Source organism: Zea mays, chromosome 1, assembly GCF_902167145.1.
Source record: "Zea mays cultivar B73 chromosome 1, Zm-B73-REFERENCE-NAM-5.0, whole genome shotgun sequence".
Taxonomy (NCBI): domain Eukaryota; kingdom Viridiplantae; phylum Streptophyta; class Magnoliopsida; order Poales; family Poaceae; genus Zea; species Zea mays.
The window spans coordinates 261,226,192-261,298,280 of record NC_050096.1 but is presented as its reverse complement, the minus strand read 5'-3'; the positions used below and the strand labels follow the sequence as shown (position 1 = coordinate 261,298,280).

General features: G+C 46.0%; 2 protein-coding genes and 1 long non-coding RNA gene across 3 annotated transcripts; 2 read left to right on the top strand and 1 right to left on the bottom strand.

Annotated features, from left to right (window-relative positions):
* Nucleotides 1-1,090: 1,090 nt before the first annotated feature.
* On the top strand, nt 1,091-6,380 carry LOC100381420 (uncharacterized). The gene is made up of 7 exons (NM_001366751.1): nt 1,091-1,384; nt 1,782-1,836; nt 1,939-3,893; nt 3,984-4,142; nt 4,951-5,122; nt 5,436-5,734; nt 5,964-6,380. Exons 1-7 carry the CDS (start codon nt 1,190-1,192, stop codon nt 6,231-6,233), a joined length of 3,105 nt encoding a protein of 1,034 aa, NP_001353680.1. The 5' UTR covers nt 1,091-1,189; the 3' UTR covers nt 6,234-6,380.
* Nucleotides 6,371-11,903, bottom strand: LOC100279225 (uncharacterized). Its single transcript, NM_001152249.1, is given in 5 exon segments — nt 6,371-7,706; nt 7,910-8,054; nt 8,415-9,440; nt 9,572-10,036; nt 10,807-11,903. Coding segments are annotated over 5 exon segments (3,597 nt in total). The 5' UTR covers nt 11,839-11,903; the 3' UTR covers nt 6,371-6,777.
* Nucleotides 11,904-45,463: 33,560 nt separating this feature from the next.
* LOC103643736 (uncharacterized) lies at nt 45,464-53,619 on the top strand. The gene is made up of 3 exons (XR_002266465.3): nt 45,464-45,811; nt 48,140-53,291; nt 53,368-53,619. It is a non-coding gene; the product is annotated as an uncharacterized lncRNA (long non-coding RNA).
* The last annotated feature ends 18,470 nt before the right edge of the window (nt 53,620-72,089 follow it).

The window sequence follows — 72,089 nt, the reverse complement described above, 5'->3', positions numbered from 1 at the left end:
TAAGGTTTAGGATATAGGAAACAATGTACACATCAGTGAATTCTGTGTTCACGTTGATTGAATGATTTCCACTAAAGTGATTCTCACAACTAAGAAGCAAGGCGTTTGGATGTCATAAGGCAATTCTGACAGCCATAACCTGATTTTAAGCTAAAACAAATACGTCGTAACAAGAACTTGTAAGACAATACTTACTTCGTAATTATAGGCAGTAGCGGAAGAGCCAATATGGCTTAGTGTGGCATGACATACCTTAATCTTTAAAATGCTTATATAATCTATTATAACCATAAAAAATGTGGTGCGGTGGCTGGTTTTTCTTTTTCCAGACATACCTTTTTTTTCTTTGCCTTGTGCAACTGATTATAGGTATGTTAGACCATCTCCATCAAATTATACATACTCATATTTAAACTACATTCTACAAATATTATAATTTACAGTGTAAAATAGTGCAAAATGTATTTTTTGACCATATAAGTGAACTATTGTACATTGTATTTATATGGTCACTAAAAACACCGTTTTGCATTGTTTTATATTGTAGATTGCACTATTTATAGAGTATAGTTTGAATATGAGTATGAATATAGGTAAACTGTTGGAGAGGTCTTATGCTATAGGTAAACTTTTGGTGTGCAGACGGCCTACACTTAGACCAACTCCAGCAGTCTACCTCTCCGTATCCCTAAAACGCGCGGCCAACACATTCTCTCTCCTCTCCGTATCCGTCTCCGTTTCCAGCAACACTCCTCATCCCACTCCGCATGCAGTCTATGACACCTGGGGCCCGCCAGCAGGCGCGCGCGCACGCAGAGAGCTGCGGAGAGGAGAGAGAAAGTGTGGAAATGGGGAGCGCAGGGACACGGCGTCCATTTTGCGGAGAGGGATGCGGAGCCTGCTGGAGCGCGCAATAGTGCCTCAAACCGTGCAAAATGCGGATGCGGAGTGGGATACGGAGTCTTGCTGGAGTTGGTCTTATTCGTGACGATGAGTCGATGAGACTAATATGTAAATAGCACCTCAAACCTTAGATACTAGCTGTGAAGACAGTGCTACCTGTCACTCTGTCAGTCAGACACCTCGCCCGCTTCATTTCGTTCCTCCGCGTGGTCAGAAAAAACTCAGCAAGCATTGGAGAGCAAGAGTAGGAATTAACTCAAAGGGGAGGAAGGGGAAGACGGCAATTATGCACAACGGCGTCGACGCTCGGCCGGGGCCCCTCCTCCACCTCCCCGGCGCATCACCAGCTCCCTGCTCCGGCCGCCGGGTCCCATGGCCGCGGTCGGGGTTAGGGGCCGCGCTGCGGCAGCCAAATAGCCCCCACGGCCGCCTCCGCTTCGGGCCCCTCCCGGCCGGCGAACTCTGCAAGCGGACCCACCGTGTCCGTATCTCTCACCCTTCGTATAGCCTTTTTTTTATTATTATGATCATCTACAATCTTTTTGTTTCATCTTCATAGGTTTTTGTCGGGCCCAGAGCCTCAGAATGACATATTGACATGTAGCTTGTTCGGTTATTACTATGTCACATGTATTGGATGTGATTAGAAAAAAGAATTGTAGAAATTTTGACTTATTATGGATTATAAACCCAACTAATCCCCTTCAAACCACACGGATTGAGATGAAAACAAACAGACCCTTATATGTGCCAATAATTATTTGATGAAATTTCTTAGTGCCACGGATTCTCATTAGAGATTATTTCTTTGAATTTTCTTACCGCCCCAAAAAACAAATAACTTACTATAGCAGAACTTACGGGTTCTTGTGTGGCAGGAGAAGCTACGTGTCGCTGTGCTTGTATCGAAGTCCACACTGCAGAGCGACCATGGTAAATTGCGCAATGGTTTCGAAGATGCCACATTTTATGACCTCAATCTGATCCTCAATGCTGCTGTTATCTAAGCATGTTGCCTGAAACACATCTACTCAGGTGCCTCACTTCAGAGTGAGCGTGTTGTTCCTCAAGGTGTCAAAGCTGCTGCTGGGTTTCAGATCTCTGCCGACGACCTAGCATCACTTGTTGAAAATCGTGACACCGGGAAGTTGACTCTGCTCGGCCAGCTGGATGGAATCGCAGACAAGTTGGCGACGTCGTTGGCTGATGGGATCACCACGGATGAGCTCAGCCTGAATCAAAGGCAGGGCATGTATGGAGTGAACAAGTTCACGGAGAGTGAGGCCCGCAGCTTATGGGAGTTCGTGTGGGAGGCACTGCAAGACACTACTCTTGTAATTCTTATAGCATGTGCCCTTGTATCTTTCGTTGTTGGCATCGCCACGGAAGGGTGGCCGAGTGGTGCCCATGATGGCATTGGAATCTTTACAAGTATCCTCCTGGTTGTCTCTGTTACTGCGACGAGCAATTATCAGCAGTCTTTGCAATTCAGGGATCTGGACAGAGAGAAGAGGAAAATTTCTGTTCAGGTTACTAGAGATGGATTCAGACAAAGGATACTGATAGATGATCTTCTTCCTGGTGATGTTGTCCACCTAGGTGTTGGAGATCAGGTTCCTGCAGATGGCCTCTTTGTTTCTGGGTATTCTGTATTGGTCAACGAGTCCAGCCTAACTGGTGAGAGTGAACCTGTTGTCATAAGTGAAGATAACCCTTTCCTTTTGTCAGGGACTAAAGTCCTAGATGGGTCATGCATAATGCTGGTTACAGCAGTAGGGATGCGAACACAGTGGGGTAAACTAATGGCTGCCATCACTGAAAGTGGGGATGATGAAACTCCGCTGCAGGGTAAATTAAACGGTGTTGCAAATACTATTGGAAATATCGGTCTGTTTTTTGCCCTTTTAACTTTTGTTATCCTCTCGCAAGGGTTAGTGGGCCAGAAATACTCTGATGGGCTTCTTTTAAGCTGGACTGGAGAAGATGTACTGGAGATACTGGAACATTTTGCCATTGCAGTCACAATTGTTGTTGTTGCTGTTCCTGAGGGATTGCCTTTAGCAGTGACATTGAGCCTTGCATTTGCAATGAAGAAGATGATGAGTGAGAAGGCACTGGTGCGACAGTTATCTGCCTGTGAAACTATGGGCTCAGCCACTGTTATATGTAGTGATAAGACAGGAACACTTACAACTAATCGCATGTCTGTCACGAAGGCCTGCATATGTGGAAACACCATGGAAGTGAACAATTCATCAGTGCTTTCAAGTTTTTCTTCCAAAGTCCCAGAATTTGCTTTGCAAATTCTTATGGAATCCATTTTTAACAACACTGCTGGTGAAGTGGTGATTAACCAAGATGGGAAGTGTCAGATACTAGGGACCCCAACTGAGGCTGCTTTGTTGGACTTTGCATTGACAATAGGTGGAGACTTCAAAGAAAAACGGCAGGAAACTAAGATTGTTAAAGTCGAGCCTTTTAATTCAACAAAAAAAAGGATGGGCATCATTCTCGAGCTTCCTGGTGGAGGATACCGTGCACATTGTAAAGGTGCTTCAGAAGTAGTCTTAGCTGCCTGTGATAATTTCATAGATGCCAGAGGTACTATTGTTGCACTCGATAAAACAGCTACAAAGAAACTCAGTGATGTCATTGAAACCTTTTCTAAAGAAGCACTCAGGACACTCTGCCTTGCTTATCGGGAAATGGATGATAGTTTTTCTGTTGACGAGCAAATACCGCTACAAGGATACACATGCATTGGCATTGTTGGGATCAAAGATCCTGTTCGTCCAGGTGTCAGGCAGTCCGTGGCAACTTGTCGGTCTGCTGGCATTGCGGTTCGAATGGTTACAGGAGACAACATAAATACAGCTAAGGCAATTGCTCGTGAATGTGGTATACTTACTGAGGATGGTATTGCCATTGAAGGCGCTGAGTTCAGAGAGAAAAATCCTGAAGAACTCCTCGAGTTGATTCCAAAGATGCAGGTTTGCCATGTATCTAATAATTTACCTTTAGCTTGCAAATTTTTATCCATCTAGGAAATTCTCATGTGCCAGTTTACCTGTGTGTTGAAGGTCCTGGCCCGATCATCACCACTTGATAAGCATGCACTTGTGAAATACTTGCGTACCACGTTTAATGAGGTCGTTGCTGTGACTGGGGATGGTACAAATGATGCACCGGCACTACGTGAGGCAGATATTGGACTTGCCATGGGAATTGCAGGGACTGAGGTAATAATATTACTAAGTAAGGAGTATAGTATCCTTGAAATATCTGGAGTCTATAAATCCTTCATCTTTTAGATGTAAACTTGCAAGATTTTGCCAGCTAAGTGGACCTGAACCTTGACTTCATACTCTACTTTTCCTTCTTGAAATAGCATCTATGTACCCCACGACGGGTTTATCAGTAATATGTACTCTGCACATGTGCTCATTGGTGATGGCTGCATCTCAATAAGAATTTCCTATAGGAAAACTATTCATGGGTAGAAGTATATCTTCAAATTCTGTTATCAATGCCCTCTACTGAAATCCATAGATGCTACCACACATCTGATGTGTGTTTTATCAACATCTGATTTAGTGCAATGTTGATGCAAGTAAACAGTGGCATGTATGGCGTGTCATGTACCAGCGTTTAACTAGTTCTCCAGTCACAAAACACATTGTATAGGACAAAATTTTATGAAACCTTAAAAATTACAAACATCAGTAACTTTCAATTGTGACAGAAGGTATAATGCAATTCCTAACAAAGTAACAATTCAATATATATACACACACACCCCAACGAGAATCATGAAAGAATAACATGAAAAGTTGTTGGAGGGCAATTCACTGTTGGTTTAAGGCTGTATTGCTTCAACATGCTTGAAGGTGCTTTATCCTCTACTGGTTGTGGTTGCCATTTTTTGGGTGGGTAGCGGTAACCTCTTATGTATCCTCCATGACCTGTGTTGATCAACATTTTAGGTCTACAGTCTAGGTTCCAGAGCACAAACATTTACTCCGGGACTCTGTAAATTGCTATATGCAGGTTGCTAAGGAGAGCGCTGATGTTGTTATTCTTGATGACAATTTCTCCACCATTGTAACAGTTGCGAAATGGGGACGCTCTGTTTATGTCAACATCCAAAAGTTTGTGCAGTTCCAGCTGACTGTTAATGTTGTCGCACTTCTGGTTAACTTCTCTTCAGCGTGCTTTACAGGTATATTTTCCTCTAATCACAAATACAAGTCTATCTAGTCTTGTCCTAAGTCAAACTTTTTAAACTTTGATTATTGATTGATGTTAACGTTTTATACAGATTGATAGTATAAGATTGACATTGCTTAGATTCACTGAAAAAAATTACTTCTACAAAGATAACTTTTTCCATTTAAGATAATATTTTTATAGATATTGTCGGTCAAAGTGTCATATGGAAGGCCCTGTCAATCAATGTCTCAATGTGGTTGGAGGAAGTATTTATTCAAAAGTTACCATCTCTCCATCTCATGATGTATGTGTTCTCGTGCCAGGAGATGCTCCACTGACCGCTGTTCAACTTCTTTGGGTTAACATGATCATGGATACCCTAGGAGCGCTTGCTCTTGCAACTGAACCACCTGATGACAACTTAATGAAGAAATCACCAGTCGGAAGGACAGGGAGGTTCATCACGAACGTGATGTGGAGGAATATTGTGGGGCAGTCAATATTCCAGTTTGTGGTCATTTGGTATCTACAAACACAAGGGGAATACTTGTTTGGGCTTGAAAGCTCTGAAGCTAATACTGTTCTAAATACAATCATATTCAACACTTTCGTATTCTGCCAGGTAAATCAACCATCACTAAATCCTCACCTTTGTTAATTTTCTACCTAGTCTATTCAGAGTACCTGAGATAAGAGAAACTCGGCAGAAATGAGGAGGCCATTCGTTGGTTTAGCATTATAGAGTACAGAACAAGAAACAGAACAGATAGAGCTGGAAAGAGAGGATAATGGTGTGGTTTTTTTTATTTCTGAAATGGCTCTCCGGTGCTGAATCTTTGCATGCCATGTAGGTTTTCAATGAGATAAGCTCGAGAGACATGGAGGAGATCAATGTTTTGAAGGGTTTGCCACAGAACTCCATTTTCATGAGCATCCTCGGTGGCACCATCATTTTCCAGTTCATCCTGGTCCAGTTCCTAGGAGATTTTGCCAACACCACGCCTCTCACCCATCTCCAATGGCTCGTCAGCATTCTCTTTGGCCTCCTCGGGATGCCCATTGCTGCTGCCATCAAACTGATTCCTGTGGAACCTCGCGAAGATGATGGCCGGATACCATAATCATGTACATTAAGAGCAATAGATCAGCTTCACCAGCTGCTAACTACTGTAACCTTACCTAATCCACAAGAATAGGAGCAGAGCACCAATTTGTGAAGAAACGGTTTGTTTGACTGGGACATTAATATACCCGTATTACTAAACTGTATATTGAGTCGTCCATTTAGTTTTATTTTTTCCTTACAAATAGTACCTTGTGGCTTGTATACACCAGCGTCCATTTGCTATTATGAAATGGGATGTGGTGGATTACAATAACGTGGGATTGTTACACAGTTTGTACCTGTGTCAGTTGTAAGTAGACTGCAAATTTGAATGCAACACAGTTATAACTCTAGCTTGATTGTTGATTCAAACAGTTCATTTCTGGTCTCTACTTGTCAGTGGAAATGATCTTCTATCCAATCACACATGGTCACTGCAGTGCCTTTGTTGAACAATGACACAACGTGATACTAATCAGCCCTACTATCAGCGCTTTTGCTTTCTCCAGACACCGGTGGAAACTTATCGGTTTGTTGCTTACAACTGGTATGTACATCAATCAGACATCGGTGAGAACTGATCTTATCAGCGCTTTTGCTTTCTCCAGTTGCTGCCTCGAATCGTCATCATGGACAAGCTCATCGCGGACATACCTATCAATCTCGAGGAAATTCTCACGAAGAAAGTCACGGGTAAGCTGCAGCTTTTCCAATGCTAGGGAGTTGTTCCCAAGCAACTTGTCACAAATGAAACGAGTCATGCCCAGGACAATGTCATAGTCTGATCTTCGCAGCGTCAACTGGAAAGTGGACAGAAGGACTCCACTCGCGCAATCGAGGATTCTGGGGCTTCCTTTCTTCAAGAGGATCGCCATCATTTCTGCTAGCTTTCTGGATAACAGTGAGTCCTCGCCCTCCGCAGTCAGATTGCTTTGCTCGTCCTGGCCAGGCTCTTTGGAATCAACAAGCTCATTCTTTGCCACGGCAGTGACCCACAGTGGTAAGACAGAGTCAGCAAAGTGGAATACGTTGGGTGCCATTTCATTATGTGATCCAATTAGCCACCGGCATACAAGACCCAACAAGAGCACAGGCAGCCATTGCTTCAGAGCAGAAACTATGCTGGGTGCAAATCTTGAGCCAGCAAAGGACTCGACAGCGGGCACAATATCAAGAAGATCATTTGCAAGGAAGAAGGCCTCCTCTGGAGGGCATGACTCCTCAGGGGAGCTTGATAAAACCAATTGAAGTAGCTTCGAAGCGTATGTAAAGGAGCTCCGTACAAGCAACAAAGCGTCCTTCAGATCACCCCCCTTGAAACATGAACTCTGTTCCTGATGCTTTTTTATGGATGATACTGCATATTTTATGTAGGATGATGCAAATTTGAGGCACCTTATTTTGTCATCATTGAGTGGCTTCATATTTGTGTCAATGATAAACTTCAGAATTGAAGCACCCAGCATAATCACATTAAATGTGCCTTTCGCTGCATTTGCATTAAGTACATCACCCACTTAGTTGGCAGTATCAATAACATTATACACAGGTATTTGTAATAAAGGATAGGTTAATCACATTTTTGCATGTTTTCAGAAGATAAATAGATAATACAAACATTTTAGTTTTTATTATAAGAGTAAGTTTAATAGATTTTTCACAAAAAAAATGTAAAATGTGGTGTGGCTGTACCTTCAGATGCTCCTTTCTGCTGGTCTTTTGATCGTAAAGCTTTTCCATTCTTGTTCAATTTCGATGGTGGATTGCTAACAGTTCCATTTAGAAGTTTGTCGAAACAATTGAGCAGATGATCCAGTGACTGATTTGCCGTTGACGACTGAAACAATGAAATATAATATAGTAAAAATATCCAAATAATGCAACCTTTTTAACGGGACTTTTTTTTTTGCCATCCTTACAGATGGCACCAAATCACCTGTCACTGACCAGTGAGGCCAGCTGAGTCATTGACAGGGCATTTGGTCTGCCATTCTCTCTGTAAGGATGACAAAAAAATAGATTGTCCTTTTAACAATTTAATGGCAAAGGGAAATATGATTGATCAGAAAGCTATCAACCCAAGTGCAGTTAGCAAATTTTATACCAGTTCACAATGATATTCCAACTGATGATTACTGGTTATAAAAATTTACTAGAAACCGTAAGATCCAAGTGCGGTTGAAAATTTGGAACTCACCTCAAAGCAGCTTCCAGTTTGATTGACATCTGGAAGGTCATTACATGTAGCCAAACTCAAATAGGCCAATACAGGTGCAAGGTCTAAAGAGTCCAAATATAGGCACTGCTCGATGTACACTTGAGAAATGATCTTCAGGGAGGAAAACACAATCTCTGAATAAGAGGATTGAAGAAAAGCATCTCTCAAGTCTTTAGTTTTTACTATTTCATTGACCTGCCATGCTGCCCCCGCTGCAACAGCAAGCTCTTCATTACTGATTTTTGATTTGGATGACCCCTTTCCAACAACATTGTCACGTACAGGTATTTTCTTAAGTGACTTGCCTTTCTTCCTCCTTGAAGATGCAACGGGACATGGAGGAGGTTCAACTCCATAAATCTCAGCAAAATCAGAGGCTTTAGATTGCAGAGTATTGGTCAATGCTTCAAACAGTTCATCAGACCAGCCACCCAAAACTATCAACTTATGTGCTTCCAGCACCGTTTCCTGATATTCTTCTTGCTTTGAAATCCTAGCTGCATTCACAACTATATCCATGCATTCCTCATGAAGCACAGATAGTTCATCAGGTAAAACAACTGGAACTATGCCAAGAAGGGCAGCCCGGGCACGCTCAGAAACAGCAACTTGAAGGACCAACCTTAGCTTCCCATTTGCCAAAAATTCTCGCAAAGCAGCCAAACTAGAGCGCTCATTGGATAAGCTTTTAATAAGATTGACTGAAGCAATAATTAGGCCATCAATTTGATCTGAGTTAAGTCCTGTTTGTGATAATGCGAGAGTAATTGAATATTTGACTAGCTCAACAATGGACCTTGGGGATGACCCTTCAGACAGAGCAAATTCACAAAATCTTGCTCCAGCTGTTGGTGACCTCTTGATTAGAGCAATGCAGCGAGCACATGCTTCTTTTGGGCTCAACTTTGATGGAAAATAAGAAGGAATGAGGAGCTTTGTAATTTTTTGAGCAATGCGGGGATGATCATTAGCAAGTGAAGACAATAAAGTACCCAGACCAACAACCTGCAACAACGAAGGAATATAAACAGCCTACTTGAAGATATAAAAAGAGCACTTTAATATGTTTGAAGGGAACAAATTATAAATGTTAAGGTTATTTAAGTTCATAGCATAGTTTGTAAAAGGTACCATACCTTATTGTATTGGAATGATCGAAGATCTCGAATAGCTAAAAGAAGATCAACAGCAGCAGCCCTGATAGACAGAGCAGTATCTGAGATCATATCGCTTAATCTTGGAAGTAAAACTTTCAGTATTTCGTGACTTTGTGGATTGCCAAGCAAGTATATGAGACCATTAAGTGTTGATAGCCGAACCTCATTGCAAGAATCCTTGGACATGTCATCAACAATTTTACTCAGAAATTTTGAAATAGTGGGGGCAGGGACAATTTCCCAGTATTGGTTAAGAATACGAGAGATTCCTTCAACTGCAACTGTTCTTATTTCTGGGTATTCATCCATGAGGAGCCTGTCTATCAAGAAGAACTGCTTCTCTAGGAGAGGATCATTAACATCCTTAGTCACATCTGGATCTTCGAGGGGAAACAAATCTAACAGAAGATGCAAAGCATTATGGCGAACATTGGAGTTTGCAACCTGACGAACAGTAGCCAGTTCAGATAAGGCAAAGGAAATCTGGCTAAATGTAAATAGTCATATATTATCATTACTATAATATAAGATATGCTCAATGATACTCTGTAAAGCAGAAAACTAAACAAATTACTAGTCCAGTTTTTGACAATCAAGTTGAATTCAACTTAAGCTTATTGGGTTTTCCATGCCATTGACATTTCATGATTTATTGGGACGTGAGAGGAACATAATACACCCACATAGTACCAACGATTTCTTCATTTCTTGATAAACTTAATCTAGTAAAGAATGAGTTCTCCGATCCTTAATGCGTGAAGTCAAAAGAACCTGACGAGATGTGAAAAAAACGAACGGAGCATGTTATTGGGCATCTTAAAATGGCACCACCTAGCTTTCCTAGGAACACGATTAAGCACTAGATGCCACCCTGCTGTCAGCCTAGCACATAATGCCTTTAGGAACTCTGATGTGGTCAACCATATATGGAAGCTAAGCATTGACGATATTCAGTAAACTATGGGATGTATTATGTCAGAGATCACTTGAGTATTCTTCAAATCAAGCTAGTATGTGAAAGCATTATATCAAATCTCCACATCCTATTAATCTTCTGCCTAAATTCAATTGAAGGGGTAAATAACATATAACAGCAAGCAATTACATTCAGTGTTTCTATTATCTGCTAATTTCATCTCAATCCCGCTGGAATTATTAGTAGTCACACACACACTGCCAACCACCACGAGAAAGACAAGACAAGGCATATATACCTGCAACGAACGGAACAACACAGGTTCGGCAAGCTGGAACACCAACTTTTCAACCCCAGCAACCGCCCTCTGCTCCACGAAAGGCGACAGGATCTTCCTGGCCGCCTTGGCCACCTCCTTGCTCCCTGCGTGTACGGCGCCCTCCACCATCCCCTGCAGGAACGCCTCCCCGACCTCCCCCTTGACCCAACCCCCGTCCTTCCATGCCCTGAAGACGACCTCCCCGTAGGCTACAACCGCGGCGCGCTTGGCCCCGGTCATCCCCACCTGCGCCCTGATGAGCTCCAGCCCATCCCTGGCGATCCCCTCGCTGACCCCGAGCACGAGTGCGAGGAACTTCCTCCCTTCCTCGGCCTTGAGGAAGAGCGGCGAGACGAAGCAGCGAAGCAGGAGCATCTTGAAATCAGAAATGCTCTGGTCGTCGTCGTAGTCGAGCAGCGGCAGCGCGTCGCGGAGCGCGAAGAGGCGGCGGAGGATCGGCCTGGCGCTGGTGCCGGAGGTGAGCGCCAGGGCCACGAGGTAGGGCAGCGTCTGCGCAACTAGGGCTTCGCGTCCAGGCGCGTCGGCGCGCCAGGCGAGCTCGAAGCACGCGGCGGCAAGGGCTGCGAGCGGTGGGTCGGCGGTGGCGAGGAGCGCGAGGCGACCGTGGAGCAGCGCGAGCGGGCAGACGAGGTCTTCCCATCTAGGCGGGTGGGTGGGGTGTGTGACGAGCAGGTGGAGGAGGACGGCGGCGGGGCGTGGAGGAGGGGGTGGGGGCGGGGGTGCGTCGGAAGTGGAGCCGGCGTCGGGGTCGGAGGGGGTAGCGAGGGCTAGGGTGAGCGCTTGCGGGAGAGAGATGAGGAGCGGGTGGGAGACGGGGAGCGAGTGCACGAGTTGCTTGAGTTGGGGCGGGGCTTTGAGTGCGGCGGTGGCGGCGGCCGGGATGAGCGTGGCGGCAAGCGCGAGGAGGTCGGCGGAGGAGGAGGGGACGGAGTCGTCCCCGGCGCCAGCGGGAGTCCCGCCACGGCGGGGGCGGCGGCGCGCGGGCGGCATTGGGCGGGGACGTCGGGGATTTGGGGGCGGGGTTTCGAAATGGTGCGCGGGATCGACGGGGAATTTTTCAAGGGGCGATAGTGTGAGAGTGAGACATGATAGAGAAAGCCACAGAGAACTAGAGGAAGAGCACCGGTGGTGGTAGAGATGGCAATGGGTACCCGAAACCCGAATACCCGACGGGTTTTACCCGATATGAAGGCGGGTACGGGATGATTTCTCTACCCGCGGGTATGTTAATGGGTAAAAACCTCTACCCGTTGGGTAGATGGGTACGGGTATGGGTTGGTACTACCCATACCCGTCTACCCGTGGGTAAAATATACCCGCATCAATAGCACTATAAACATCTAATAGAGTCTAACTTAGCTAGAATAAAACTCTTCTCTAATTATCATTTGTCTAGATACTAAGTTATGTAATCATATAATTTGTTATATGTGAAATTGAAGTTGTTTTTATATGTTTCTTTAATATTTTGAGTGATTGGTATATTGGAATTTAATTCTTTCCTAGCGGGTACGGTTTACCCGACGGGTAAAAATACCCGCGCGGGTATGGGTATGGGTAAGATTTTATACCCGCGAGTATATATGGGTAACCCGACGGGTATAATTTTTTTTGATGGGTACGGGTATGGAATGGTACTACCCGACGGGTATGTACCCGTTGCCATCCCTAGGTGGTGGGTTGTAGTGCCCAGTGGGCTGTTGCAGCAGCAACTGTTTGAGCAACACGGATCCGGGCCTTTCTAGTAGAAGGGCAGCATATGCGGCCCGAGGGCCCGTGTCACTTCTCTATTTTTGTTCTTTCCAAAGCATACATTAATTTTACTTAAAGTAACTATATATCCGATTTTTTATTTTTTATGTCTAACCCTAAAGAGGATCTCTATTCTCTAGAAATTGTCATGTAGGTGATGGGCCATTGGACTACTCAAAGTGGCTTAGAGCCTTCACTATGGAGGTCGTCTTCTCGCTCGAGTTCTCACCACTTGTTAGTAAGTGTCTCCTTCCTTAAATACCTTCGAGGACATCTTTAGAGGTCTATGTGGACCTTTGGGTGTTGGGACCGCCAACCTGGTTTCATAACCTTCACCGAGGGTCCATCTTGCCTTCAACATCGACCACTTCACACACCCCTTGATGATCCTTTGCACGCACTAGAGCTAGTACTACAACTCCTTCATTTATGAAAACTTACAAGGTCATGTTAGGATTTGTTAGAGAACCCCCAGGCCTAAGGTTTCGCTCCCCAACATGTAATGATAAAAATGATACTATCATTATTGATAGAAGCCACATACAGCAATGCTAGCTTGTATTGAATAAAAAATCATAACTCTTTCATATAAGGTCACATTATGATAAAATTTATATTAAAATTGTAGAGTTCAAAGATATTGAAACTTTGTGGTTGATATTTGTTGGAGAGAAAACTCTAGTCGGGTGACGGAATTCACCCACCTAATCCTCCCAGGGGGCGGGGCATCAAATTTTAACTCTTGTTTTGGTGGTAGCTAGCCTCAACCAATTGAGACCTGGGGGGCAGGGTACCAAGAAGAGAAGTAAGTCCTCCCTCTGCGTCAAATGACAAAAATTGACAATGTCGCATGTGCCAAGGTCAAACGCAAGCATATAATATACAGATAAGTTCCAATGTCATCTTTCGCAAGTTCTTAAGATATATTACATCAGCGAAAGCCAAAAGTTGATGCTAGTTTCGTGGTCCAGGATCTCATTTGCCTCGCTGCAGTTCTGGCTCCTAAGCATCCGGTGAATCACGCGTGAAACGAGCAACAACAGCATAGCAGCATCCTGGATACTTGCCTGGGCTTCATCTGCTGCTTCAGCCACCGGATCTTCAATGACATGTACCAAGGAGATGGAGGGATCATGCCTCCAGAAGCACGTGAGGACATGTTATGCCACCATCCGAGGACCTGAACTGTCGGGTGCGTGATATGAGCGCACATGAGTACCTGCTTGGGAGCTGTGGAGGGGGTAAAACCCATTTTTACCACCTGGCGCCATGCCAAAGCGTCACGTGCGTGACCAGATGATCTACCCTGCATGGGGGGCACAGGTCAGTGAGCCGCGGCGATTGATATAACAACAGGAGATCTGACGACTAACATGATAATGGGCATGCCACAACTAAGCAGTCGGCACAATCAGGTTACCTTAAGCAAGATTGTTGATTATGGCCCCACCTGCGGGCTCAGAGCCTCTCCCGAGGTGGGCCAGGGGGCCACTGTTGGTACCCCATAATTGGGGTACCCTCTGCTAGTGTCTCAAGGCAGATACCCATGTGGTTAGCCCTATCCACGTGACAAGGAACTGAGCAAGCCAACCCCTTAGAACCGACTTTACCTAATAAGGCTGCTAGCCTTGGGATAGTCCCCTGCTCTAGGACAGGCCCGATGCTACCACGTAGCCCGAATACGGGCATGCTCAGATTCTGCACATGCGGGTCTGAACTCCCACAACTAAGGCTCGAACCCTCGCAGACACCTTCCAGGTCACCCAAGACGGGTCTTGGTGTCACACCATGTTTCAGAAGGCAAACTGAATGCGAACCATGTATGTGCTAGGATCAGAACTCACGTACGGAACAATTACATAAATGAACATCATCACAGAGTGCTCGAATAATATAACATAAAGGAGTATTAACTTATTACATCACGATGTCGATCATAAAATAATCCAATGAAGGCACGATGGCGAATCGACTACACCTATAGTTCCTCTAATTAATTAGCTAAGGGCGCCCCATTTCACCCTCATGGTTGCATCGTTATCCCAGGTGGTCTCTCAACGAACAGGTCCTTACAGAGAGGTACTCGAGAAATAGCCCTATCCCCCTTTAGTGTCACATGTTCATCGTCATATCCAGTATAAATTATCGTATAATAAAGTAATCCTCATCATGTTCATTGATTAAAGTAAAGCACTAGCATAGTGTTGATCATAATAGCTCGACCCAAAAAGGTAATTCAAGGACAGATAAATAGAAAACTAGTAAATCCTTAGGTTGATCGTGGTATGCGGGAGAGTGAATTATAAAGTAAATAGGACATAATAGGTCAGAGGACACTTGCCTTCACCAAGTTGCTGCTCAGGGACTTCTCCTGCAACTCCCTCGGAAAACACGAACTGCTAGTTGTCTACGCAAAGCAATCATTCATTCAACACACTTGGGGAATAACAAAAGAACAATACACCAAACATATGCACCAGAGTAATCACATGTTCAACATAAAGGTATAGACAATGTAGTGTTCCCTAAGTCTAGGGTATATCACTACACGTGGTGGTTTGCTGTTCACTGACCAAGTCTATGTTATTATAATATTTGTTCAAATAGAGTTAGTGTAGTGATGGGGTTAATCATTACATGATGCTAAGTTTCAAAAGTAGAACATTTGCTAGAATTATCTACCCTTATTTTATTAAGGCTCTAATAACTTTATTTTCAAACTAGAGGTTATCTATTTACTAAGACATTAAAACAATATATGAATATAATTCTAGCAGATAGATAAAATCATAAAGAACATTTTGCAATTTGAAGCACTCAATTTGGAGTTCATATGGCAAAGTTATGATTTTTTGGAAGTTTTTTGATTTAAAACTCTACTTTAAATACATTTTTCTGATTAAATAAAAGGTTGAGGGCCTAACAACAAGATTACAGGGACTCAAGTGAAAGAAACGGGGACGACATGTTTATTCTCGAGAACCCATCAGTCGCCAATTGAGAGAGGGGGGACCGGTGCATGGCACTACCAGGCAGGCCCTGGCTGTCAAGTTTGCCTTCTGAAAGGGAAATGTGCCTTTGGGCCATCTCTAAGTATTTTGGTGATTGAGTGCCAACGCAAGTGCTTCTGTGTTGATCTATGCAATGTGGCGAACAAAGTGCAAATCATGTCAAAAGGTATGTTTCTAGACTTAGTACACTGTTTTTATGGACTAATGTATTGTGTCTAAGTGCTGGAAACAGGAGAGATTGAATTGGAAATGAGATGGCTTTGTTCAGCCAAAGTCAGCTCGGTCTGGGTGCACCGGACTGTCCGGTGGTGCACCGGACAGTGTCCGGTGCGCCAGGCTGGCTCAGGCGAACTGGCTGCTTGATAGTCGCCTAGAGGGGGGGTGAATAGGGCGAGACTGAAATTTACAAATATAAACACAACTACAAGCCGGGTTAGCGTTAGAAATATAATTGAGTCCGCGAGAGAGGGTGGAAAACAAATCGCAAGCAAATGAAGAGTGTGACACGCGGATTTGTTTTACCGAGGTTCGGTTCTCTCAAACCTACTCCCCGTTGAGGAGGCCACAAAGGCCGGGTCTCTTTCAACCCTTTCCTCTCTCAAACGGTCCTTCGGACCGAGTGAGCTTCTCTTCTCAAATCAAAGCCGGGAACAAAACTTCCCCGCAAGGGCCACCACACAATTGGTGCCTCTTGCCTTGATTACAATGGAGTTTTGATCACAAGAATAAGTGAGAAAGAAAAGAAGCAATCCAAGCGCAAGAGCTCAAAAGAACACGGCAAATCTCTCTCGCTAATCACTAAAGTCTTGTGTGGAATTGGAGAGGATTTGATCTCTTTGTATGTGTCTAGAATTGAATGCCTAGCTCTTGTAAGTGGTTGAGAAGTGGGAAACTTGGATGCAATGAATGGTGGGGTGGTTGGGGTATTTATAGCCCCAACCACCAAACTTGACCGTTGGTGGAGGCTGTCTGTTCGATGGCGCACCGGACAGTCCGGTGCACACCGGACATGTCCGGTGCCCCAGCCACGTCACCAGTTCCGTTGGATTCCGACTGTTGGAGCTTCTGACTTGTGGGCCTGCCTGGATGTCCGGTGCACGCCGGACATGTACTGTTTACTGTCCGGTGTGCCAGTATGGGCACGCCTGACTTCTGGGCGCGCTGCGCGCGCAATTAATGCGCCGCAGGTAGCCGTTGGCGCGGAGATAGTCGTTGCTCCGGAGTTGCACCGGACAGTCCGGTGCACACCGGACATGTCCGGTGCATTATAGTGGACTAGCCGTTGGAGATTCCCGAAGCTGGCGAGTTCCTGAGGCCGCTCTTCCTTGGCGCACCGGACACTGTCCGGTGTACACCGGACAGTCCGGTGAATTATAGCGCGAGTGCCTCTGGAAATTCCCGAAGGTGGCGAGTTCGAGTTGGAGTCCTCTGGTGCACCGGACATGTCCGGTGGTGCACCGGACACTGTCCGGTGGTGCACCGGACTGAGCCCATAAAGCGCCTTAGAGAGCTTATAGACATGGTTAGGGTACTCACTATCTTCAAAGCCGGGAGGTTGCTCAACATAGACCTCTTCCTTGATTGGTCCATTGAGGAAGGCACTTTTCACGTCCATTTGATAAAGCTTAAAGCCATGGTAAGTAGCATAGGCCAATAATATGCGAATTGACTCAAGCCTAGCTACGGGTGCATAGGTTTCACCGAAATCCAAACCTTCGACTTGGGAGTATCCCTTGGCCACAAGTCTAGCTTTGTTCCTTGTCACCACACCATGCTCGTCTTGCTTGTTGCGAAAGACCCATTTGGTTCCTACAACATTTTGGTTAGGACGTGGAACTAAATGCCATACCTTATTCCTAGTGAAGTTGTTGAGCTCCTCTTGCATTGCCACCACCCAATCCGAATCTTGAAGTGCTTCCTCTATCCTGTTTGGCTCAATAGAGGAAACAAAAGAGTAATGTTCACAAAAATGTGCAACACGAGATCTAGTAGTTACCCCTTTATGAATGTCGCCGAGGATGGTGTCGACGGGGTGATCTCGTTGGATTGCTTGGTGGACTCTTGGGTGTGGCGGCCTTGGTTCTTGCTCATCCTCCTTTTCTTGATCATTTGCATCTCCCCCTTGATTATTGCCATCATCTTGAGGTGGCTCATCTTTTTGATCTTGCCCTTCATCAACTTGAGCCTCATCCTCATTTTGAGTTGGTGGAGATGCTTGCGTGGAGGAGGATGGTTGATCTTGTGCCTTTGGAGGCTCTTCGGATTCCTTAGGACACACATCCCCGATGGACATGTTCCTTAGCGCGATGCACGGAGCCTCTTCATCACCTATCTCATCAAGATCAACTTGCTCTACTTGAGAGCCGTTAGTCTCATCAAACACAACGTCACATGAGACTTCAACTAGTCCAGTGGACTTGTTAAAGACTCTATATGCCCTTGTGTTTGAGTCATAACCAAGTAAAAAGCCTTCTACAGTCTTAGGAGCAAATTTAGATTTTCTACCTCTTTTAACAAGAATAAAACATTTGCTACCAAAGACTCTAAAAAAAGAAATATTGGGCTTTTTACCGGTTAGGAGTTCATATGATGTCTTCTTGAGGATTCGGTGAAGATATAACCGGTTGGTGGCGTAGCAAGCGGTGTTGACCGCCTCGGCCCAAAACCGATCCGAAGTCTTGTACTCATCAAGCATGGTCCTTGCCATGTCCAATAGAGTTCGATTCTTCCTTTCCACTACACCATTTTGTTGAGGGGTGTAGGGAGAAGAGAACTCATGCTTGATGCCCTCCTCCTCAAGAAAGCCTTCAATTTGAGAGTTCTTGAACTCCGTCCCGTTGTCGCTTCTTATTTTCTTGATCCTTAAGCCGAACTCATTTTGAGCCCGTCTCAAGAATCCCTTTAAGGTCTCTTGGGTTTGAGATTTTTCCTGTAAAAAGAATACCCAAGTGAAGCAAGAATAATCATCCACAATAACTAGACAGTACTTACTTCCGCCGATGCTTATGTAAGCAATCGGGCCGAATAGATCCATGTGTAGGAGCTCCAGTGGCCTGTCGGTCGTCATGATGTTCTTGTGTGGATGATGGGCTCCAACTTGCTTCCCTGCCTGGCATGCGCTACAAATCCTGTCTTTCTCAAAATGAACATTTGTTAATCCTAAAATGTGTTCTCCCTTTAGAAGCTTATGAAGATTCTTCATTCCAACATGGGCTAGTCGGCGGTGCCAGAGCCAACCCATGTTAGTCTTAGCAATTAAGCAAGTGTCGAGTTCAGCTCTATCAAAATCTACCAAGTATAGCTGACCCTCTAACATTCCCTTAAATGCTATTGAATCATCACTTCTTCTAAAGATAGTGACACCTACATCAGTGAATAGACAGTTGTAGCCCATTTGACATAATTGTGAAACGGAAAGCAAATTGTAATCTAAAGAATCTACAAGAAAAACATTGGAAATAGAATGGTCAGGAGATATAGCAATTTTACCAAGACCTTTGACCAAACCTTGTTTTCCACCCTCTCTCGCGGACTCAATTATATTTCTAACGCTAACCCGGCTTGTAGTTGTGTTTATATTTGTAAATTTCAGTCTCGCCCTATTCACCCCCCCTCTAGGCGACTATCAATTGGTATCAGAGCTTCGGATGTGGAGGGATCATCAAGCTCGTTGATCTTCCTCGAGCCTTCGATCATGCACTCAAAACTTACAAAATTTCCGATAACTTCCTCGGGGGTCATTTTAGTATATCTAGGATTACCACGAATTAATTGAACTTGAGTGGGGTTAAGGAAAATGAGAGATCTTAGAATAACCTTAACCATTTCGTGGTCGTCCCACTTCTTGCTCCCGAGGTTGCATACTTGGTTCACCAAGGTCTTGAGCCGGTTGTACATGTGTTGTGGCTCTTCCCCTTTGCGAAGCCGGAACCGACCGAGCTCCCCCTCGATCGTTTCCCGCTTGGTGATCTTTGTGAGCTCATCTCCCTCGTGCGCGGTTTTGAGCACATCCCAAACCTCCTTGGCGCTCTTCAACCCTTGAACTTTGTTATACTCCTCTCTACTTAAAGAGGCGAGGAGAATTGTTGTTGCTTGAGAGTTGAAGTGCTCGATTTGGGCCACCTCGTCCTCATCATAATCCTCATCCCCTACGGATGGTACCTGTGCTCCAAACTCAACAACATTCCATATACTTTTGTGGAGTGAGGTTAGATGAAATTTCATTAAATCACTCCACCTAGCATAATCTTCACCGTCAAAGGTTGGCGGTTTGCCTAATGGAACGGAAAGCAATGGAGTATGTCTAGATGTACGAGGATAGTGTAAGGGGATCTTACTAAACTTATTACGCTCTTGGCGTTTAGAAGTTACGGAGGGCGCATCGGAGCCGGAGGTCGATGTTGATGAAGTGTCGGTCTCGTAGTAGACCACTTTCCTCATCCTCTTGTGCTTGTCCCCATTCCGATGCGGTTTGTGAGAGGAAGATCTCTCCTTCTTCTCTTTGTGGTGAGAAGAAGATTTCTTCTCCTTCCCTTTGTTGGAGGAGCTCTTCTTCCTCTCCTTCCTCTTGGTGCGGGACTCTTCCGATGAAGTGCTCCTGTGGCTTGTAGTGGGCTTTTCGCCGGTCTCCATCTCCTTGGCGTGATCTCCCGACATCACTTCGAGCGGTTAGGCTCTAATGAAGCACCGGGCTCTGATACCAATTGATAGTCGCCTAGAGGGAGGGTGAATAGGGCGAGACTGAAATTTACAAATATAAATTTCAGTCTATGTTGAGCAACCTCCCGGCTTTGGAGATAGTGAGTACCCTAACCATGTCTATAAGCTCTCTAAGGCGCTTTATGGGCTCAAGCAAGCCCCAAGAGCATGGTATGAATGCCTTAGAGATTTCCTTATTGCTAATGGCTTCAAAGTCGGAAAGGCCGATCCTACTTTATTCACTAAAACTCTTGAAAATGACTTGTTTGTATGCCAAATTTATGTTGATGATATCATATTTGGGTCTACTAACGAGTCTACATGTGAAGAATTTAGTAGGATCATGACACAAAAGTTCGAGATGTCTATGATGGGGGAGTTGAAGTACTTCTTAGGATTTCAAGTGAAGCAACTCCAAGAGGGCACCTTCCTAAGCCAAACAAAGTACACTCAAGATATTCTAAGCAAGTTTGGGATGAAGGATGCCAAGCCCATCAAGACTCCCATGGGAACAAATGGGCATCTCGACCTCGACATGGGAGGTAAGTCCGTGGATCAAAAGGTATACCGGTCGATGATTGGTTCATTGCTTTATTTATGTGCATCTCGACCGGACATTATGCTTTCCGTTTGCATGTGTGCAAGATTCCAATCTGACCCTAAGGAATCCCACCTTACGGCCGTAAAACGAATCTTGAGATATTTGGCTTATACTCCTAAGTTTGGGCTTTGGTACCCTCGGGGATCCACATTTGATTTGATTGGTTATTCAGATGCCGATTGGGCGGGGTGTAAAATTAATAGGAAGAGCACATCGGGGACTTGCCAGTTCTTGTGGAGATCCTTGGTGTCTTGGGCTTCAAAGAAGCAAAATTCGGTCGCTCTTTCCACCGCCGAAGCCGAGTACATTGCCGCAGGTCATTGTTGCGCGCAACTACTTTGGATGAGGCAAACCCTGCGGGACTATGGTTACAAATTAACCAAAGTCTCTTTGCTATGTGATAATGAGAGTGCAATCAAAATGGCAGACAATCCTGTCGAGCATAGCCGCACTAAACACATAGCCATCCGGTATCATTTTCTTAGGGATCACCAACAAAAGGGGGATATCGAGATTTCTTACATTAACACTAAAGATCAATTAGCCGATATCTTTACCAAGCCTCTTGATGAACAAACTTTTACCAAACTTAGGCATGAGCTCAATATTCTTGATTCACGCAACTTCTTTTGCTAGGTTACACACATAGCTCATTTATATACTTTTGATCATATCTCTTTTATATGCTATGACTAATATGTTTTCAAGTCTATTTCAAACCAAGTCATAGGTATATTGAAAGGGAATTGGAGTCTTCGGCGAAGACAAAGGCTTCCACTCCGTAACTCATCCTTCGCCGTCGCTCTAAGCCACTCTCCATCTTTGGGGGAGAGAGCAAAAGGACTTCATCTTTGGTATAATCTTAACTCATATGTTTATGGCCAAAGGGGAAGAAATTACTTTGAGGGCTCTAATGATTCCGTTTTTGGCGATTCATGCCAAAGGGGGAGAGAGTAATGAGCCCAAAGCAAAAGGACCGCACCACCACCAATTTCAAAAAAAAACTTAGTGTTTTCCAAGAGTATTTATCAATTGGTATCCTATTGTGTTCAAAAGGGGGAGAAAGTAGTATTTCAAAAATGATATATCAAAACCCTCTTGAACACTAAGAGGAGGATCTCTTTTAGGGGGAGTTTTGTTTAGTCAAAGAAAAAGCATTTGAAACAGGGGGAGAAAATTTCAAATCTTGAAAATGCTTTGCAAAATCTTACTCATTTACCCTTGACTATTTGCAAAAGAACTTTGAAAAGGATTTACAAAAGAGTTTGCAAAAACAAAACATGTGGTGCAAGCGTGGTCCAAAATGTTAAAAATGAAAGAAACAATCCATGCATATCTTGTAAGTATTGGCTCAATTCCAAGCAACCTTTGCACTTACATTATGCAAACTAGTTCAATTATGCATCTCTATACTTGCTTTGGTTTGTGTTGGCATCAATCACCAAAAAGGGGGAGATTGAAAGGGAATTAGGCTTACACCTAGTTCCTAAATAATTTTGGTGGTTGAATTGCCCAACACAAATTATTGGACTAACTAGTTTGTTCTAGTGTATAAGTTATACAAGTGCTAAAAGGTTCACACTTAGCCAATAAAAAGACCAAGAGTTGGGTTCAACAAAAGAGCAAAGGGCCAACCGAAGGCACCTCTGGTCTGGCACACCGGACTGTCCGGTGTGCCACCGGACAGTGTCCGGTGCACCACCGGACATGTCCGGTGCACCAGAGGACTCCAACTCGAACTCGCCACCTTCGGGAATTTCCAGAGGCACTCGCGCTATAATTCACCGGACTGTCCGGTGTACACCGGACAGTGTCCGGTGCGCCAAGGAAGAGCGGCCTCAGGAACTCGCCAGCTTCGGGAATCTCCAACGGCTAGTCCGCTATAATTCACCAGACATGTCCGGTGTGCACCGGACTGTCCGGTGCAACTCCGGAGCAACGGCTATCTCCGTGCCAACGGCTACCTGCGGCGCATTAATTGCGCGCGCAGCGCGCGTAGAAATCAGGCGTGCCCATACTGGCACACCGGACAGTAAACAGTACATGTCCGGTGTGCACCGGATATCCAGGCAGGCCCACAAGTCAGAAGCTCCAACGGTCGGAATCCAACGGAACTGGTGACGTGGCTGGGGCACCGGACATGTCCGGTGTGCACCGGACTGTCCGGTGCGCCATCGAATAGATAGCCTCCACCAACGGTCAAGTTTGGTGGTTGGGGCTATAAATACCCCAACCACCCCACCATTCATTGCATCCAAGTTTCCCACTTCTCAACCACTTACAAGAGCTAGGCATTCAATTCTAGACACATACAAAGAGATCAAATCCTCTCCAATTCCACACAAGACTTTAGTGATTAGTGAGAGAGATTTGTCGTGTTCTTTTGAGCTCTTGCGCTTGGATTGCTTCTTTCTCGGGAAGAAATTAACAGCGTACGACTATAATTCACCGGACTGTCTGGTGTGCACCGGACAGTGTCCGGTGAGCAAACGGTCGACCGGGCCAACGGTCGGCCGCGCGATCTGCGCGGGACACGTGGCCGAGCCAACGGCTAGAAGGAGGCACCGGACTGTCCGGTGTGCACCGGACAGTGTCCGGTGCGCCAACGGCTCTCAAACCCCAACGGTCGGCTTTGCCAAATAAGGAAGGATATCTGCACCGGACAGTGTCCGGTGGTGCACCGGACTGTCCGGTGCGCCAGGCGACAGAAGGCAAGATCAGCCTTCCTGGAATGTTCTCAACGGCTCCTAGCTGCTTTGGGGCTATAAAAAGGACCCCTAGGCGCATGGAGGAGATCATCAAGCATACTCAAAGCATCCCTAAGCACCAAGACTTCGATTCCACGCATTTGTTTCTTCGTGATAGCATCTAGAGCTCTTGTTGAGTTGTGAACTCGTCGGGTTGTGTTGCGAGCTCTTGTTGCGACTTGTGTGCGTGTTGACATTCTGATTTTGTGTCTTGTGTGCGTTGCTCATCCCTCCCTTACTCCGTGCTTCTTTGTGAACTTCAAGTGTAAGGGCGAGAGGCTCCAAGTTGTGGAGATTCCTCGCGAACGGGATTAAGAAAAGCAAAGCAAACACCGTGGTATTCAAGTGGGTCTTTGGACCGCTTGAGAGGGGTTGATTGCAACCCTCGTCCGTTGGGACGCCACAACGTGGAGTAGGCAAGCGTTGGTCTTGGCCGAACCACGGGATAACCACCGTGCCATCTCTGTGATTGATATCTTTGTGGTTATTGTGTTTTGTTGAGACTCCTCTCTAGCCACTTGGCAATTATTGTGCTAACACTTAACCAAGTTTTTGTGGCTTAAGTTTCAAGTTTCATAGGATCACCTATTCACCCCCCCTCTAGGTGCTCTCACCTTCCTCCTCTGGTCACGCGTGCATGGGAATGTGGAGGATCCCCGATAGATCTCCGACGGAGCTCCGGTCGACTCCGATCGGTGCCAGGGGCACGGTGAGGGTGCACGTCCGCTTGGCCTAGCAACCATGGCGACTGATAGGAGTAGGGGTAGACGAAGAGGGAGGGGAGTGCAGATGCTCACCCGTGGCGTGAACACTTGACAGTGAGCTCTAGGCAAAGGCGGTACTAGGGCTTCGAGCACGGCACCGATGCGGTGGTCATGAGTCAATGACGAGGTGCTGTCGGTGGCGGTGCTCTGCGTGACGACGAAGACGTCGGGCAGCTCCAGGTGCGTCAATGATAGCGAGCTCGCCGAACGAGTGGCGAGGAGCGGCGATTTCCGAGTGGCGAGTTGAGGGGCAGGTGCGCAGAGGAGGGGGGAGTCAGGGTCTCCGGTTTTGAAGTCTGGGCGAGGCCAGGGGAGACGAAGTCATGGGGGTGGTTATCCACACGACGTGGGCGCTGCAGTCTTGGCGTGCGCACCGTCCGCGCGGGTGAGCGGTTAGAGGAAGGGAGGGGCTGTTTGGTAGGGTCCGCTGGTCAGCGAGCCGGCGTCAGGACACGCGTAAGGGATGAGCGGGGAGCGCAGACAGGTGGGGCCCATGGGCAGAGAGAGCGGGCACGCGACTGAGGGCGGCGCGCCGACAGGGCGTGGCCCACCTACCAGCGAGAGAGGGAGAGAACGTGCGGGGATGGGCCGAAAGGCCAACTAGGTAGGGTTTCTGGGCCTCTTTCCCTTTTTTATTTATAAATTATGTTTTTGTTTTTATTTCTCCTTTGGATTCAATTTCAACCATGCCATAAATTAAAAAGAAAGCATATCAAGCATATGCATCAAATAAAGGTAAAGTTTGGGGTTCAGCATGATGTAACACTTCATACCCTTTTTGGTATTTACACTACAACACATATGGCCTTTTATGACGAATATCCCATGACAATGAAGATTTTCGTCATTGGTTGTTTTGTTTTATGACATATTTTTTTGTGGCAAGACAACTTTATTACGAATTTAGGCAAGCGTCACTATTAATATTGAGAAAATGTCATAACACTAGTCAATGTATCGTGACGAACATCTTGTTGTCATAAGGTATTAGTAGTAAACGTCATAACTATATGACAGTTCTATATCATCATAAGCTATTATAAATAAGTAATGGTTTAAAATATCCATTGTATTTATTAATAAAAATCTATATATATGTTAAAAATGGCTATGCTTTTTAACTGACGACCATACTATGGTACAAAACTAATGGAAAGTCTCTAAGAAAATGAAAACTTTTAAATGAGAAAAAGGTAAAAAAAACTTCAATGCTTAGAGAATTGAAACTACTAAGCTCCTAGTACAGAGAAATTTTCCATTTATTAAATACCAGCCTAGAGTTTAATAAATGTTAAATAATCCTAAAATTTTATGCCCGGCAAATAATTATGCCGGAACATGTTTTCCCATCATGAAATTATAGATTTATCCTTATATATCCACGTCTTTAACCCTAAACTAAAAAAATTTCCCAAATTTCCCTTGTATAGCCCCACATTCGTTATCCTAGTCGTCGCCCCCATCGATCCGCCTCGTCGCCGCTGCCCCATCCAGCCTCCTCTTCGATTCGCTCCTCATTGCCTGGTCGTGATCAAGATGCCCCATGGAAGGATGGCTGGAGCAAGGACACGCACAGATCTTGGTGGTAAGTGGCAAGTTCTTCACGCTCAGACCTTGCTTGGGTCGCTCCGCCCGAGCCGCCGCTGTCGTCTCCCATGAAATTTAGATTTATTTGCTCCACTGGCGTGTGACCCCCACCCCCTACCGGCGGGTGACAGCTCACTCCCCTCCACCTATCCACTATGGTCCCTTCTCAGTTGAGCCGCAGATGATGGTGGAACAAAACTGCACTCTGCTTCTGTGAACAATTCATGTAGTGGTTAAGGACTTAGGCTAGCCGCAGTGGGAAACTGTAAAGAAAACCCTACCGATATAGGGTTAGATATACAGTAGAAAAATGGTGTAGCGGGGAACCTCACCGGCGACTGCAAAGTTAGGAAGAGCATGCGAAACGCTATTTACAGAGTCGCTCGGTCTCTACTCCAAATCTCTCTGAGCACAGGAGGTAGTTGGAAGGATGGTAAAAAAATGGAATGAAATGATAAAAATATGTGGTAGTTGATATAGAGTTGTAATATAGAGTAAATATGGCTGCGGAGGGTTATGATATAGAGTATATAATTTTGCTGACGAGGATAGAATATTCTTTTTAGAGTAGGAATTTAGAGTGACATGAGTGCGGATAGCCTTAAGGCAAGATTTCATACGCACATTACTACCGCATTTTAATTGGTCCGCACATTATGGAAGGTAGTCATCACGTTGTTTGATTGATTAGATGCCCCCATTAAATTATGGCCCAATGTATTTTCAGTTTAACAATTTGAGCCATGTTATTGGTTCGGCAGTGTGTAGATGTTTAGAACTACAGTGTCCATGCCATATATGAATTCTAAGATCCGTAGTTCAGAAACCTCATTCTTGTTCAGAGTTATTTAATAAGGCTCCAATCTTATATAGAAACTCCAGGAAATTAAGTTACTGACAATTGTGGTTTGAGCTATTTCCAATTGTGGCGAAAGGGCATCTAGCTGAGTTGGTTAGGTGGTCTGAGTAGCACTCCTCAGGTCCTGGGTTCGATTCCCCGTCGGAGCGAATTTCAGGCTATGGTTAAAAAAATCCTCTCGTCTGTCCCACGCCAAAGCACAGGTCTAAGGCTCAGCCCCGGTCGCGGTCGTTCTCACATGGGCTTCGATGCCGCTATGTATGGGTGGGGCAGGGGTTCGGGGGTTTTCTTGACCTGCGTGAGAAGGTCTTCTTCTTATTAAAATGCCCGGGGGCTGTCTTACGCCCGCAGGTCAAGTTTTTTTATTTCCAATTGTGGTTTGCACTTAACTCACTAGGATGCAATTATAGTTACAAAATAACTAACCTTCTTTTAAAAAAAACTAAAGAAAAAAAGAAGGGGATTAACTTATAGAGGAAGGTAGAGAGGAGTAACACCTAAATTTGTGAATACGAGCAAAGAAATTTTATACCCCCAAATTCAGTGTGTTATACTTGGACAGACATTTGTAATAGTCGGGCTCCCGCTTAGATAGTGGTCCAGCGCCACCACATGACCTCAGGGCACGTGGAGCAAAGCCTTCATCTAGAAGCAAGCCTCCTATCAGCAGGCCCACTACCTGCATTTACTGAAGGGCGGTCATGGCGTGCTCTGCCGCATGTAGAGCATGGCAGGCGTCTCAGACTGTCTTCAACGACGTCTGCTTGCCTCCCCCTCCCCTATCACTGTAGCCGATATAGGGGCTACAATGCGCCCCCTTCCCCTTCACCGGCATCCTCCTCCTCCTCCTCTCCCTTCCCGATTCTTTCTCTCTCCTGTTAAATGGATGGGCACGCTACTCAAAGGAAAATGTGCCCTTGGGCCATTTCTAAGTATTTTGGTGATTTAGTGTCCAACACAAGTGCCTAAGTGTTAAATGGTGGACAAAGTACAAATCAAGTATAAAGGTATGTTTCTCAGACTTAGTACATTGTTTTAGAGACTAATGTATTGTGTCTAAGTGCTGGAAACAGGAAAAATCAAGGTGAAATTAAAGATGGCTTCGTTCAGCCAAAGTCAGCTCTGTCTGGGTGCACCGGACTGTCCGGTGGTGCACCGGACAGTGTCCGGTGCGCCAGGCTGACTCAGGCGAACTTGCTGCTCTCGGGAAGTGATTAACGACGTACGGCTATAATTCACCGGACTGTCCGGTGTGCACCGGACTGTCCGGTGAGCCAACGGTCGGCCGGGCCAACGGTCGGCCGCGCGATCCGCGCGAGACACGTGGCCGAGCCAACAGTCGGAAGGGGGCACCGGACAGTGTCCGGTGCGCCAACGGCTCCAAAGCGCCAACGTTCGGCTTCGCCAAAAATGGAAAGAAATCCGCACCGGACAATGTCCGGTGGTGCACCGGACTGTCCGGTGCGCCAGGCGACAGAAGACAAGAATTGCCTTCCTGGAATGCACTCAACGGCTCCTAGCTGCCTTGGGCTATAAAAAGGACCCCTAGGCGCATGGAGAAGAACACCAAGCATTCTCTAAGCATTCCTAAGCACCAAGACTTCGATTCCGCGCATTTGATTCTTTGTGATAGCAATTAGAGCTCTAATTGAGTTGTGAACTCGTCGAGTTGTGTTGTGAGCTCTTGTTGCGACTTGTGTGCGTGTCATCACTCTGATTTTGTGTCTTGTGTGCGTTGCTCATCCTTCCTTACTCCGTGCTTCTTTGTGAAAATCAAAGTGTAAGGGCGAGAGGCTCCAAGTTGTGGAGATTCCTCGCAAACGGGATATAGTAAAGCAAAGCAAAACACCGTGGTATTCAAGTGGGTCTTAGGACCGTTTGAGAGGGGTTGATTGCAACCCTCGTCCGTTGGGACGCCACAACGTGGAGTAGGCAAGTGTTGAACTTGGCCGAACCACGGGATAAACCACTGTGTCTATCTGTGATTGATCTTCTTGTGGTTATCGTGTCTTGCAAAGATTCTTATCTAGCCACTTGGCTTTATTGTACCAACTCCTAACCAAGTTTTAGTGGCATTAAAGTTTAAGTTTTACAGGATCACCTATTCACCCCCCTCTAGGTGCTCTCAATTGGTATCGGAGCCGTTCTCTTCAAGAAAGGGACTAATCGCCCGAAGAGATGGATCCTAAGGGCAAGGGGATTGTGATCAATGATAAGGAGAAGGAGTCCTTCGTCAACGAGCCGAAAGATGACAAGCCTACCGACTCGGGCTCGGGCCACAAACGAAAAGATGGAAAGAAGAAGAAGACGAGGTGCATCAAGAAGATCGTCTACTACGACGACAGCGACGAGTCCTCTTCTTCCCAAAAGGATGACGACAACAACTACGAGAAAAAGAAGACGGTTAACTCAAACTTCTCTTTCGATTATTCTTGTATTCCGCATAGCTCAAATGCACATTTGCTTTCCATTCCACTTGGTAAACCTCCTCATTTTGATGGAGAGGACTACGGATTTTGGAGTCACAAAATGCGTAGTCACCTATTCTCTCTCCATCCTAATATATGGGAGATAGTAGAGAGTGGAATGAAATTTGATAGCTCGGATAGTCCTTTATTTATAAATGAACAGATTCATAAAAATGCACAAGCTACTACTGTGTTGTTAGCCTCATTGTGCAGGGATGAGTACCATAAGGTGAGCGGCTTGGACAATGCCAAGCAGATCTGGGACACCCTCAAGATCTCACATGAGGGGAATGACGTCACCATGCTCACCAAAATGGAGTTGGTGGAAGGCGAACTTGGGAGATTCGCGATGATTAGAGGGGAGGAGCCAACTCAGACGTACAACAGGCTCAAGACCCTCGTCAACAAGATAAGGAGCTACGGAAGCATGCGATGGACAGACCACGACGTTGTCCGCCTAATGCTAAGGTCCTTTACCGTCCTTGATCCACATCTTGTGAACAACATTCGTGAGAATCCTAGGTACACGAAGATGACGCCTGAGGAGATCCTTGGAAAGTTCGTAAGCGGGCGGATGATGATCAAGGAGGCTAGATACGTCGACGATGCATTAAATGGCCCAATCCAAGAGCCTCAAACTATTGCTCTCAAGGCAACAAGGAGCAAGGAGGCGCTACCTAGCAAGGTGGCGCAAGTTGAGGCGGCCGGGCTTAATGATGAAGAGATGGCCCTCATCATCAAGCGATTCAAGACGGCGCTAAAGGGTCGCATGGAGCACCCCAACAAGAACAAGACGAAGGGGAAGCGCTCCTGCTTCAAATGTGGTAAGATTGGTCATTTTATCGCTAACTGTCCCGATAATGATAGTGACCAGGAAAAGAAGAGTGGAAAGTGGGAAAAGAAGAAGAACTACAAGAAGGCGAAGGGCGAGGCACATCTTGGAAAGGAGTGGGATTCGGATTGCTCCTCGTCAGACTCCGACAATGAAGGACTCGCCGCCACCGCCTTCAACAAGTCATCCCTCTTCCCCAACGAGCATCACACTTGACTCATGGCAAGGGAAAAGAAGGTAAGCACTCATAATACTAGTACTTATGCTTCTTCAAGTGAGGATGAGTCTAGTGATGATGATGAAATAGATTATTCATGTTTATTCAAGGGCCTAGATAGAACCAAGGTTGATAAAATTAATGAATTAATTGATGCCTTGAATGATAAGAATAGGTTATTAGAAAAGCAAGAGGATCTTTTGTATGAAGAGCATGATAAATTTGTTAGTGCACAAAATTCTCTTGCTCTCGAAGTTAAAAGGAATGAAATGCTTTCTTGTGAACTATCTACTTGTCATGAAACCATTTCTACTTTAAAAGGTGTTAATGATGATTTAAATGCTAAACTAGAAGTAGCAAATAAATCTAACTCTTGTGTAGAACATGTTATGATTTGCAATAGGTGCAAAGATTTTAATGTTGATGCGTGTAGTGAACACCTTGCTTGCATTTCTAAATTAAATAATGAAGTGGCTAGTCTTAATGCCCAACTTAAGACTAGCAAGAGTGAATTTGACAAGCTAAAATTTGCAAGGGATGCCTACACGATTGGTAGACACCCCTCAATTAAGGATGGTCTTGCCTTCAAGAGGGAAGTCAAGAACTTAACAAGCCATAAGGCTTCCATCTCTGCTAAGGAGAAAGGGAAGGCCCCTATGGCTAGTAGTGCTCAAAAGAACCATGCCTTCATGTATCATGATAGGAGACATTCTAGAAATGTTTATAGAAGTTATGATGCTTTTGATTCTCATACTATGGTTGCTTCTAGTTCTTCTATTTTGCATGATAGAAATTTAGCTAGGGGAAATGCTATTAATCACATGCCTAGAAGAAATGTTGTTCATATGCCTAGGAAAACAAATAGTGAACCTTCTACAATTTATCATGCTTTAAATGCTTCCTTTGCTATTTGTAGGAAGGATAAGAAGGTAGTTGCTAAAAAATTAGGGGCAAAATGCAAGGGAGATAAAACTTGCATTTGGGTCCCTAAAGCTATTTGTACTAACCTTGTAGGACCCAACATGAGTTGGGTACCTAAGACCCAAGCCTAAATTGCCTTGCAGGTTTATGCATTCGGGGGCTCAAGCTGGATTATCGACAGCGGATGCATAAACCACATGACGGGGGAAAAGAGGATGTTCTCTTCCTACGTCAAGAACAAGGATCCCCAAGATTCAATTATATTCGGTGATGGGAACCAAGGCAAGGTGAAAGGGTTAGGAAAAATTGCTATCTCTTCCGAGCACTCTATTTCTAATGTGTTCTTAGTTGAATCACTTGGATATAACTTGTTGTCTGTGAGTCAACTTTGCGATATGGGATATAACTGTTTATTCACCAATGTAGATGTGTCTGTCTTTAGAAGAAGTGATGGTTCATTAGCTTTTAAGGCTGTACTAGACGACAAACTTTATTTAGTTGATTTTGCAAAAGAGGAGGCTGGTCTAGATGCATGCTTAATTGCTAAGACTAGCATGGGCTGCCTGTGGCATCGCCGTTTAGTACATGTGGGGATGAAGAACCTTCACAAGCTTCTAAAGGGAGAACACATGATAGGTCTAACAAATGTTACTTTCGAAAAAGATAGACCTTGTGCAACTTGTCAAGCAGGGAAACAGGTGGAAGCTCTCATCATGCCAAAAATGTGATGACAACATCAAGACCCCTGGAGCTACTTCGTATGGACCTTTTCGGACCCGTTGCCTATCTGAGCATAGGAGGAAGTAAGTATGGTCTTGTTATAGTTGATGATTTTTCCCGCTTCACTTGGGTATTCTTTTTGCAGGATAAATCTGAAACCCAAGGGACCCTCAAGCGCTTCCTAAGGAGAGCTCAAAACGAGTTTGAGCTCAAGGTGAAGAAGATAAGAAGCGACAATGGGTCTGAGTTCAAGAACCTTCAAGTGGAGGAGCATCTTGAGGAGGAAGGAATCAAGCACGAGTTCTCCGCTCCCTACACACCACAACAAAATGGTGTGGTAGAGAGGAAGAACAGAACGCTTATAGACATGGCGAGAATGATGCTTGGAGAGTTCAAGACCCCCGATCGCTTTTGGTCGGAAGCCGTGAACACGGCTTGCCACGCCATCAACCGGGTCTACCTTCATCGCCTCCTCAAGAAGACTTCGTATGAGCTACTAACCGGTAACAAACCCAATGTTTCATATTTCCGAGTTTTTGGGAGTAAATGCTACATTCTAGTGAAGAATGGTAGGAACTCCAAATTTGCTCCCAAAGCGGTAGAAGGGTTTTTGTTAGGTTATGACTCAAATACAAAGGCGTATAGGGTCTTCAACAAATCATCGGGTTTGGTTGAAGTCTCTAGCGACGTTGTATTTGATGAGACTAATAGCTCTCCAAGAGAGCAAGTTGTTGATCTTGATGATGTAGATGAAGAAGACGTTCCAACAGCCGCAATGCGCACCATGGCGATTGGAGATGTGAGGCCAATGGAACAAAAGGAGCAAGATCAACCTTCTTCCTCAATAATGGCGCATCCCCCAACTCAAGACGATGAACAGGTTCATCAAGAGGAAACGTGTGATCAAGGGGGAGCGCAAGATGATCATGTAATGGAGGAAGAAGCGCAACCGGCACCTCCAACCCAAGTTCGAGCGACGATTCAAAGGAATCATCCCGTCGACCAAATATTGGGTGACATTAGCAAGGGAGTAACTACTCGGTCTCGATTAGTTAATTTTTGTGAGCATTACTCTTTTGTCTCTTCTATTGAGCCTTTCAGGGTAGAAGAGGCCTTGCTAGATCCGGACTGGGTGTTGGCCATGCAGGAGGAGCTCAACAACTTCAAAAGAAATGAAGTTTGGACACTGGTGCCTCGTCCCAAGCAAAACGTTGTGGGAACCAAGTGGGTGTTCCGCAACAAACAAGACGAGCACGGGGTGGTGACAAGGAACAAGGCACGACTTGTGGCAAAAGGTTATGCCCAAGTCACAGGTTTGGACTTTGAGGAGACTTTTGCTCCTGTGGCTAGGCTAGAGTCCATTCGTATTTTGCTAGCATATGCCGCTCACCATTCTTTCAGGTTGTTCCAAATGGATGTGAAGAGCGCTTTCCTCAACGGGCCAATCAAGGAGGAGGTGTACGTAGAGCAACCCCCTGGCTTCGAGGATGAACGGTACCCCGACCACGTGTGTAAGCTCTCTAAGGCGCTCTATGGACTTAAGCAAGCCCCAAGAGCATGGTATGAATGCCTTAGAGACTTTTTAATTGCTAATGCTTTCAAGGTTGGGATAGCCGATCCAACTCTTTTTACTAAGACTTGTGATGGTGATCTGTTTGTGTGCCAAATTTATGTCGATGACATAATATTTGGTTCTACTAACCAAAAGTCTTGTGAAGAGTTTAGCAGGGTGATGACTCAAAAGTTCGAGATGTCGATGATGGGCGAGTTAAGCTACTTCCTTGGGTTCCAAGTGAAGCAACTCAAGGATGGGACCTTCATCTCCCAAACGAAGTACACGCAAGACTTGATCAAGAGGTTTGGGATGAAGGACACCAAGCCCGCAAAGACTCCAATGGGAACTGACGGACACACCGACCTCAACAAAGGGGGTAAGTCCATTGATCAAAAGGCATACCGGTCTATGATAGGGTCTTTACTTTATTTATGTGCTAGTAGACCGAATATTATGCTTAGTGTATGCATGTGTGCTAGATTTCAATCTGATCCAAGGGAGTGTCACTTAGTGGTTGTGAAGCGAATTCTTAGATATTTAGTCGCTACGCCTTGCTTCGGGATCTGGTATCCAAAGGGGTCTACCTTTGACTTGATTGGATATTCAGACTCTGACTATGCTGGATGTAAGGTTGATAGAAAGAGTACATCGGGGACGTGCCAATTCTTAGGAAGGTCCCTGGTGTCATGGAGTTCTAAGAAACAAACTTCTGTTGCCCTATCCACCGCTGAGGCCGAGTACGTTGCCGCAGGACAGTGTTGCGCGCAACTACTTTGGATGAGGCAAACCCTCAGGGACTTTGGCTACAATCTGAGCAAAGTCCACTCCTATGTGATAATGAGAGTGCTATCCGCATGGCGGATAATCCTGTTGAACACAGCCGCACAAAGCACATTGACATCCGGCATCACTTTTTGAGAGACCACCAGCAAAAGGGAGATATCGAAGTGTTTCATGTTAGCTCCGAGAACCAGCTAGCCGATATCTTTACCAAGCCTTTAGATGAGCAGACCTTTTGCAAGTTGCGTAGTGAGCTAAATGTCTTAGATTCGCGGAACTTGGATTGATTTATAGCATACATGCGTTTATGCCTTGATCATGTTCCTTTAAAGCATATTGTTCATTTATGGTGCTCAAGTTGTACAAACACTCCCCGGACCTTACAAGTCCATTTGCAAGTTATGCACAAATTTAGGGGGAGATGTGCTACAACTTGACCCTTTGAGACTAACTGTGTGCTTGAGTTTACTTGATTTAGTCTCAAAGGTGGATTGAAAGGGAAAGGTGAACTTGGACCATGCAAGACTTCCACTGCACTCCGATGAAAGAGTAACTTATTCCAAGTTCATCTTTGTACTCTTATAGCCTTTTTACTCTTAGTTGAAGATTTTGGTGAGGCAATGGGGTTAAAGGGCCAAAATTGATCTCGTTTTGGTGCTTGATGCCAAAGGGGGAGAAAATAAGGCCAAAGCAAGAAATGGATCAGCTACCACTTGAGAATTTTGAAAAAGTAGAGTTAGAGTTTTTGTTTGTCAAAATACTCTTGTTTGTCTCTTATTGTCAAAAGTTGGTCTCTTGTGGGGAGAAGGCTTAATTATGGGAAAAGGGGGGAGTTTTTGAACTCTTTCTCTTGAAATATCTCTTTATGTTTCAACAAGTATGTTTGACGTAGAGATAGGAATTTGAGGTTGATTTACAAAAACAAACCAAGTGGTGGCAAAGAATGATCCATATATGTCAAATTTGAATCAAAACAATTTTGAGTTCTTATTTGGATTGATTTTGCACTTGTTCTACTTGCTTTATGTTGTGTTGGCATAAATCACCAAAAAGGGGGAGATTGAAAGGGAAATGTGCCCTTGGGCCATTTCTAAGTATTTTGGTGATTTAGTGTCCAACACAAGTGCCTAAGTGTTAAATGGTGGACAAAGTACAAATCAAGTATAAAGGTATGTTTCTCAGACTTAGTACATTGTTTTAGAGACTAATGTATTGTATCTAAGTGCTGGAAACAGGAAAAATCAAGGTGAAATTAAAGATGGCTTTGTTCAGCCAAAGTCAGCTCTGTCTGGGTGCACCGGACTGTCTGGTGGTGCACCGAACAGTGTCCGGTGCGCCAGGCTGACTCAGGCGAACTTGCTGCTCTCGGGAAGTGATTAACGACGTACGACTATAATTCACCGGACTGTCCGGTGAGCCAACGGTCGGCCGGGCCAACGGTCGGCCACGCGATCCGCGCGAGACACGTGGCCGAGCCAACAGTCGGAAGGGGGCACCGGACTGTCCGGTGTGCACCGGACAGTGTCCGGTGCGCCAACGGCTCCAAAGCGCCAACGTTCGGCTTCGCCAAAGATGGAAAGAAATCTGCACCGGACAATGTCCGGTGGTGCACCGGACTGTCCGGTGCGCCAGGCGACAGAAGGCAAGAATTGCCTTCCTGGAATGCACTCAACGGCTCCTAGCTGCCTTGGGCTATAAAAAGGACCCCTAGGCGCATGGAGAAGAACACCAAGCATTCTCTAAGCATTCCTAAGCACCAAGACTTCGATTCCGCGCATTTGATTCTTTGTGATAGCAATTAGAGCTCTAATTGAGTTGTGAACTCGTCGAGTTGTGTTGTGAGCTCTTGTTGCGACTTGTGTGCGTGTCATCACTCTGATTTTGTGTCTTGTGTGCGTTGCTCATCCTTCCTTACTCCGTGCTTCTTTGTGAAAATCAAAGTGTAAGGGCGAGAGGCTCCAAGTTGTGGAGATTCCTCGCAAACGGGATATAGTAAAGCAAAGCAAAACACCGTGGTATTCAAGTGGGTCTTAGGACCGCTTGAGAGGGGTTGATTGCAACCCTCGTCCGTTGGGACGCCACAACGTGGAGTAGGCAAGTGTTGAACTTGGCCGAACCACGGGATAAACCACTGTGTCTATCTGTGATTGATCTTCTTGTGGTTATCGTGTCTTGCAAAGATTCTTATCTAGCCACTTGGCTTTATTGTACCAACTCCTAACCAAGTTTTAGTGGCATTAAAGTTTAAGTTTTACAGGATCACCTATTCACCCCCCCTCTAGGTGCTCTCAGCTACGCCGCAAACCTCCCCGCAGCCGCTTCCTTCGCCCACACGCCCGTGCACTTGGAATACTTCGAGGAGGGTGCTCCAGGCGTACCAAGGGCGACGGTACCGCCGCCGGAGAAGGTACCCGTCGATCCGCCCTCTCCCGTGATTCGTTTGTCTTGCTCCGGGCGGCGAGCAGCAGTGGGGGTCTGGCACGCGGATCCACCTTCCAGCTTCGCGGACCGCCGACCCAGCCGATCTGTGCGAAGACGCCGCCGCCGTTCGTCTCTGTCCGCCGACACGTCGCCTGCGGGGTGTAGGTCAAAGGGAGGTCATCGATTCGGCGATAGATCTACGCTGAGCCGATCTGCTTGATTCGAGCTTCAAGGTCCAAGGTACGATTCATGACTCCTCCAATTTCTACACCTAGGATTGAATCCGTGTCCCAAATAAACGTAGCTTGGATTACCACTAGGGTTTAGATGTACTAAACTTGTTTGACAGGTACAGTTTATGTGTTCTTCGATTTCTTTGAGAGTTAGGGTTTAGGTTATCTCGGATCTCCGATTCGCCTATTGTTAATGTAGAACAACCAAGGTGGATATTATGGTATAGTTACACATCAACCTATACTGAATCACGTTTTGCTAAGTGATCCGTGCTACTTTTAAGCTACTTTTACTATGCTACATAGGAAACAACATTCAGACTGTTGTGTCATTTGCATATCCCTGCTCTTCGTGAGCTCAATTTTGTGTAGCCACCATTTTCTGGCATGTCAATTAATTTGCCATAATGTTGTTTGTATGTTCTTTGGTCAAGGTTGGTGGTACAGAAATGCATGTTAATCTTCCTATTCGAACAACTAAGTAGCAATGCGGTTCCATTCCCCAACATAACCCCTTGATCCTTCCATATCCATATCTTTGAATTCGACTCAGTAACTCTGTCTATGAATTGGACTCAGTCAACCTACAATTTCGAGTAGTCTTTCCTTACATGACTAACCATTGCATGCAACTAACGAACACCTTTACTTATTATGCAGCTTCAAATAATTATTTCATTATTTGACGTCCACTTCAACTAATTGAGGTTCTAAATCCTTTTTCGCTATAGTTCATTGTTTTTTATCAATTGCATAAGTCTACTTTCCATGTATGCTGTCTGTGCTTTAATGTTATTTGTGTAAGATTAGTTTATTATATGCAACCAACAGATGTACCAAGCCACGGTCAAAGTGTTTATATAATGTGTATAAATAGTTTAGCATTTTAGGCCCAACAATTTGTGGTGTTTGGTAACTGCCATGAACACTTTAATTTCACTAATTAGTAACAACAGTGGGCCTAATTTTTTCATGTATGCACCTTGTCTAGCCAATGAGATACTGCTTGAGGATAGGAATCAAGATGACCAGCCATGATGCCAAAGTGCTGCAAAACTTGGTCCTCAATCTTGCATTCTCAATGGAAACTGGTGCATTCAATATTAGAAGCTTTCTAGAAGAGGATTTCCTGCATTTGGGTGATGAGCATTACCTTCTTAATGCACTACTTGCAATTCGAAAGGAGGTCGACCTGATGGAGCAGGATGCACTAGAGAGCAAAGCAAGGTCAGACCCAGAGAAGGAGAGGATGGAGGAAGAAATTAAACTTGTGGAGCCTGACAACCCAGTGCCTAGACAATTTCCTTTCACCCCCCTTCCTCACCAGAATTATATGAGGCCAGTGACAACGACTCGTACGACTCGGACAGGTCCACTAGGTATAGCATTTGGAACCTGTAATTGTGGTACCTAGACCAAGGACTTAGTGGTAGTAATGCATCGAAATAAATAGGAACTTCTGTGTTATGTCTGTGATGCATGGGTAACCGATGTAGGAATGCTTGAACCTTATGTTCCTTTTGTATGAACCTTATGTGGAATGCTTCAACCTTATGTTTGTTTTGTATGAACCTTATGTGGAATGCATCAAACTTTCTACTTTTTATTACAAGTTTGTTATCTGTTGTCCAAATTAATTTATTCGTGTATTTCATTCCCAGAATGGCTGACAACAATAGAAACACACCTTTTCGACCTACTGGTGCCAGCCCCAATACAGGTAACCAGATTCCCCCCCCACCCATGTGGGATCCTCAGTTGTGGCAGGGCCAAGGTTTAGACCCAACCCAACCTTCTACATTTACTAGTCCTGCATCCCAGATGAGCAATCCTACCTGGTCCCAGGGAGCTAATGACACATCTTCATATCCCTTTCGGAATCCATGGAACCCATTTTTTGGTATGATGAATCCTGGGGGTCCTCCACCACAAACATCATTCGGTCAAGCCCAGTTGGTAACACCCACTCCATGTCCCCAGGTTTATACCCATGTCACCAACCAGACTGACCCTATCAATTTGGAATCAGAAGCAGAGCACAGTGTCCAGGAAGTTAACAGCCCTACCAAACCTTCAGACACACCTGGAACAGTTAGGAGTGTAGGATTACGGGGAGGCTACGCTAGCGCAAAACAAAAATTTTCATCCCCATAATACCAAGAATTACTGCGGTTATAGGTCATGGAATTACCACTAGACGCGCAGAGCAGCGGAAGACGTCTCGATGTAGACGAACGCGTCGAGCAGTGCCGTGCAGTCGCCGGCGTCCTTCACGTCCTCGCACGGTTCGCCCAAGTGCTCCAGATGTAGCACCTCCGAGGTATCCACACGTACAGGGAGGAAGCGCCGCGTACCGAACTGCTAGGTTCGCGACGGCGGCTTGGCGAGGGCGAGAGGTGGGCGGCGGCTGTTAGTTCGCTGGTGGCGAATTAGGTTATACTTAACCGCGCCCCCGCCCCTCAATATATAGGCGTTATGGTGGGCTTCTGACGCCGAGGCCCATCATTAACCCTAAAGCCCAGTCTAATTTCGGATCTAATCCGAATTAGGCTTCCTTCCCCTTAAGTGTGTGACCCTATAGGTTCACGTACAAATAGACATAGCCCGAGTACTCTTACTTGGCCCAATAATTGACAGCGGCCTCTAGCAAGACATGTCAACTCCTATGTGTACGTAAAGATCATATCAGACGAACCATTGCGACATTAAGTACATGTTGTTCCCTTTGTCTCACGATATTTGGTCTGGCTCCAAGCTGACCTCTCTTTCTCGATACTGTGAATTGGAATCCTTTCAATGGTTAACTCTTAACCCTAGCACGGCCATGCATTTCTTGATCCAATCACTCGAGGGGCCCAGAGATATCTCTCTCACAAAGAGAGGGACAAATTCCATCTTGACTGACCATGCCTCATAGCATGCTTCCTGACAAATCCAAAACTACCTTTATAACTACCCAGTTACGGGATAGCGTTTGATAGTCCCTAAGTAAGTCAATTCACATCTTGAGAACATGCGACAATCTCAGGTCTAAGGATACCGTATTCATGTTGCAAGAAGAGAACTATATTACAATATCTCACGTTGGGTCGGTCCAGCCTCATGTCATACATGTGCCCACATTATTAATTTAACATCTCCATGTTCATGACTTGTGAAATGTAGTCATCAACTAATACATGTGCTAGTCATCGACTCTGACTAGGGACATCATTTAGAATAACCATATAAGTAAAGAATCTCACAAACAATTCACATAATTGCTAATCAATACAAGGTGCCTTCCATGGATATTCAATTAAGCAATATATATATCATGGATACAAAGAAATATGCTCATCTCTATGATTATCTCTAGGGCATATTTCTAACAAGGAGGACAAAGGAACAAAACTTCAAACCTGATGAAGACCTTTTGCTTTGCAAAACTTGGCTAAAGATTAGTAGTGACCCAGTCATTAGCACAGGGCAGAGGAAGGAGGGGTTATGGGCTAGAATTGAGAAAAGGTACAATGAACTTAGAGGTGAGTTTCCAATGAGACTTAATAGGGCTTTGAGCAGCAGATGGGACAAAATAAGAGCTGAAACAGGCAAATTTGCTGGATTCTACGCTAGAGTCCTAAGGGAAAACCAGAGTGGCCTAACAGACAACGACAAGGTACAATAACATTCCTTTGTACTACTTAATGTATGGTTACTGTTTATGTGTACTAACTGTTATTCGTGATCTGACAATTATTATAAATCTTGTGTAGACTTCGAAAGCTGCAACTCTATATGCTACCTCACAGAAAAAGCCTTTTCATTTCATGAATTGCTGGACGCACCTCAAAAATGAACCGAAATGGGATGCCATGGTTCATGGAAGCCCCTGGAGAGGAAATGCGGGGATGGAGCCTGTTGGTAGTCGTACACCTTCAGGTTCTGTTAATGATCTCGAATATGAGGAAGGTGGTTCAAAAGGTAAGAGGCCATTAGGACGTGACTCCATGAAAGCATCAAGGAAGAAGGCAATGTCCAGTTCATCCCAGTCTACTGACTACCTTTCAAGAATCCATGACATTCAAATAGCAAGATTGAAGCAAAGTGAAGAAAAATCAGAGCTAAAACAACAGAATATTGAGTTCTTGAAGGAAGTTGAACTCAAAAAGTTGGAGGTTCAATCCAAGGAAATAGAAATGCATCAAACAAAAATGATGATTGAAGAAAGGATCTGAAAGGACGCAGAGCTGCAGGAACTCCATGCTATGGATATGGATGATTTACCAGAAGATTTGAGAGTTGTATACATCACGAGGAGAAAAGGTTTAATCGACTATTTCATCAACAATCCAGTGTGATGAGTATTATTGTATTTCATAATATGTTGCGAACCAAGTTTCGGCGTATCGTGGTCCGGTATGTTCGGCCATCTGTCATTTGAGTTTGTTCAACATTTGCTTCATTGTTTGAGAACATTAGCTTCGTATTGTGAACATTGTTTATTTTCAGAATATTATTTTTGAGAATAAGGTTTATTCATACATGAGAACACGATTGGCAACATGTGCATTTTATTTGTACCACATTCATTACATGACAAACTAACCATTAGTACATAAGTGTCGACCTTCATAGAAGACAATACTTGCATTCGTGGTACTACACAAATAGTAAACTACAGAAATGGAACACACATCAAGTTACCACATAGTCTGGAGAAAGGGCTTCAACCCATTGACCCTCGACGTGCCCACAGGTGTTCTATCAGGTTGTGTTGCAACGACAAGTATGTGGCCTAACTAGTGATGTCCTGATCGGGATCGTTGGGTAATTCAGATCGGATATGATTGTTTAGCCACTCGTTGCGGACCTCTGGAATATTATTACAAACTTCTGGGGGGCAGTGGGCCCAATGAAATCCACGTTTGCTGCACCATCTCCTTCATCCTCGACAATCATGTTGTGCATAATAATGCAAGCAGTCATCATCTCAGCGAGGTGATTACGATCCCAACCATAAGCTGGGCCACGAAGAACTGCCCACCTCGCCTGCAATACTCCAAATGCTCGCTCTATATCCTTTCGACAACTCTCCTGCTTGGTTGTGAAGCGAACCTTTTTCTCCTCAAATGCGTGACGAATTGCTTTAACAAAGGTTGGCCAATTTGGATAAATGCCATCCGCTAAGTAGTATCCGAATTTGAACGTCGTACCATTAATAGTGAAGTTGACTGGTGGCATCGTCTCATTACGTAACGGATCAAATACTGGTGAACGATGCAGGACATTCAGATCATTGTTAGTACCAGGCATTCCAAAAAAGGCATGCCAAATCCAGAGGTCATACCCAGCGACTGCCTCTAGTATCATTGTTGGCCTCGAATTGCGCCCACAAAATTGTCTGTGCCATGCAGTAGGACAGTTGCTCCATTCCCAATGCATACAATTGATGGAGCCTAGCATACCCGAAAACCCCCTGTCGGCGTTTACACTTAGTATGCGAGCAATGTCGTCGTGGTTAGGGATACAGAGGTATCGTTCGCTAAAGGAAGAGATGATTGCGCGACAGAAACGGATAAGACAGTCCCTAGCCGTAGTCTGTCCAATCTGTATGTACTCATCGACCACATCGGTTGGTAACCTGTACGCAAGGATACGCAAAGCGGCACATACTTTTTGCAATGGGTCGAGGCCTGCTAAACCTGTTGCATCACATCGAATAGTGAAATAATCGTCTTCTCGCTGAACGGCACGAAGGATACGTAGGGACAAAGGACGATGCATCCGAAACCTAAAAACCAAAACAAAGCAAAAAAAATAAGAAAACGAACATCGAAATCAAAGTAAAAGCATTACTTAGGAAATGTACCTTCAACGAAAAACATGTGGTGGATACACTGGATTAGGTCCAAAGTAGTGGTGCTTGATGAGATTTTCTCCAGCAGCGTGGTCCCTATGGATAACTCGATGAGGCAATGAAGAACGCCTACGCCGCATGCTCGTGTCTCCTAGTCCAAGGTGGTCAACATGTTGACAAAGCAACAAGTTATCGATCTCATCGTCAGAATCATCGGATGACGAAGACAACACTAGGCTTTTCAATGAGTCCATGATGAGCTAAACTAAGAGTACGTACTACGTACTTTTGATGGAATGGTGGATGGTACAGAAGAGAGGAGTGTGTAGATGACTGTAGCATGCCCGCAGGGGGTACCTCATTTATAGATGGCTTCGGTGTGTCAAGGAAGCCAGGAGGTCGTGGCTTGTCGTGGAAGCCACTCGTGTCGTGTACTAGAAGAATGCGAATTTCTAATTTTTTAAAAAACATAAAATTCGAACGATTTATTACTAATGTATTTATACTAATTAAGAAGTTTGCTAATTAATTGTGGACTAAGTTACGACCGCGTTTTGTGCATACAACAAATAAAAATAAAACAAATATTTGTTGGTAGTTGAGTTAGTTGATGATGAAAGTATATAATATTGGTGTGGTTTGGTATAGAGGTTTGATATAGGGTGAACCGTTGTAGAGCGTGGAGATATAGGGGGAGAGAGAACGCTGACGTGGCACGTGAGTGAGATATAGGAGGAGAAATTTAGGGGGAATCGCTGAACACAGTCTCACAGGTTGTACAGACCAACAAAACCGCTCTTCGCGTTTCTGTGACACACAACAGGATGGCCTTTCCATGCACATTCAATGCCCGCTCAGGATAACACATGTTATCGAGGTGGTTATCTCGCATGTGTGGTGTGGGAAATGGCATCATGAAGCATCGCTCACACGGTGATGCACCTGCTACAGTGTAAGCTGGAGGTGACAACACGAAGATACCGCATTAACTCCTGTGTGTGTCAGCTTATATAGCCCCGACGACGTTAGCACACTAGGAACATCCCGCTACGGGCCCCGACGAGGAAATAGGATGAAGAACATACCTAGTTAGAGGATACACACGATAGATGAGGAGATCTTAGCCCGCCAATTTCACTTATAGCTCCATGTTGTATATATTTAACATTAGAACACTGGGCCCACCTGTCTTAGTCCAACTCCCTTGTAATGTGCCACCTTTGGACTCTAAAAGGGATGTCAGATGCGTAGCAAGGGGACAGACTCGCTTGAATCCCCACGGAGGCATCTCCAACGAGTCCTAGACTTTCTCAAGCTCTCAACAATACAACTCATAAGTGGAGTAGGGTATTACGCTACGGTGGCTCGAACCACTCTAAACTCTTGTGTGTTCTTGTGTTCATCTATCTCATTAGGCAAATCCTAGGTTGCCCATGTTCTTAGGATTAGGCGAGTGCATTCCGCCACCGGTTGGAGTTTTCTCTCCAATAATATTTTTTAAATTTGAAATGATTTACATGCTTAAATCTTTACTACTCTATAAGAGTCTAGTGTGGGAGTCCATACCTTCACCATACCCCTGCTCCCTCTCCCGACACCTCACATGCACACCCCGCTATCCAAAATCTGTACCCCGCTCCCCCCCGCGCAACAGCCATCGTCGCCTCCGCTATCCTGGGCCCACTCGTACGTCACCTCTGCCATCCTCACCCTAGTTTGCGTCGCGCCCCGGATGGTCTACGCCCCGCCCCCATCCTTTCACCTTCCGCGCGAGCATGCCACCACCAGCGACTCGCAGCACGGCCGGCCCTGAGGGGGTGCGGCGGGTGCGGCCGCACCGGGCCCCCAAAAACAAAGGACCCCTCTAGCCACTGTACGTTAGCACTTTTTTCCGCTAAGCATATCTACTCTAGACATAAATACACAAGAGTGATGCACTATCGATCAGTTTCGTTTAGATTGTTAAACTAATGTCTCAATTACTTATCTAATATTCACTTCGTTCAAAAATAGTATTTGTTTTAACTCTTAATTTTTATGTATATATTCAACTAGATGACGAGGAATCAACTAGAGAAGCAAAATAAATTCTATTTTGATACAGAGAGTATTATTTACTATACACATGATGGTTGCATCGACAGAGAGAAGATTTTTAAACTTGAAATATTTTTTGAACTATTTAAGGTCAACAATGACTTAAGAGAGGTTAAATGGTTTGGCGATTATATATATCTAAAAGAAGTTGTTGGATGAGATTAATCTTAATGGTATAAGCGATGATTTGTATCACAAAATGTTAGAAGATATTTTTAATAACATCGGATAACAAGTATGTGTTTTTACTATATTTTATATTTGTCATCTTATAAACTTAAAAATAGTGCATTATAATTTATATACGTGTATATATATATATATATATATATATATATATATATATATATATATATATATATATATATATAGTGTGGGGATGGGGCCTTCATTTCGAATTTTGCACCGGGCCCCTAAAAAGTCAGGAACGGTCCTGACTCGCAGCACTCGACCTCCACATCATGTCGGTCGTCGTAGATGCCATCAAGGCACGTGCTGATGTCCTCCCCCATCCCGCTTGCGCGAATGCACTAGCGAGGCCGTTCTTGACGCCCCCTCCTCCTGTCCTCATGAGGCAGGCCACGCACGCACATGTAGCACCACCGTCGGTCTGACCGCACAGGTGGTTGAGATCCGTGCTAGCCACTACAGACCTCGTCACAACAACCACCCGCTCTGCTGCTTCGCTAGAGAGTAGCCGACCTCTGGCGGCGGGCTCGTGGCCAACGACCGCTCCCCATCAGCTGAGGACATGAGGGAGGCGCCGACGGTGTCCGGTGGCGTTGTCCTCGACCGCCTGCCGCTCCCTAGCCACCAGCCTGTCGATGGGGCCCGCCGCATCGCCTCCACCTCTAGTCTCGTGTGAGTTCCTCCGCCCTGTTGCTGCTTTATGTTCCTTGCGAGTGCGGCACGACCTCCATCGCTCCTGCAGTTGGTCACCTTCCCCGCTGTCCTCACCTGTCTGGCTACACCTGCCCCTACCCCCTGCCCTCGATGGAGATCTACTCGAGTTCTACGTCCTCACCTGCAAGTGATGCCTACAGGCACTACTAAAAAATCACCCTAATGCCACGACGGATATTGCAACAACATTATTTTTGTTGCATTGGGTGTTAGTTATTGCCACAACCTTTAATAATGGTTGCAATATATGGTCTGTTTTGCCACTACTTTTGTGCATTGCAATAACCATGATTTCCGTTGCAAGAGAAATATGTTATTGCTACCACTAGAACAGTTATTGCAAAATTATTCTAGTGCCACACTGGATATTACAACAACACTAAAGTTGTAGTACTAGGTGTTAGTTATTGCCACAACCTTTAAAAGTGGTTGCAATATATGCACTTTTTTGCCACTTTTTTGTGCGTTGCGATTATCATGACTTTCATTGCAAGAAAAAGATGTTATTGCTGGCACTAGAACAGTTGTTGCAAAATTTTCCTAGCTAGGGTTCACCAGATATTGCAACAACACTAAAGTTGTAGCATTAGGTATTAGTTGTTACCACAACCTTTAAAAGTGGTTGCAATATATGTACCTTTTTGCCATTTATTTATGTGTTGCGATAATGATGAATTTGGTTGCAAGAGAAATATGTTATTGCTACCAACACTAAACTTGTTGCAATTAGTTGAAGGTTATGCCACTTCCAATATTGCTCCTCTCTGAACCGCCTCATCTCTAGCTGTCCAGCAGGGTACTGCACAACCGCCACTACAGCCGCCAGGGCCTCCAGCAGCAACCTATACAAAAAGATACGCAATACTATAGCTAGATGAGGCAGCAACCTATAAAAAAGATACTTTAGACTAGCTAGATGATGCATGCTGGACGCCAGGACCAACCACTAGAAAACGCTGCCAGGACCAGCCACTAGAAAGCCCCCAAGATCTAGAAGTTAGCCACCAAGAGTCCAAGACCATACATGGCGGCCAGGTCCAATCTCTGACAGTTCAGGCCAGCTTCCAACATAGAAATTAGAAGGCATCCACTGCAACAAAAACAGACCATCAAGTGACAGGTAATGATTTAGTCAATAAGTAACACAATAAGGATAACAACAAATAAAAATGCCAATGTATTTCTTGAAGAAACATACAAGTACCTACATTATTTAAGCTCTTAATTAAGGTCCTCAAATTCTCTGCCAAAACAAAACCATATAGAATTTGCAGAATAGATAGGTAACCGCCATTCCTATGTGAAGAAAACAATTCAGGTTGGGTTGTATGAACTTTGGTCGTGACATAAGGCATTCATAATTGTACTTTTGTAGTTGGAAAGTAGTTTTACATTTTTTTCAAAATGTAGTCTATCAATTCCCTTGGATTTTAACCACAGGGTCTCAACATATAAGAAATAGATCAAACATGTATTTCTGCTTTAACAGCAACAAAAAACCGACATAAGGCATTCATATTACTTAGTGGTTGGCTGCTACTGACTTACTGAGTGGAACAACCAAGCAACAACACTGCCTTGCTATCCTAAACTCATATTCATGAAGTCTTATATTAAGTTTTATTTATGCAGTTTTATGTTAGCATTTGATAGTAAGTTCTGCACTTCGATGTTTTATTAAATGTTCATGATTAGGAATTCACAATGCCACACATCAAAGGTACATTGCACTCATGAATCATGTACCTTGGTAAAGAAGCATGCTCTCTTTGCAGTGTAGAACCTCTTTCTCCTTCTCACTGTAATTCTCCTCAAGATGTGCAAACTGCCTTTTGAACTGTGAACTCCACTGCACAAAGATATTAGTATTAACAATCCTATATTTTTTTTTAAAAAAATGGATGTGAAACTGTGATTCTAAAATTGTGTTTTTGCAAAGGGAAAATTCTAAAATTGTTATTACATTGGCATCAAAATGATTCCAGGCCTGTCGGCACCAAAATGTTTTCAAGTGTGATTGACACTAACAATCGTTGAGATGTGCAAGTTGCTTCAAACAAATACCTATATGCACAACACACTTACTTCTTTTCTCTCAAATGAATCCAGCACATGTTACTTCAAACAAATGTCTCATCACATTCCAGTTTTATTAGTATGGCTAAGAAAGCCGCTCAAAAGAGCCAAGCATATTGCGTGAATTAGTAACTTATCGTTTAACTTTAAGGATCAATACTGATTATGACTAAAAATTGTTTAACTTTGATTTGATTTGTTTTGTTATAGGGCTCGACTGGTGATTTGAATCTTTGACTAGAAAGCCATGTCTCAGAATAGTAGGAGTTGGATGCGCATGCACTTCACGACAAATGAGTGGCAAACAAATTTCAAAAAGTTCATACAAACTACATTTGGTGGCACTACTAGAGGAGAAACTGCACCATGTCCATGTTCAAGATGTCGATGCATGTCCTACAAAACACAATCTCAGGTTCAGAGTCACTTGGTTATTAGAGGGTTTGATGAGAGCTTCATCGAAGAAGGAAACCAAGCAAACGATTCAGATGAGGGCAATGCTGCAACAGTTGTCAATGATGATGAAACAGGTGACAGTGGTTCTGTGACCGAACTAGTTTCAACGCTAATCAGTGGTGCTATACATGAAGACATCATAGGAAATATTAATGAAGAGCCAAATGCAAAAGCAAAGGCATTCTTTAATCTATTAACAGAGGCAAAGAAGGAATTGTATCCAGGTTGCAAGGAGGTCACTAAGGTATCTTTTATAGTAAGGCTCTTTCAGATTAAATGCATGTTTGGTCTTAGTAAAAGTGCATTAGCGGTTGTACTTCAGTTGTTCCGGCTTGTTCTCCCAGAAGGCCACTGTGTTACGGACACATTGGATACATCTTGTTGCCACGAGTCACTTGTGTGGCACTAGTGTTTTGTTGCCATGAAGCATCTTGTGGTAACAAAGCCATTTGCAACAGATTCAAACGTGGCATTAACACTTATTACCATGAAATATGTTGTGGCAATATAGTTTTTGGCAACTATTATAAATGTTGCAATATAACTTATTTGCAACATAATAGTCCATTGTAACAACAAACAGTTACAACACTTGAACACGTTGCAAAGGATATAGTAATTGCAACATAACGTAAAAATGTTGCTATAACCTATTGCCACTCTATTTTTTGCAACAGCAGGCAACAACAGTTGTTTTATCGCAATTGGTGCCTATTGCAATGATTTATAGTCTATCGCCACGATTTTTGCCCATTGCAAGAAGGTGATTTTTTAGTAGTGAGGGTCAGGATCTGCCTGTTTGATTACTATGAGTGGTCGATCAGTGCCCAATTGCCCCATGTGGATGGGAGGAGCAAACGTGGAGCAATGGTGGCAGTGGCTAAGTGATTGAGATCTACGGGGTGATTGCAAAGGCCCTTCCAAAGGAAGAAACACGTGAGGATGGGAGTGTTGGTGCACAGAAGTTTCGTGTTAAGTTGCTGCCAGAAGATTCAACGAACCTACTGATGTGCTTTGTCATGTACAATAGCGATAAGGCTGATGAAATTATGCATCATAGGCAAAATTTGTTTGAAGATTGGGAGGTCTTGATTATATTATCCTAGGGTTCACTACTTTTCAGTGGGAATTCCTATAATTCGTTGAATCCACATTAGTATTTGTTGTTTATAAATTATTATAACAAATAAAAGCAATTATCATTTTGGTACCTGAAGTGTCTTGATGTTTGTGTTGCAGATTGGTCTAGATGGAATTTGCATGCTTGATCTGAGTATAGACAGAACCCTAAGAATTTTTTTGCTCGATTCACTGACAAGATGGAGGAGGGTTGGGCAATTTGTTCTTATGAAGATGATATTTGTATCTTTGTAGAACATATTCACTATAGTTTTATATTAATGTTTATTTGCACTGCTTATTTAGGTTTTGGATGCAACTATATTTGCATTCTGGGTGACGATATTAGTGGATATTGAACCAAAGAGAATTAGGTTGAAGTCAAGCACTTATACTTCAAATACTATGCTTGACAATGTTATGTAGGTATTGCAGCAACACTGTTTTGTCCTTTCCCTTATAGTATTTAGCATAATATTTTTCTACTAAAAAGAAAAATGCTTCTCTGACGATGCCTTAGTTTCTTTGTGTGTGTGTTGCTTCTGGTCTTATTTGTCTTTGCCTTTGCTTCATATCTAAACTAATCTATGATGATGCCTTAGTTACTTCGTGTGTGTGTTTCTTCTGGTCTTATTTGTCTTTGTCTTTGCTTCACATCTAATAAACTAATCTGTAACGAGAAGCTAGCCAGCTGCAACCTGCTTCATGGGTGACCGGATGACGGGTCCTTAGCGGCTCGGTGTCACTGTGTCAACAAGTCAGCAATGAGCTGGCGAGCGACTGCCCAGCGAGCGCCCTCCCTAATCTGTAGCTCCCCCACCCGACACAGGCACACAGTCCCCACTCCTAAGCTTCAAGGTAATATTCTAATATTTAATTTTGTAACCTTCAATTCCTTGTACTATTGTTATTTGTAAATATGTTATCTGTAGATGTACTATGCAAGCTTCAATATTTGTATGTGTAGGTTAGGCTCACGTCTGTTGCTTGTTAGAGTGGTGTCCATTCATTCTTTGGACTTTGGAGTGGTGTTCATTCATTATTTGTTTGGAGTGGTGTTCATTCATTATTTGGCATGAGAGGGTGTCAAATTGTCAATGACTTCCAATCTGTCATTGTCGTGCGTGCGTTGTGGTTGCCACTTTTTTGCAAAAAATTCTCTTTCGTCATTGTCCGTGCATGTGTTGTGTTTCACTGCTTCCTTGGTTGTTATTAGGTTTCTTACAATTCTAGCTTATTTGTATACAAACATATGTGAGCCTAAACTACACATACAAGAAATAGATGTTACTGCTGGAATGCTTTAAAAGAATGTTGCCTATACAGCTGTCGGGCATGTTTATTATGAACTTTCGAGCCACCTCAGTTTTAATGAATGGTAAGTTACTAAGTTTGTAACTTCATGAGTTCTTAACAAAAACGATATCTGTCTTTGTAGAGTTGTCTGTAGATGCTCTTGCATGTTTGCAATTTGTGTGCTAGCATCATGTGTTGAGCATATCGATTAAGCATTATTGGAAAGTCGATGGTCGTAGTGGGCTCTAAATGATTGCATTCCTTTATGTTTTTCTTTATTTTCTACAAGTTCATGGATCTCTATCTATTGAAATTTCAAATCATCACCCCAATATGCGTATCATACGTAGAAAATTGCATTGCTACTTGGGCAATGGATTTCTGAGGTGTGATTTCTCTGATATGATATGATTTCAGAAAATCATATGTGATATAGTTTACTCTCGGCACAACATCTAGGCTTAGTGGTTTAATCTATATTTGGGATCCAACATGGATTGCTGCAGGATAATGACATAGCTGTTGGAGTATGTTCTACCTCTGCAATTTCTTGGCATTATGAGTGCATAACTGTACACACTTGTTTTAATTGTTTGTTCATTATGTTCAACTTTCAACTAGCAACATTCTCTTCTCGGTGTTATCTTTTCCAAGAATCTTGCTTTTCAGAACTAGATTTGTTTGAGTGTCTTCCTACATGTTGGACGATGAGTTCCAAGTTGATAGAAGGCATCCAAGAATTTGATCAGAAGGTTTGTATCTCAAAAGCAGAATTCCTATTCTTAGATTGCAGTAGCACCTGTTCAAACAATACTGATTTGGAGAAAATTCATCCCACTGTCGATCGACTTAGTAGACAAGAATGACAATTACAATAGTTTCTCAAATTATGTGTAACTGTAACTACTACGTAGATGTAGCCAAACATTATTTGATGATTACTCAGCTGATCACTTAATGATACCTATTTTGTAGATATGATTTGAGAGGAGTTTGGATAATCTAAAAGAACCTATACATCTAGCATTCAAAGTCATGTTTGGATTTTCAGAATGCCCTTATATCCATGTATACAATTGTTCATTGTTTGTCCTTTTTATCTGTAATTTCTCTTGTATCATTACAAACAGACAGTATCAATACTGATTCGTAAATAATGTGTTGCCATCCACAGACCACATGTTTGATCCTGACAGTGATTTTAGTTTTTACTGTTGACCTCCCATAGTTCCTGACTTCCTGACATCGACCACTGTATTTTTAGTTGATTGACTAGCCTGAGGGTGGATACTTGACTGTTGATTTACCAATGCCTCAGGGAGAAGTTGTAATTGGGGGTCCAAATGTAACTAAAGGCTATTTCAAGAATAAATCTAAAACAAATGATGATTGTGAGCCCATATATGGAGAACATTATGATCAATATTGATCCTTTCCACAATTACTGTGTTGTGCTTGTGGTAGTTGCACAAATTGAGCTGCAAAGCTGGGCTTTCCAGCAAGGAATTAAAACAACAATTTCTCATATTTGTGGTAGAAGCAAGAGGTTGTTAAAGAAGTGCTCTTTAGCAAAGGTTTGTGTTTTATGTTCACCCATCAACATCTGTTTTCTTTATTGTGTTGGATCACCACATGTTTATAGCTAACTCCATGCTTATTAGAAGCGGATTTGTACCAAAGAAAAGGGTTTAGCATCCATTGATCTTTTACTCATCCATGCTTTTGATTTTTCTAGAAATGTATAGTTTTGGCTTGATTCACTGTTACACCTGGTCTACTAGAAGTATTTTTTTCTAATTTTAGTAGCAATATAAATATGCCAATAGGAAAATATTTTTCTAGGTGTCATTTGCTCGTACTTTGCTATGGTTTGTAGTTAATGGTACTTTTGGCACTTTCCATAAACAAAGGGTAGCTTTTTATTCTAGACGAGATTATTGTTCTCTTAAATAATCCAGTCATTCTTGCCTACCAGAGTCCCTTTACTTCAAAATATAGGGAAACAGAAGTCCTTCATTGGCTCTTCTCATCTTAGCTCACATGCAGTACATGAATACCAATTTCTTCCTAAGCAGCCAAGTGATACATATGAGAGGGGAAGCCAGTTGCGCTTCTATGATGCTCTAGCAGAAGTGTCAAACTCGAAGGTTGATCCGCTAAATCCACGGTAAAAAATTGGCACCCCTCAAGTTGTCGGATTTGAAAGCTCCCTCGCATCCCCTAAAAGATTAGGTTATCATGATGAAGATACATGTCACATGGACAGAAAACACAAGAACTATATTTATGAATATAATATTTTTCTTCTTCTTTTGTATTATTATATTCATAATTTTTTACTTTTGTATTATTATTTGTTGATATATGTCGTATTTGTCTAATGTTACTTCAGCATAATGAGGAAGTAAGATTGCAGAGGAGGTTGAGTCTCATGAAAAGATAATTAAAAAGGAGCTTGAGAGTTGAGAAGCAAGATCTACAAAACAGAAAGGTTTTCCTTAGTTACACTAAGAAAGTTCATGCATACCTTAAATAATGCGTTGCTAATCTTTTTCGTATTTTTGCAGAAAGAGGAACAAATGTAGAGGGAAATGGTGATACATGATCACGAGAGATGTAAGGAAGAGGATAGGTTGATGCGTGAAAGGCAAAGGAAAGAAGAAAAATTCCAGTAGGAACAAAGACATATACTTATATAACTATTACAATAGATAAAAAATGTTACAATGTCTCTCTTCCTTAGAACTAAATTGGGATATCATTCATTGACATAGGTTTGGTTTTATTTAACAATTATTATATAATTGTGCATCGTCGCAACGCACGAGTATCGTACTAGTATTCAATATAAGTTATTAGATCATATTTGACATGGTTATAATAGCGTCGAATAAATACATAGTCAACATTAAAGTTTTAGTACTAGATCAGCTTGACAACTTTCTAGTTAAGAATCTAGTCATTTGACATCATTTAGAGTGTCAAATTTACAATATAAGATTTGAATTAACATCAATTTTGTAGTCATGTGTGTCATGTAGCCAAACTAGCATGCACATTTGAGGGACATAAATGTTGAGGTTTTATGTTTGAATCTTAAAAAAATAGATAGTTCTTAAATTTTTGCCACCAATCATTACCGGTTGTAGACCCAACGGTGATAAGGACACCCCATGAAGGTTTGACCAGACAATGATTATTAAATCTGATGTAGTGAAACATAGGGCTTTCCTCCTTTCCTATGGAATATGAGCGATAAGGAGCGACAAGTGTGTTGATTGATGGAGAAGGTGGACACTCAAGTTGACTGTCAAGAAGGGTGATGAACACATGTCCACCATCAACCTTTTAGATGAAGGCAAGTTTCCATGGAGCAACCAATGGAAGGAAGAAGAGGGTTCTCTACATACAAAAGATTTTGACAACTAATTAAGGGCTAGTACAGTGCTTTGTCAACGGTTTCATACTCTATCTCATTTAATGTCATGTAGATTTTTTTGTTGATGTGGAGGAAAGAAAGAGGGCAGAGAGAAAGAGATTCAAGAGCTAAAATTTAGGACTCCGAGCTAACCATTGCATCATTATATGAGTTATTGTTTTTGTCATGTAACTCACAACTTTACTTTTATTTTGTACATATATTACAGAATTATGATTTACTCTATTAAATCATCTTTAAAAATATGTGACACTACATGAGACCGTCTATAGACAACACTAATGTAAGACTATTTCTTGCAGCTTACTCATACATATACCTATATTCGAACTACACTCTACAAAACAGTACAATTTATAGTACAAAACTGTATTTATGATATAAAATAAATATTGTTAAATTATTATAAAATACATTTTCCATAACAAAGTACTATCGCCGTTTGAAAATATAATTCGTTTTAGATTAAACATATATTTATTAATTAACTAGTTTGTATACAGATCTATATTCATTATCATTAATTTGAACGTGGTGGACGAAAAAAAAGAGGGCCAAAAAGAATTTGGAGGGGAGTACGTACCTGACCAATTAACTCCAGCAGAATCTCTCTCCGCATCCTTATTTTACGTGACAACATGCTCAATATATTGCACGGTCGTCCAACAGACTCCATATCCGCATCCCCATCATCTCAATGACAGTTGGGTCCCGCTTTTTAAATGCTCCGGTTTTAACTTGTGCAGAGAGGAGAGAGACACCGTAGAAATACGGAATGAAAAAATGCACACCCATTTTGCACTGTGGTTTACAGAGTCTGTTGGAGGGTGGAATAGTGGCTTCGGGCGTGCAGAATACGAACGTGTAGCCGAGTATAGGGCGTTGCTGGAGTTGGTCTAGAGACGGAAATGTGAATACTGTTACGAGTTAGAACGTTTCTTTGGATCCATTGATGAACAGCACTCTGTTATCCTAGTATATAGCAGTTGTCCAGTGGAGGTGTGGGCCATTAATTCTTCAATCTATCCCTCGCTGACTCGTTCTACTATTGCCAGTGCGTGCCGGTGACAACAAAGCTGCCATCGCAAGTACATCTGGGCTGGGTACCGGCCGGCCGGGTGGATGCATGGATTGTGCGGTTGTGTAGCTAGCTAGCCTAGCAGGAGTACGAGTTGTATAGTATACTAGGCAGAGCGGCCGTCACTCACAGTTCCGCTGCAGATTGCAGATGAAAAACTAGGACACCGATGATTCCTGCTTGACCATGCATGTCGGCCGTCACACGTCCGTCCGAGAGGTTGTTGCGTTGCATCTGCATGCTTGAGACGACGCAACGGCAACGCAACGTAACGTACGACGTATCCTTGGTTCAGGCTTTCGGTTGAGACTCCACGCCTTTGACCTACAGCTGCATATATATGTTTGTAGGTATTTGGTTTGAAGATACTTGAGCTCAAATAATTAATGAAAAAACTATGGGCATGGCGCTCGCTCTACTATTATGTTCATTTGGGATGCGTTTGTTTACTGGACAGCTTAGGACAGGCAGGATGGGGACGTCCTCTAATCCTCATTTTTCACTCCAATTTTGAGAGACAACTGAAAACAACATTGAGATAGTCCTGTTCCAACCACTGACCCTGAATCAAATAACCTTATTTAGGGTATGTTTAGTTTAGGAGTGGAGAAGAATAGAGCAGATCCATTTCTATTTTTTGGATGTTGGGTTTCCATTAAGTACATGTCCGGTTTCAAGGGGATCGGAGAGGATTGAATGAGATTAAATCCTCTGCTATTCAATTTTGACTAGGAACTCTCTTGGACACGAGCGCTCTCCTCCCTCTCCTACCTCCTTGACACTCATATGGTTCTCCAACCGAACAGAGAACGGAGCGACTCCGCTCTTTTTTACTCTTTATCCAAACAAAAAATGGAGCGACTTTGTTCTGTTTGCCAAACACGGTATATAACAGCTATATTCTCAAAAAGTAGAATATAGCCGCTCAATTCTAGTTGACTCTCTAACCAAACACACCATTAAGAGATCGTAATATCCCATCTCATTTTATCATTCCACCCCTTGCATCAGGACCATCGCATTCATGTAAACAGTCGTGCGATCACTGGTGAGTGGTGAGCCAAACATGGCAGACCCAGCTGGTCGCAGAAAAGCCGCCTTGGATACTAGCTGCCCTGCCATCTGCCTCTGCTTCGCGGAAGGAGGAGGAGGCGAGAAAGGTCGGTCCTCCTGACTTCTGAACTGGACACGCCACTGCCAACTGAGATAGTAGTACTCTGTCTGTGTATCTCTGCATGCAGCACTATCGAGCATGCGTGGACCCTACTAGCTAGCTCAGCTCATCAGAGCCGCAGACCCCAGAAGAAATGCAGTCCAAGTACCCAATGCATCTCTCCTCAATCCAGGGTCACGTAGGTTACAGTTACAACTTGCTGTACAGATCAAGACAGGGCAGCAGGCAGCAGCAGCAAGAGATAATCACGTGGTAAAAACGCGGTACAGCTCTGCGAGGAAACCAAAAACCACCTCTTGGTCACCATCTTCACGCACGCAAAGGGCATGTACATGTACACATCCGCTTTCGGCAGGCATGCGGGCCATGGCGCTCGCTTGCGACGCTGCAGCTACCAGCACCCAACAGCTGCAGAGAATGGCCGGCGCCGCCGCGCCGGCGGGCCTGCTGCGGCCGCGCGCGGTTTCGGGCTTCCCGTCCTGGGCGGACGGGTGGTGGAGCTCATGAGGTTTTTTTTTTAAAAATATTTCTAGCAATAATGCAAGAGCCCCTCCCCCACCCAAAAAAACTAACTCATTTAGCCTCATCGATCATTCCATAGCATCCAAATCGTGTTGGCGCATCAATTGTGTAACTAACCCACCAACTTATATGTGAGCCACACATTAAACAATGATATGACTCCTTTTATGGTACCATCGACTTAGCCGTGCTACCCCATCTACCATGGCGGGAGATAGGGAGCCATGTGGGGACCTCCTTCTCTCTTCCCCTGTTCTTCTACCCTTACCATATGTCCACCCACCATGTCACCTCGTCGTCATCTCCGGCCCTGCGCTACCTCCCTTCGTTTCCTCCCGCAACCACGGGTTACCTAAAGGTTGGACGCCTCCCCTCACTTTGTAACTATCGTCCGCCTCCTCTGTCAGCGCCTTTGTCGGTGCCGTCGGCCTAATCTAGTCGTCAGTGGCCCTCTCCGTCACATTTGCTGGATGGGGTGATCCTTGAAGATTCACCCCTTCATAGGCAAGTTTTTTGCCATCATGATTTGTTGTATGCATGATGATTTAAAAAAGATAGCTTACTAGTTTAGTGTTAGTACGTATACAAAGTAGATTTAATTAGTTAGTTATATTAACACTATCAGTTATATCACTTAGCTTTATTGGTTAGTTAGTTAGTTTAGGTTTAATTTGTTTATTAGTTAGTTCATTACAAACTAGAGCTAGTTAGGTTAGCATTATGTTAGTTTAGGTTAGCATTATGTTAGTTAGTTCATAGAGTACTCATGCAATTTAGCTTTTGAGCTAGCTTATTGTAGCTCTTCTTCACTTTCTGCACACATAAAGAATACAAAGTTAGATGTTACTTTAACAGAGAAAATATAATGAAAGATGTTGCATTGGTTTTATATATAGCTTTGACCTCAGAAAAATGTGAGTATTCAATGGGAATGCATGGACTGCTTCACGCTTTTCTAAGGTCAAAGCTATATATAAAACCAATGCAACATCTTTCATCATATTTTCTATTTTGAAGTAACATCTAACTTTGTATTTTTTATGTTTGCAAAAGGTGAAGAAGAGCTACAATAAGCTGGCTCAAAAGCAAAACTCCATGAGTACATTATGGGAAGAACCTCGTAGTCCGTCACAGTCTAGTCCCTTCCTCCCCAACTTATTGCTGACCACAATTGGTTCTTCGGACATGGTGACTTATGTGAGTTCTATTGCACACAGCACACACATTGACCCCGTCATAGTAAGGGTCCAATTAGCCCAAGAGAGGTTGCACTTGGATGGAGGCATGATAATGCTGATGAAGTTAATGATGATGACTTCTGCATATAGGAGCACATCATTGGGACAATTTGCCAGTATAGAAGATTAGCACGCCATAGTTAGGTGACACAAACAATTACTTACATTAAAACGATCATATGTGTATAAGTAACAGACAATTATGTCTAGATGTATGGATCGAGACACTTGGGCTAGCTCACCATAGTCATAGTTAGACACTAGTACCTCAGGATGAATAGGTGCATTCTTGCAAGACGCCTTTGAGTATAAATATCAAGAACGACCCCCCGTTTTGTCACTTCTCCATCCACATGTCATGCATCTATCAAAACATATGATTCTAAGAGAATAAATCTATTGGCCTTATTCAACATTATAGGCATTTGAAATTAATGTAGACATACAGCCTATACTAGCAAACAAAATGAACCTTGTCGGGGACCATAATTAGGGGTACCCCCAAGACTCCTAAACTCGACTGGTAAACACCATCAGCACAAAGCTGCAAAGGCCTGATGGGCGCAATACAGGACAAAGCTCTGTCCGCTCAAGGGACACGATCTTGCCTCGCCCGAGCCCAGCCTCGGGCAGGAACAGTAGACCCAGGAAGATTCACGCCTCGCCCGAGGGCCTCCTCAAGCAACGGGCGCACCTTCGACTCGCCCGAGGCCCAGCTCGGGCAGGCTTCACGGAGAAGCAACCTTGGCCAAGATCGCCTCGCCAGCCGACCGGATCGCAGGAGCATTCAATGCAAGGATCGCCTGACACCTTATCCTAACGCGCGCTCTTTAGTCGACAGAGCCGAAGTGACCGCAGTCACTTCGCCCCTCCACTGGCTGACCTGACAGGAAAACAGCGCCGCCTGCGCTGCTCCGACTGCTGTGCCACCCGCCAGGGTGAGGCTGACAGCCGCCAAGTCCGACCTCAGGCGCCATAGGAAGCTCCGCCTCGCCCGACCCCAGGGCTTGGACTCAACCTCGACCTCGGACGACGGTCTCCGCCTCGCCCGACCCCAGGGCTCGGACTCAACCTCGACCTCGGACAACGGTCTCCGCCTCGCCCGACCCTAGGGCTCGGACTCAACCTCGACCTCGGACGACGGACTCCGCCTCGCCCGACCCCAGGGCTCGGACTCAACCTCGACCTCGGACGACGGTCTCCGCCTCGCCCGACCCCAGGGCTCGGACTCAGCCCCGACCTCGGAGGAGTCTCCGCCTCGCCCGACCTTGGGCTCAGACCGACCACGTCGCAGGGGGGTACATCATTACCCTACCCCTAGCTAGCTCAGGCTACGGGGAACAAGACCGGCGTCCCATCTAGCTCGCCCCGGTAAAACAAGTAATGATGGCACCCCGCATGCTCCATGACGACGGCGGTTCTCAGCCCCCTACGGAAGCAAGGAGACGTCAGCAAGGTCCCGACAGCCCCGACAGCTGTGCTTCTACAGGGTTTAAGCGCTCCTCCGACGACCACGACATCACATGAACAGGGCACCAACACCTCTCCAACAGCCACGTCGGCATGTACATAGGACTCTGGCTCCTCTCTGCTAGACACGTTAGCACTTTGCTACACCCCCTATTGTACACCTGGACCTTCTCCTTACATCTATAAAAGGAAGGTCCAGGGCCCTCGTACGAGAAGGTGGCCGCGCGGGAGGACGGGCTGACGAACAGGCTCTCTCTCTCCCTCGCGAACGCTTGTAACCCCATACTACAAGCGCATCCGTCCTGGGCGCAGGACAACACGAGCCGCGGTTCCCTTTCTTGTTCCCCATTGTGTTCCATCTCACGCCGACCCATTCGGGCTGGGACACACAGCGACAATTTACTCGTCGGTCCAGGGACCCCCCGGGGTCGAAACGCCGACAGTTGGCGCGCCAGGTAGGGGCCTGATGCGTGTTGACGAACAGCTTCCAGTCAAGCTCCAGATGGGTAGTCTCCATCAACCTCTCCAACCCGAGACGCTGCTCCGTTTCGGGAGTCTCGAGTTCATGTCCCTCGACGGCAGCTACGACATGGTACTCCTTCCTCCGCCGCGCGACAACGACAATGACAGCCGTCAGCCCGCCCGCCGGCGGCGGAATCGACGACGTCTTCCCCCCATGGCAGAAGAGCGGCATCCGGGTCTGTCCCGTCACCTTCCCCGTCGTAGGAGGAGGAGGCGGGGCAACCATGGCCAAGCAGGAGGCGGCACCTCATCGGCTGTCGAGCGAGTCGACGACGCCGGCGCCCCAGCGGGGGACACGTCGGGCGTCGACCTCGCGTCTGAGACGAAGACGGGCGTTGTTTCCCCGCAATACGCCAACCCCAAGCGGATGGATGACGCCAGCACGCTCGTGAAGGACTTGCTGGGCGTTAGCCTCGTACCCAAGACAACGATGCAGTCCGTCGCCGACGCGACTTCGTCACCACCCGTCGATCAAGAGGTACCGTCCGTTTTCCACCCTGTGCCTTTTAGATTCAGCTTCGACCCACCAAGTGACCCCGCTTCGGTGGACGCTTTCATAAAGGCATATCCGAACCTTTCGGGGTACCATATGTGGTCAACCTAGGACCGACTGACTGCCATCTCGACCTACGGACCCCCGGGTTCCGAGGAAGATGACGAGCCCGACTCTGGTTGGGATTTCTCCGGGCTCGATAACCCTAGTGCCATGCGGGACTTCATGACTGCATGTGACTACTGCCTCTCTGATTGCTCCGATGGTAGCCACAGCCTCGGTGACGAGGACTGTGGCCCAAGTCGCGAATGTTTCCACGTCGATCTAGGGGGTCTCAACGAAGGCAACCACCTTGGTATGCCGGAGGACGGCGATCCCCCTAGGCCTGCGCCTCGCGTTGACATCCTTCGGGAGCTAGCTGTGGTCCCAGTCCCCGTGGGGGGTCAGGACGCACAGCTCGAGCAAATCCGCGAGATGCAGGCCAGGCTCGATGAGGAAGCAGGACAACTTGTGCAGTTCCGGCAGAACATCGGGCAGGAGTGGGCAGGCCGAGCACTGGCCGGAGAAGCGCGTCATCTGCCCCAGGATGTCTAGCACCACATCGCTGACGATGCCAGGGCAAGGCTGCCCCCGGCTTCCAGTGGGGTCGGCCAGAACCTGGCTGCAGCAGCAATACTACTTCGAGCGATGCCGGAGCCATCCACCACCGAGGGGCGGCGTATCCAGGGAGAACTCAAGAATCTCCTGGAGGATGCCGCGGTCCGATGGGTCGAAAGCTCTGCCTCCCGAAGGCAGGGGTACCCCCCGGAGCATCGCGTCGTGACTTCCCGTTTCATGCGGGAAGCCTCGGTCCACACCGGGCGCAAGCGGGCCGCAACGCCTGCAGCCCCGGGTCGCCTCAGCAACGAGCACTACCGCCGCGACCGTCGAGCCCACCTCGACGAAAAGGTGCGCCGAGGCTACCACCCCAGGCGTGGGGGACACTACGACAGCGGGGAGGATCGGAGTCCCTCGCCCGAACCACCCGGTCCGCAAGCTTTCAGTCGGGCCATACGACGGGCGTCGTTCCCGACCCGGTTCCGGGCCCCGACTACCATCACCAAGTACTCGGGGGAGACGAGGCCAGAACTGTGGCTCGTGGACTACCGGCTGGCCTACCAGCTGGGTGGAACGGACGATGACAACCTCATCATCCGCAACCTCCCCCTGTTCCTCTCCGACGCCGCCCGGGCCTGGCTGGAGCATCTACCTCCTGCGCAGATCTCCAACTGGGACGACCTGGTCAAAGCCTTCGCCGGCAACTTCCAGGGCACATACGTGCGCCCTGGGAACTCCTCGGATCTCCGAAGCTACCGCCAGCAGCCAGGAGAGTCCCTGCGGGACTATATCCGGCGATTCTCGAAGCAGCGCACCGAGCTGCCCAACATCACCGACTCAGATGTCATCGGCGCGTTCCTCGCCTACACCACTTGCCGCGACCTGGTGAGCAAGCTGGGTCGCAAGACCCCCACCAGGGCGAGCGAGCTGATGGACATCACGACCAAGTTCGCCTCTGGCCAGGAGGCAGTCGAGGCCATCTTCCGGAAGGACAAGCAGCCTCAGGGGTGCCCGCAGGAAGACGTCCCTGAGGCATCCGCTCAGCGCGACACGAAGAAGAAGGGCAAGAAGAAGTCGCAAGCGAAACGCGACGCCGCCGACACAGATCTTGTCGCCGCTGCCGAACACAGGAACCCCCGGAAGCCTCCCGGAGGGGCCAACCCGTTCGACAAGATGCTCAAGGAGTCGTGCCCCTATCATCAGGGTCCCGTCAAGCACACCCTTGAGGAGTGCGTCATGCTTCGACGCTACTTCCACAAGGCCGGTCCCCCGGCGGAAGGTGGCAAAGCCCACGACAACGACAAGAAGGAGGGCCACAAGGCAGAAGAGTTCCCCAAGGTCCATGACCGCTTCATGATCTACGGTGGGCAAGTGGCAAATGCCTCGGCTCGGCACCGCAAACAGGAGCGCCGTGAGGTCTGCTCGGTGAAGGTGGTAGCGCCAGTCTATCGAGATTGGTCCGACAAGCCCATCACCTTCGACCAAGGCGACCACCCCGACCGCGTGCCGACCCCAGGGAAGTACCCGCTCGTTGTCGATCCCATCATCGGCAACGTCAGGCTTACCAAGGTCCTCATGGATGGAGGCAGCAGCCTCAACATCATCTACGCCGAGACCCTCGGGCTCTTGCAGATCGACCTGTCCACGATCCGGGCCGGTGCGATGCCCTTTCACGGGATCATTCCCGGGAAGCGCGTCCAGCCCCTTGGACAACTCGATCTACCCGTCTGTTTCGGGACTCCCTCCAACTTCCGAAAGGAAACCCTCACGTTCGAGGTGGTCGAGTTCCGAGGAACCTACCACGCAGTGCTGGGGAGACTGAAAGTCGCCTAGAGGGGGGTGAATAGGGCGAAACTGAAATTCTCAAAAATAATCACAACTACAAGCCGGGTTAGCGTTAGAAATATAATTGAGTCCGCGAGAGAGGGTGCAAAACAAATCGCAAGCGAATAAGGAGTGAGACACGTGGATTTGTTTTACCGAGGTTCGGTTCTCGCAAACCTACTCCCCGTTGAGGTGGTCACAAAGACCGGGTCTCTTTCAACCCTTTCCCTCTCTCAAACGGTCACACGGACCGAGTGAGCTTTTCTTCTCAATCACTTGGAACACAAAGTTCCCACAAGGACCACCACAAGATTGGTGTCTCTTGCCTCAATTACAAGTGAGTTTGATCGCAATGAAGAATCAAAGAAAGAAGAAAGCAATCCAAGCGCAAGAGCTCGAAAGAACATAAGCAAATCTCTCTCACTAATCACTAAGGTGTTGTGTGGAATTTGGAGAGGATTTGATCACTTGGGTGTGTCTAGAATTGAATGCTAGAGCTCTTGTAAGTGGTTGAAGTAGGAAAACTTGGATGACTTGAATGTGGGGTGGTTGGGGGTATTTATAGCCCCAACCACCAAACTAGCCATTTGGTGGGGCTGTCTGTCGCATGGTGCACCGGACAGTCCGGTGCACACCGGACAGTGTCCGGTGCGCCAGCCACGTCACCAGGCCGTTGGGTTCCGACCGTTGGAGCTCTGACTGCTGGGCCTGCCTGGATGTCCGGTGGCACACCGGACATGCACTGTAGAGTGTCTGGTGCGCCACTTCGCGCGTGCCTGACCTCTGCGCGCTCTGGCGCGCATTTAATGCTTCTGCAGGTGACCGTTGGCGCGAAGTAGCCATTGCTCCGTTGGCTCACCGGACAGTCCGGTATACACCGGACATGTCCGATGAATTATAGCGGAGCGAATTCCCGAAGCTGGCGAGTTCCAGAGCCGCTCTTCCTTGGGGCACCGAACACTGTCCGGTGTACACCGGACAGTCCGGTGAATTATAGCGGAGCGCCTCTGGATTTTCCCGAAGGTGAGGAGTTCAGCGTGAAGTCCCCTGGTGCACCGAACACTGTCCGGTGGCACACCGGACAGTCCGGTGCGCCAGACCAGGGCACACTTCGGTTATCCCTTGCTCTTTTTGTTGAGCCCAATTCTTGGTCTTTTTATTGGCTAAGTGTGAACCTTTGGCACCTGTATAACTTATGCACTAGAGCAAACTAGTTAGTCCAATTTATTTGTGTTGGGCAATTCAACCACCAAAATCATTTAGGAAATAGGTGTAAGCCTAATTCCATTTCAATCTCCCCCTTTTTGGTGATTGATGCCAACACAAACCAAAGCAAATATAGAAGTGCATAATTGAACTAGCTTGCATAATGTAAGTGCAAAGGTTGCTTGGAATTGAGTCAATATAAATACTTATAAGATGCGCATGGATTGTTTCTTCATTTCTAACATTTTGGACCACTTTTGCACCACATGTTTTGTTTTTGCAAATTCTTTTGTGAATCTTTTTCAAAGTTCTTTTGCAAATAGTCAAAGGCAAATGAATAAGATTTTGCAAAGCATTTTCAAGATTCGAAATTTTCTCCCCCTGTTTCAAATGCTTTTCCTTTGACTAAACAAAACTCCCCCTAGATGAAATCCTCCTCTTAGTGTTCAAGAGGGTTTTGATATATCAATTTGAAATACTACTTTCTCCCCCTTTTGAACATAATAGGATACCAATTTGAAATTTCCAATTTGAAAATCATTTAAAATTAGGTGGTGTGGTGCGGTCCTTTTGCTTTGGGCTAATACTTTCTCCCCCTTTGGCATGAATCGCCAAAAACGGAGTCATTAGAGCCCGTGGAATTACTTTCTCCCCCTTTGGTCATAAATAAATGAGTGAGATTATACCAAAGACGAAGAGTTGCTCGGAGTGACGACGAAGGATGAGTTACAGAGTGGAAGCCTTTGTCTTTGCCGAAGACTCCAATTCCCTTTCAATATACCTATGACTTGGTTTGAAATAGACTTGAAAAGACATTAGTCATAGCATATGAAAGAGACATGATAAAGGTATATAAATGAGCTATGTGTGCAAATCAACAAAAGAAGTTCCTAGAATCAAGAATATTTAGCTCATGCCTAAGTTTGTTAAAGGTTTGTTCATCAAGTGGCTTGGTAAAGATATCGGCTAATTGATCTTTAGTATTAATATATGAAATCTCGATATCTCCCTTTTGTTGGTGATCCCTTAAAAAGTGATACCGAATGGCTATGTGTTTAGTGCGGCTATGCTCAACGGGATTATCCGCCATGCGGATTGCACTCTCATTATCACATAGAAGAGGAACTTTGGTTAGTTTGTAACCGTAGTCCCTAAGGGTTTGCCTCATCCAAAGTAGTTGCGCGCAACAATGACCTGCGGCAATGTACTCGTCTTCGGCGGTAGAAAGAGCTACGGAATTTTGCTTCTTTGAAGCCCAAGACACCAAGGATCTTCCCAAGAACTGGCAAGTCCCCGATGTGCTCTTTCTATTAATTTTACAACCCGCCCAATCGGCATCGGAATAACCAATTAAATCAAAAGTGGATCCCCTAGGATACCAAAGCCCAAACTTAGGAGTATAAACTAAATATCTCAAGATTCGTTTTACGGCTGTAAGGTGAGCTTCCTTAGGGTCGGCTTGGAATCTTGCACACATGCATACGGAAAGCATAATATCCGATCGTGATGCACACAAATAGAGTAAAAAACCTATCATTGACCGGTATACCTTTTGATCGACGGATTTACCTCCTTCGTCGAGGTCGAGATGCCCATTGGTTCCCATGGGTGTCTTGATGGGTTTGGCATCCTTCATCCCAAACTTGCTTAGAATATCTTGAGTATACTTCGTTTGGCTTAGGAAGGTGCCCTCTTGGAGTTGCTTCACTTGAAATCCTAAGAAATACTTCAACTCCCCCATCATAGGCATCTTGAATTTTTGTGTCATGATCCTACTAAATTCTTCACATGTAGACTCGTTAGTAGACCCAAATATAATATCATCAACATAAATTTGGCATACAAACAAGTCATTTTCAAGAGTTTTAGTGAAGAGTGTAGGATCGGCCTTTCCGACTTTGAATCCATTAGTGATAAGGAAATCTCTAAGGCATTCATACCATGCTCTTGGGGCTTGCTTGAGCTCATAAAGCGCCTTAGAGAGTTTATAAACATGGTTAGGGTACTCACTATCTTCAAAGCCGGGAGGTTGCTCAACATAGACCTCTTCCTTGATTGGTCCATTGAGGAAGGCGCTTTTCACGTCCATTTGATAGAGCTTGAAGCCATGGTAAGTAGCATAGGCCAATAATATACGAATTGACTCAAGCCTAGCTACGGGTGCATATGTTTCACCGAAATCCAAACCTTCGACTTGGGAGTATCCTTTGGCCACAAGTCGTGCTTTATTCCTTGTCACCACACCATGCTCATCTTGCTTGTTGCGGAAGACCCACTTGGTTCCTACAACATTTTGATTAGGACGTGGAACTAAATGCCATACCTCATTCCTAGTGAAGTTGTTGAGCTCCTCTTGCATCGCCACCACCCAATCCGAATCTTGTAGTGCTTCCTCTACCCTGTGTGGCTCAATAGAGGAAACAAAAGAGTAATGCTCACAAAAATGTGCAACACGAGATCTAGTAGTTACCCCCTTATGAATGTCGCCGAGGATGGTGTCGACGGGGTGATCTCGTTGGATTGCTTGGTGGACTCTTGGGTGTGGCGGCCTTGGTTCCTCATCCTCCTTATCTTGATCATTTGTATCTCCCCCTTGATCATTGCCGTCATCTTGAGGTGGCTCATCTTCTTGATCTTGTCCTTCATCAACTTGAGCCTCATCCTCATTTTGAGTTGGTGGAGATTCTTGCGTGGAGGAGGATGGTTGATCTTGTGCATTTGGAGGCTCTTCGGATTCCTTAGGACAGACATCCCCAATGGACATGTTCCTTAGCGCGATGCACGGAGCCTCTTCATCACCTATCTCATCAAGATCAACTTGCTCTACTTGAGAGCCATTAGTCTCATCAAACACAACGTCACAAGAAACTTCAACTTGTCCGGAGGACTTGTTAAAGATTCTATATGCCCTTGTGTTTAAATCATATCCTAGTAAAAAGCCTTCTACAGTCTTAGGAGCAAATTTAGATTTTCTACCTCTTTTAACAAGTATAAAGCATTTGCTACCAAAGACTCTAAAATATGAAATATTAGGCTTTTTACCGGTTAGGAGTTCATAAGATGTCTTCTTGAGGATTCGGTGTAGATACAACCGGTTGATGGCATAGCAGGCGGTGTTGACCGCCTCGGCCCAAAACCGATCCGAAGTATTGTACTCATCAAGCATGGTTCTTGCCATGTCCAATAGAGTTCGATTCTTCCTCTCCACTACACCATTTTGTTGTGGCGTGTATGGAGAAGAGAACTCATGCTTGATGCCCTCCTCCTCAAGAAAACTTTCGATTTGAGAGTTCTTGAACTCCGTCCCGTTGTCGCTTCTAATTTTCTTAATCCTTAAGCCGAACTCATTTTGAGCCCGTCTCAAGAATCCCTTTAAGGTCTCTTGGGTGTGAGATTTTTCCTGTAAAAAGAATACCCAAGTGAAGCGAGAATAATCATCCACAATAACTAGACAGTACTTACTCCCGCCGATGCTTATGTAAGCAATCGGGCCGAATAGATCCATGTGTAGGAGCTCCAGTGGCCTGTCAGTCGTCATGATGTTCTTGTGTGGATGATGGGCACCAACTTGCTTCCCCGCTTGGCATGCGCTACAAATCCTGTCTTTCTCAAAATGAACATTTGTTAATCCTAAAATGTGCTCTCCCTTTAGAAGCTTATGAAGATTCTTCATCCCAACATGGGCTAGTCGGCGGTGCCATAGCCAACCCATGTTAGTCTTAGCAATTAAGCAAGTGTCGAGTTCAGCTCTATCAAAATCTACCAAGTATAGCTGACCCTCTAACACTCCCTTAAATGCTATTGAATCATCACTTCTTCTAAAGACAGTGACACCTACATCAGTGAATAGACAGTTGTAGCCCATTTGACATAATTGAGATACAGAAAGCAAATTGTAATCTAAAGAATCTGCAAGAAAAACATTGGAAATAGAATGGTCAAGAGATATAGCAATTTTACCCAATCCTTTGACCAAACCTTGATTTCCATCCCCGAATGTGATAACTCGTTGGGGATCTTGTTTTTTCTCATAGGAGGAGAACATTTTCTTCTCCCCTGTCATGTGGTTTGTGCACCCGCTGTCGATGATCCAACTTGAGCCCCCGGATGCATAAACCTACATAACATGTTTAGTTCTTGACTTTAGGTACCCAAATGGTTTTGGGTCCTTTGGCATTAGTGTCGGCGTTTCGAGACAGGGGGGTCCCTAAGCCGACGAGTGAGTGTGCTGCGTGCCCCAGCCCAGATGGGTCGAGCGCGTGGGCGAGCGCGAAGGGGGGAGAGGCGAGGTGGCCGGAGTCGAGCGTGAGAGAGGTGGAAGTCCCGCGGCCTTCGTGTTCGTCCCGCGCCCAGGTCGGGTGCGCTTGCAGTAGGGGGGTTACAAGCGTCCACGCGGGTGAGGGAAGCGAGCGGCCCCAAGAGAGCGCCTGTCCCGTCCTCGGTCCCGCGCGGCCAACCTTCTCTGAGAAGGCCCTGGTCCTTCCTTTTATAGTCGTAAGGAGAGGACCCAGGTGTACAATGGGGGGTGTAGCAGAGCGCTACGTGTCTAGCGGAGGGAGAGCTAGCGCCCTAGGTACATGCCAATGTGGCAGCCGGAGAGATCTGGGCACCCTGCTGGTGTGATGTCGTGGCTGTCGGAGGTGCGGCGGAGCCTGGCGGAGGGACAGCTGTTGGAGCGGTCGAGTCCCTGCTGACGTCGTTCTGCTTCCGTAAGAGAGCTGGGGGCCGCCGTCGTCATAGAGCTTGTGGAGCGCCATCATTGCCCCTCTGGCGGAGCTGGCCGGATGGGACGCCGGTCTTGTTCTCCGTGACCCGAGTCGATTCGGGGTAGGATGATGATGGCGCTTCCTGTTGACGTGGCGGTCTGTGCCCTAGGCAGGGCGACGTGGGGGTTCCTCCGAAGCCGAGGTCGAGTCCGTCTTCTGTTGCCGTGGCCGAGCCCGAGCCATGGGGTCGGGCGAGGCGGAAGTCGTTCGGCCGAGGCGAAGTCCGAGCCCTGGGGTCGGGCGAGGCGGAGTTTCGTCGTCTTCCGGGTCTTAGCCCGTGTCCGAGCCCTGGGGTCGGGCGGAGCGGAGTTCGCCGTCTTCCGGGTCTTAGCCCGAGTCCGAGCCCTGGGGTCGGGCGGAGCGGAGTTCGCCGTCTTCCGGGTCTTAGCCCGAGTCCGAGCCCTGGGGTCGGGCGGAGCGGAGTTCGCCGTCTTCCGGGTCTTAGCCCGAGTCCGAGCCCTGGGGTCGGGCGGAGCGGAGTTCGCCGTCTTCTGGGTCTTAGCCCGAGTCCGAGCCCTGGGGTCGGGCGGAGCGGAGTTCGCCGTCTTCCCGGTCTTAGCCCGAGTCCGAGCCCTGGGGTCGGGCGGAGCGGAGTTCGCCGTGGCGCCTTTGTCAAGACCTGACTGCCGGTCAGACTCACTCTGTCGAGTGGTGCTGCAGTCGGAGTGGCGCAGGCGGCGCTGTCCCTCTGTCAGACTGGTTAGTGGAGCGGTGGAGTGACAGCGGTCACTTCGGCTCTGCCGGGGGCGCGTGTCAGGATAAAGGTGTCAGGCCACCTTTGCGTTAAATGCCCCTGCAATTTGGTCAGTCGGTGTGGCGATTTAGTCAAGGTTGCTTCTGAGCGAAGCCAAGGCCTCGGGCGAGCCGGTGATGTGTCCGCCATAAAAAGGGGGCCTCGGGCGAGACGGAAGTCTCTCGAGGTCGGCTGCCCTTGGCCGAGGCTAGGCTCGGGTGAAGCATGATCGAGTCACTCGTGTGGACTGATCCCTGACTTAATCGTACCCATCAGGCCTTTGCAGCTTTATGCTGATGGGGGTTACCAGCTGAGAATTAGGCGTCTTGAGGGTACCCCTAATTATGGTCCCCGACAGTAGCCCCCGAGCCTCGAAGGGAGTGTTAGCACTCGCTTGGAGGCTTTTGTCGCACTTTTTTGCAAGGGGACCAGCCTTTCTCGGTTGCCTTTCGTTCCGGCGGGTGCGCGCGAGCGCACCCGCCGGGTGTAGCCCCCGAGGCCTCGGAGGAGTGGTTACACTCCTTCGAGGTCTTAATACCTCGCGTAACGCTTCGGCTGGCCTGGTCGTTCCCTCATGCGAACTGGCCGTAGCCCGGGTGCACGGTCGGGGCCCAAGCTCTCGGGCTGGTATGTTGACGCTGTCAACGATTTGGCCGGAGCCGGTTTTTGCGAGAGCAGCCCCCGAGCCTCCGCACAGGGCGAGAGGACGATCAGGGACAGACTCGACTTTTTACATACGCCCCTACGTCGCCTTTCCGCAAGGAGGAGGGGGGAGTGCGCCATGTTACCCTCGATGGGCACCGAACATGGTGTCTCCGGTGAGCTGCAAGCGGGTAATCCGAGTGGACGTCCGTGCCCCGTTCGTTGGGGGTCGGCTAGGGGCCCAGAGGCACGCCCAAAAGTACCTGCGGGTGATTTGCCGGACCCGGTCCCCTGGCGACGGGGTCAGAGGGCTCGATGCCTCCCTCCGATGGGATTCCGTTACAAGATCGTTCCCGCTGGTCTCGGAAATGTCCTAGGGTACCTCGGGAGCGCAGCCCGAGCCTCGGTTATGTATTGAACGTACCCCTGGTCATCCCTCGCTCGGTGTCTGAGGCGACTGTGAACCCTTCGGGGGCCAGCCTTCGAACCCCTGATCAGTAATGGGCGCGGAGCCCGAGTAGCCTGAGGCGACCATGGAACCCTTCGGGGGGCTGGCCTTCGAACCCCTGACCAGTAGTGGGTGTCGGGCCCACGCGATCTGAGGCGGCTGTTGAACCCTTCGGAGGGCCAGCCTTCGAACCCCTGATCAGTAGTGGGGGGCTCGGAGCCCGGTTCCTTCGCGGAGAAGGATCCCTTTCGGGGCATCCCCCTTTCCCGGTCCCTGTTGCAAGAGATAGAGAAAGAGGAAAACGGAAAAGGATACGAAATCGGACGACGTGGCGTACCTTTTCTGACGCGGTTATTATGGCGAAGGTGAAGCGTCGCGCGCTCCTCCCGTCAGAGACGCCGCCTGTCCCGCCGCGGAGTAAATGCGACGGGGTGAGTGGTTGGCGGGGCGGCCGTTGCGCGTGTGCGATCCGTTCGAGGAACGGGTCACGGGTGCACCGTTTCCACGCCGTGAGAGGAGGCTCTCTTGCTGTCCCGGGATGGGACGTGAGCCTGGCTGACGACGTGACCGCTGCGCCCGCCCGCCTGCCACCGCTATTACTGCCGGCCCACTTTCGATCGCTTTGACCGACGCGCCAGGCTGGTGCTGTTGGGTTGCCTCGAGTCGCGGCATTGGCTCCGCAACCGAAGAGGCGCGATGGTGGCACAAGTGGCGGTGCGGTTGCTTGCATGCAGCAACTGGCGCGCCGGTTGCTCGACGCGTGGGCCTGGGTTCCCAAGCTGACGTGTCAGAAGTTGGAGAAGCGCGTCCACCTGGCGCGGTTGCATGCCGCCTGCATGGCTGCCCGCCCCTTCTGCCCGTTGGTCTGGGCGAAAATGGGGGGTCGCTTGTAACTAGAGATGGCAATGGGTACCCGAAATCCGAAACCCGATGGGTTTTTACCCCATTAGGGTACGGGTTTGGGTCAATTTTCATACCCATGGGTTTGTTAACGGGCATAAATCTGTACCCAACGGGTTTATGGGTACGGGTTTGTTCCTATAGTACCCAAACCCGTGAACCCGTGGGTTTTTTAAACCCGACCAAACCTAGTGCATATTGTCATTTTATTTTATAAACGAACAACAAACTTGTTAT

Coding starts and splice junctions, on each gene's coding strand:
- LOC100381420 (NM_001366751.1), top strand. CDS start 1,190: ATGCACAACGGCGTCGACGCTCGGCCGGGGCCCCTCCTCCACCTCCCC. Junction 1,837..1,938: donor CACACTGCAGAGCGACCATG/GTAAATTGCGCA, acceptor ACATCTACTCAG/GTGCCTCACTTCAGAGTGAG. Junction 4,143..4,950: donor TGGGAATTGCAGGGACTGAG/GTAATAATATTA, acceptor TGCTATATGCAG/GTTGCTAAGGAGAGCGCTGA.